We start from the raw sequence: 72089 nt of genomic DNA on the forward strand, positions 1-72089 counted from the left end.
TGTCTGTCTGTCCGTCTGTCACTCTTCCGTCCACAAATTTTCTGTTCTTTTTTCTAATAACTTTTTTTATGGTTGCCCAATCAAGTACAAATTTGGTATGGTAGTTCAGTAGGCAGAAATACATATTTTGATGCTAAGTTTGGTTCTCTATGTCTTCTGGTTTGGAGCTGGGGTGGTGGGGTAGATTCCTTAACTATGCATAAGAATGAATGGGCAACTTTTTTTTATGGTTGCCCAATCAAGTACAAATTTGGTATGGTAGTTCAGTAGGCAGAAATGCATATTTTGATGCTAAGTTTGGTTCTCTATGTCCCCTGGTTTGGAACTGGGGTGGTGGGGTAGATTCCTTAACTTTATATAAGAATGCATTGGCAAAGAGAGATAACTGCTGAAGATGTTCCCATTGTAAACTGAATGCTGTCTATGAGTCCCTTGGGATTAATTAGCTTTCCTCCTGAAGAAAATCCAGAGCTTATCTTTATCTGTCACATTGAGATGAATTACCACCTCTGTCTGCAAATGAAGTTTGTTTTGAAGTTAAGTCAATTTAGAATGCTATGAACACTCTGAAATGTGGATTTAAATATAAATTTTTATAATTTATTTTTGTTTAATAGTTATGATTTCATTGAGTTCTAAAAACAAGGAATAGATTAAAGAAGATTTTTTGATTTACTTTTTTTTCACTTTATGTTAATTAATTTTTAAGGTAGTTGTATAAAAACCCCATTCTATCATTAATACTGAAAAAGTTCTTATTGTAACTTTAGAAGAAAATGATGAGAGAGGTACAATTAATTGTTTGGGATTAATTATCTAGCCTGCTGCAGAACAGTTAGTAGGCTTTTCTTTATCTTTAAGATTAATGAAAACCTTTGTCTGCAACTGCTGTTTGTTTGAAGTTAAGGTCAAGCCTTCATGATATTTGCATTCATTGAAGGCTGGCATTTTATATAACATAAGCTTCATAATTGTTTGAATATACATTCAATGTTAAGTTGTTCTTTACTGCCTAATGTAAAACAAGGATATTATTTGAAGTTTTTTGAATATTCAGGAATTATCTTGAAATTTTAAGAATACAGTTGCTGTTGCTTATTCTTCGTACATTTTTTAATCATACCGTAAGCTGCACCCTTATAATTCTACCCCATGGCGGGGCCCTTGCTGACTGGTCAGTTTTCTAGTTTATTATCTTTTTACATAGAAAAATACCGTAAACACATAACATTTTAATTAAATTGACCACACTCGTATATATAAATGTACTTTTGCTTTGGTTCTATATAATTCATAAAACTGTCTTCAAAGTTTTCGCTAATAACACACAATTCATTTAGTTAGCCTTCACACACGTCTCCGTAGTGCACACTATGACATACGACCCAATTAATTCGTTATATAACACAGGATCCAATTTCGTTAATCTACGCACATCAACCACTCTTCACTTTCATTTTCGATGATGGCCTCCCCAGTTAAGTCCAAGGCCATCCGGACTGCCTCTTCCTCATCTGTGGAGTAGTCCATCAGCCCTCTGGTTAGCCAACCGATGGTGTCATACACCCTCCTTTTGTCCTTGACGGATGTCAATGACAGTGATTTGGCCTCCAGAAATGTTGATGTTTGTTTGATGATGATGATAAGTATCAACTCCATTCGAATTTCTGTGACACTGGCGAAGAAGTGTGTCGCGATCCCAGTTCTCAGTTGTGTTGTTACGAGTTCTTCCACCATTTTTGGCTGTGGATGGTAGGAAAATGAGGTGTTCTGCTCTTTGTACCATGGAATCCTTTCCCTTGTCTGTACAAGTTGCTAGAATTGCTCCACACAATTCTTTATGTCAACCCCCATCCCAAGAGCACTGATCCATGTACAAACAACTTGAGAAAACCTTCAGGTGAACTGAGATCAGTCACAATTTCTATTTTATTCTTATCATTGGTTTCAGAATGAAACATTTCTAGAACATCATATTCTAGGAGTTTTAAAATAAGTAGACACTCTTGTAACATCTTGAGTGCTATTGCAATATACTCGAGTATTTTAATAGTCGGGAAAACATTCAAAATTCTTATGTAACTCATCTATCAGCCAAAGAATGATGCTTCTATGATTCTGTTAACTCGATACTGAATGTTACCCAAAAGTGAAGAAACAATTATGTGTTTTGAAAAGAAGAAAACACTTGCTGTGGCCTTCAGCTCGTCATTTAGATATATCGGCGACGTGCTGTCAATTAACAATGGTAATTTCGATTCCTATGCCGATGCGATATAACCTGGTGAAAATGAGATAAAAGATACCACAGAGTCTAACACATCTGTTTCATACTTACATAACGTTGTATCACTTTTTCGTTAAAATAGCAACTTTTCTTCGGGAAATGCTAAACTTTAACTACTGTAGATAGACGAATACGTATCAGATTTTGACGAAATATAAACTGATGAATAGGAAAGGTTCTATACTCTTACCAACTAGGTTTAGTTTAGCCTTTGTCCATACAGAAATACGTGTAAAAACTCATCCTATAGAATACTTTGCCAAAATTTGACTTAAAAAAAAAAGGAAAAGTGACTTTTCACCTGTCGTACGAAAAAAACCAATGTCGCTTATCAAATTAACGTCATTCTTAGCTCTACTGGTCAGAGACCAGAAGAGCGTATGCGATGGTAAGATGTCCGTTGTCCGTCTGTAAACAATTTTTCAAAACGCTACTACTCCTACATTTTTATTCTGATTTCAGTATAACTTGACAAACAAGTAGACTACGCTAAGATACATAATTTAATGTATAAGTTTTTGATTTCGATGAACGATGTTGCCATGGTTGCTAAAAATAGAAATTTATGTGAAATTGTGTGTTTTTAAATCAGCAGATACTCTTGTAACATCTTGAATGCTATTGCAATATATTTAAATATTTAAGGAAAACATTCAGAATTCTCATGTAACTCATCTATCAGCCAAAGAATGATGCTTCCATGGTTCTGTTAACTGGATACTGAATGTTACCCTAACCTAAAGAAACAATTATGTGTTTTGAAAAGAAGAAACCACTTGCTGTGGCCTTCGGCTCGTCATTTAGATATATCGACGACGTACTCTCAATTAACAATTGTAATTTCCATTCCTATGCCAATACGATATAACCTGGTGAAAATGAGATAAAAGATACCACAGAGTCTAACATATCTGTTTCATGCTTACATAACGTTGTATCACATTTTTCGTTAAAATAGCAACTTTTCTTCGGGAAATTCTAAACTTAAACTATTGTAGATAGACGAATACGTATCAGATTTTGACGAAATATAAACTGATGAATAGGAAAGGTTCTATACTCTTACCAACTAGGTTTAGTTTAGCCTATGTCCATACGGAAGTATGAGTAAAAATTCGTCTTATAGAAACTTTGCGAAAATTTGACTTAAAAATGGAAAAGTGACATTTTTTTCTTTTCTTTCTTTCCTTGTTTTTTTTTTTTTTTTTTTTTGTTACAATTTTCACCACAAAAAGGACAATTTTATTAAATTAAAAATTTCACCTGTCGTACGAAAAAACCCAATGTCGCTTATCAAATTAACGTCATTCTCAGCTCTACTGATCAGAGACCAGAAGAGCGTATGCGATGGTAAGGTGTCCGTCTGTCTGTCTGTAAACAATTTTTCAAAACGCTGCTCCTCCTACATTTTTTTTCAGTATAACTTGGCAAACAAGTAGACTACACTAAGATTACATAATTTGATATATAGGTTTTTGATTTCGATGAACGATGTTGCCATGGTTGCTAAATACAGAAATTTATGTAAAAATTCCTTTCTACTCCTCCTTCAGATTTCATCTGATTTCAAAATAACTTGGCACACAAGCCGACTGCACATAGAGACTTCGTTTTATTTATTGCTATCTGTTGCAAAGTTTCAAATCCAACTGCTACTTTTCCTTTGATATACGTACAGACAAGTCGAGCTACAGTCTCAAGAGACTTCTAGTTCAAAACTATACTTTAACAGAAAAAAAATGATAAACCTGTTTCAAGTAAATAAAATCAATTGCGAATTTTATAAAGAAAGAAAGTACAGGAAGTTTCCTACACATTGATACTAAACATCTGTATATTAAGCCCAACGGCGATGTGCGAAAAACACGCAGACCTCATTTAAGCTCTGCAGGTCAGAGACCAGAAGAGCTTATGCGATAGTAATGCGTCCGTCGTCAGTCCGTCTGTCTGTAATTTTTTTTCTAAAAATGTTACTCCTTTTTATTGATTTCGATTAACGGTGTCGGTAAAATAGAAAATTCTGTGAAATACTTAAAATCAACAGGAATAGCATAAAAAATGCCAGAGTCATGATATATATATACAAATAGTGAAAGGATACATAATACCTTCATTATATATGAAGGTTAATTTTCGAAGCTAAAATGTGAACATAATCTGCATTGAACAAGTAGTTTACATAATGTAAACAACATGTACAATGCAGATTATGTTAAACTATTCCTCATTATCTGAAACCATTTGTTTTGTTTTCTTATTGCTACAAGTCTGTAATCTCGGACATGGTGAAACGTATTTAAAATTAAATACAGGTGACTCTCGATCTCTCGAAGTTCAAGGGACCGCAAGAAAAGTTTGAGAGATCGAGGGGTTCGAGAGATAGAAGGTAAATAAAATCCGGAATTTTCAGTTCCGATCATCGAAGTTCTACTTTTATAGATCCCGGAAGTATACGTAAGTAAAGTCATTGCACGTTTTCTATCGCATTTTTTTACAGGTAATACTTACTTGATTTCAACAACAATAATCGTATTTCGACTAAATAAAACCTAAAGTTTCAATACAGTTATTTGTTCTTATTTAATGATTACATGAAATCCGGATAGCAATTGTCTTGATCGCGTCCTTCACCTGTTCAGACTGCATGCATGTTCACCATTGTTCACAAGATTTTTCTTAACCGGTATTTAGTCCTTCAGAAAGGAATTTCTTGTGCAATCTTTGCCATACTGGGATTATGTAGACTCTAATAAAAGTTCATGGCGTATGGGAACCTGTTGATTTGACTATAAATTATTTTCTAAAAATTATCGTCTCGTTTTCAAGACCAAATAAATTGTGAATTTAAAAACAGTTTATAATTTATCAATATAATCAATTAATTATATCAACCCACGGACTACCCACAGGTGAAGTGTCATTTATGTAAACACCCACTTAACACCTCAATGCCAAGCCCCAGGCGTTCACTGTTTTCCAGGTAAGTCCAGGCTGAATCAATTTTACGCTTGATTGGCTTGTATACACACGCAATCAAAACTTCGAGAGATAGGGAGTAAAATTCAATGAAATATGTGTAACGGGAACCATGTTTTGGTTCGAGAGATAGAGATTTTCGAGAGATAGAAGTTCGAGAGATCAGGAGTAAATTTGCTTAGTTATATAGAGGAAAAAAACGGGACCGGAGGTTCACTTCGAGAGATCGGAGTTCGAGCCATCGAGAGTCACCTGTACAATTATTTTCAATACTCTGTTGATTGGAAGAAATATTAAAGAGGAATACATTTGTAGATCAGATGATAAACCATTTAGACAGTGAAATAGTCGTTGTAAAATCTAGTATGAAATAATGTATGTGAAAGTAAACATATCGTAAATTCTAAGGTCGATACAATGACCATCTTTTCCACAGAGTCTATCGTATCAAATTCAGACTGACATTTTTAACAAATTGTAAGGCCTTTATTTTTACAATGAAATGTCCACCAACTTTTCGTTTTCCAGATCAGGACAGGGGACACACATGGTGGATCAGACTGATCGACAGAGGACGTTTACTTCTCCAAGGTTAAAGGATTCACATCTCAGCTTTCAGGACAAGATAGCAATTTCGAGGTAGTAGCTTAAAGAATTTTTTTTTTATTATTTAGTTAATTACAAGCTATAATTTTTTTCCAATGGTTTAGAATCATTATTGTCACAAAGCTTAATTAAATATTATTACTTAATACTCACTGTGTGAGAATCTTATCTTTGTGTTTTCCATTAAATAAGAAGAGATAATAAGAAAAGAGGAAATACAGGAAAATCACAAATTATAATTCAATCTCATATAATTCAATCAATCTCAAGTAAATTATTAATTCAAAATAAAAAAAATAATCTATAAAGATACAAGAATATTATCAGAATCAATTATGTTAAAAATACAATTGTTTATACCACATAAAAACAAGTGTCAGAGAAAAAATCGTGTCTTCTCGAGAGAGACTTTTAAAAAAAACTAAGAAGCAAAAAGAAAGAAAATATGAAAAAAATGTAATACAGTTATCAGAGAAGTATCTCCAACCTGCCTCGTTAGACGTCTCCGACGTTAATCTTTTCTTGTGGGTACGACATTTCTTCATTTCAGAGTTGAAACCAAAGAAGGTGCACTTCCTTTCCCACACCTCGGCGCACTCGGCCAGTGAATGGGAATTATGTTCTCCTAAAAGGTCATTGTTTGATTTCTTGTCATCAAGTTCCAGTTTTGCGGTATATCTCTGAGGAAAAAAATGGTAGCTTTAGATATAACTATTAAGTCGACAATTAAAGAGATAAAACAGCGATTGCTGATTTTTGTTAATTTTTTTAAGAAAAAAAAAACTGTTGCATTCTTGTGAATCTGTGAAATTCTGCCAGATGACGTGGTGTTTCAAGATACTTGAACCTGCACATTTTGATTTGACGAGAGTTTAAAAAATAAAGATATTTTTACCAATAGATTACAATAAAAAGCACAAAAATAATTTTTGAAAAAAAAAACCTCAGTGTAACTCAGGATTTCCTTAGTAGCTACAGTATTAAACCTCAGGGCTACTCAGCATCAGCTCAGTGGCCTAAGAACCACCTCAGTATTTCTAAGTACCAACAGAGTCCACCTCAGTACCTCTCGGTAATGGGTATGTCCCCAGTGTACACAAACAACCAGTGCTACTCAGGACTACCTCAGTCACCTCAGTACCACTCCGGGTTTTCTGAGTACTTCCTCAGGGGTTTGTCAGTGCTTTTTAGTTACAGTAATGGTTATTTGACTGTGTAATCGAGTGACGACGATCGCTCTGGCTAAACAAAATTTATCCCAGGGATTGTTGATCCGAACGATGGATTGTTTCCTCTTCTTAAAACTCTCCTTATTCAGCATTAAATGCTTGGTTCTGTCTCCACCACTGCCTTGTGGATATTTGACATGAAACAGGTCGAATTCCAAGGAGCCGTCGCCCAGTTTGAAATTTTGCTTGGATTGTTGAACGGCTTCTATCTTGTCTAAAATGAGGTCCTTCTTTCAAACGTTTACATTGCGTAAACTCGTACCAAATGTCAGATTTCAGCGATTCGTGGCGTATGTTCAGGCGTAGGTAATCTTTAGGATTACACTGCATTTCAGATTTGACCGTTTGTAACATGTCTCTAAATAATCGCGCCGAACGAGTCCTCTGTTTTCCTCCTCTGGAAATTCTTTAAAATTGACCGTGTAGACATTTTCCTGCGCTTTAAATTTTCTGGAATGTTTAGCTTGATTAAGTCTCACCTGATAATACTTGGAAATCGCCTTGGGTTTGAGTAGTGAATGGATAGGTGCCTTTGGTCCCTCATGCGCCCTAGTCCTTTGTTGATGCTGTCGTTGTCGTTCTAATTGAGCTCTTTTCTGTAATAGTCTGGCATTTCTTTTCCGGAGCTCTAATTCTCGATTTTTATTTTCATACAGAATTTGATCTACTTCTCTCTCCCGTAGTTGTCGTTGTTTTTATACCCGCCGCAAACGAAGTTTGGGGGGGGGGGGTATATAGGAATCACATTGTCCGTCTGTCTGTGCAATCGTGTCCGGTCCATATCTTTCTTACAGAGGGACATTAGAATCTACTACTCCACACTAGGATTGCTCATGACCTAAGGGTGTGTCATGATCTTGACCCCAAGTTCATTTGGGGAAGTTCAAGGTCACTGGAAGAAAAATTTCATAATTCGTGTCCGGTCCATATCTTTCTTATTGATAAATTTGGTAGGTTCTCATTTCACACAAAGATTGCCCATGGCCTAAGGGTGTGGCATGACCTTGAACCAAGGTCATTTGGAAAGTTCAAGGTCACTGGAAAAGTTTTCATAAATCATGTTTGATACATATCTTTTATGGATAAACTTGGTAGGTTCTCATTTCGCACAAAGATTGCCCATGACCCAAGGATGTGTCATGACCTTGACCCAAGGTTATTTTGGGAAGTTCAAGGTCACTGGAATAAAAATTTCATAATTCGTGTTTGACACATATCTTTATTTTGGAAAAACTTGCATCTGAAGAACCCAGCGGGGGGTTTGTATTTATCAATTCATTTATTCCTACACATGGTGACAGGATGTTTCGCACCTATGAAGGGTTTGCCCTGCACTGTTTTGCACCAATTCTGTTTCGGGCTGAGATTGTTCCCCCCAAATTGTTTCACTCAAAGTACTTAAATGTGCTCCTGATTTTAGTTCATTTAACAGCTGTTAACAGATATTTTTTGGAACATTTTTTTTAATTCAAGAAGATGAAATATTTGAAGCAGAGACATAAATAATTTGTGTCTGTATTTAAAGTTTACAAAGCGTAATTATGAATTATCTTAACACAATGCTAATTCTATTACCGCCATCTAATTAAGTAATTATTGCTGGCTTGGATTACCCAATGTCAATTAATAATATAAATGATATAAAATAAATTCTCTCATTATGATCTCGTTGCACATGATCCGCTACATTTGGCATTGTATATTATTAAGTCATGAATTTGAACACACAACATACATTTATATCATATACATGTACTTTATAAATTATGGATCAAAATGTGATTGAATATTTTCTATAAAACATGGGATGTTTTGCACTGATATAGGCACGAACCATCTCAGTGCAAAACAGAATTGATGCAAAACATTCAGGATTCCACTTGGCTACTAGCAAATAAGTGTGTATAAATATGTTTATTCAGGAATCTTAATATATGAAAACACTTCAATAATTTACAGACTCTAAGAGCATTTAGCAAATGAAATTACTGGTAAACCGTATGTAATAAGTATTCATGAGTGCAGCACGAAATTAACTCTCCAAACACACAACTTACAATATTAATTCAATAATTGCTTGTATGAAAGAATAAACTTATTATTACCAGAAAGTACGTGAATTTTATAAGGTTTATAACATTAAGCAATGTTACTTCTGTTTAAAACATGTCAATGTGAACATATGTAACGGCACTGTTTACAGTCAAACTTGCTTAGTTCGGACATGGATATTGTGAATTTTATGAATATAGCGAAGTTATCTTGGATCCCCTTTTATATAAATATAACAAATTTCTTATATGGATATAACGAACTAAGGATATAGCGAAGTAATTTCATAGGTCCCATTGACTTCGTTATAACTAAGTTTTGCTGTATTAACAGAATGAATTTTAAAAAGAAAATTCTTGGGGACATTAACATCTGGGTCGTGCAATTACCGACACCAGGGCCTACTAATTTTAGAGGTCAGGCTATATACTGCATTTCGCCTTTAGCCTGTCACTGGCTGTCAGGCTAGTAAATCTAAAATGAAAGTATAGGTATATTTGTGTTGACTGAGTTGATGAAATTTGATATTCAGATTTATCATAAGAATGTCTAGGTCAAGTTCTGTGTCTGGTACAATAGAGTTATTTTTGACAGTTATGCCTTTGAAAATTCCAATGCAGGAAAGGATGGCATAAGTGGTTTACAAAATTTTTTGTGGGGTATATAGGAATCAGCTTGTCTGTCTGTCTGTGCAAACGTGTCCGGTCCATATCTTTCTTACGGATAAACTTGGTAGGTTCTCATTTCACACAAAGATTGCCCATTTGAACTTGACCCAAGGTCATTTGGGGAATTTCAAGGTCACTGGAAGAAAAATTTCATAATTTGTGTCCGGTCAATATCTTTCTTATGGATAAACTTGATAGGTTTTCATTTCACACAAAGATTGCCCATGACCCAAGGGTGTGTCATGACCTTGACCCAAGGTCATTTGGGGAAGTTCAAGGTCACTGAAAGAAAAATTATATAATTCATGTTTCGTTCATCTTTTTTATGGAAAAAATTAACTCAGAAAATCCCAGTGGAAAGTATTTTGTCGCGTTTGGACAGTTATAGTTATCTTTGTTATGCCCCTTGAACTTGTAGGAAAAAAGAAATTGCAAACTAAATTTAAAACTAAATGGGGCATATTAGATTTTGTCTGCACGGGGGCATTTATAGCATTACAACAAATCTAGGTCTATATTTTGAAGTGAAGTCATGAGGAATTAAAATCACTTCACTGTAAGTGTCAATGTATTATTAGCGTGTTCACTGTAAGCATGTTTACTGTATTCCAAGTGTTATTGTATTAAATGCAGTTTAAGGAGATTTTTTTGACTTAAAATTCAATTTATTGATAACATTTTAGCTTCCTTGCTGTTATATTTTTTTAATTTTCATGTAGCATCGTAATTTAATTGAATTGTGAGTAGTAAGAACTGAGAACGAATACGAAGAGTTCGGCTAGCATAGATATTTTTTCATCTGTTCAGAAGCACTTTTGATAGATAATTTTAGTATTTTTAGGTCACCTGAGTAAACTCAGGTGACCTATTGCTATCCGTTTTCGTCCGTCGTCGTGCGTTGTGCGTTAACATTTGAACATTTTCAGCTTCTTCTCTGCAACCACTAAACCAATTTCAACCAAATTTACCACAAAGCATCTATTGGTGAAGGGGAACAAAAATTGTGAATTTCATGATCCCTGCCCCCCAGGGGCCTGAGGGGTGGGGCCAAAACCACTAGAATTAATGCAATCTTTAAAAATCTTCTTCTTTACTCCTGGGCATCAAGCAGTCAAACTGTTTGCATGATTGTAATCAGCAATGAGTCCTCTACCAAAATTGTGAAATTCATGCCCCTGGGGTCAGGGGTTCTAGTGCTAGGGCGGGGCTAAATAAGTAGGTAGTGAAAATGCATTATTTCTTTGAAAATCTTCTTCTCTGCTCCTGGGTATTAAATAAACTAACTAAGTACATAGTTATGATGAGCAAGAGTGCCTCTACCAAAATTGTGAATTTTATGGCCCCAGGGTCAGGGGTTCTGGTGTTAGGGCGGGGCTCTTTTGATTATATAGTGAAAATACAGGAATTCTTTGAAAGTCTTCTCTGCTCCTGGGTATTGAATAAATTAACTAAGTGCATAGTTATGATGAGCTAGAGTGCCTCTACCAAAATTGTGAATTTTATGGCCCCAGGGTCAGGGGTTCTGGTGTTAGGGCGGGGCTCTATTGATTATATAGTGAAAATACATGAATTCTTTGAAAATCTTCTTCTCTGCTCCTGGGTATTAAATAAACTAACTAAGTGCCTAGTTATGGTGAGCAAGAGTGCCTCTACCAAAATTGTGAATTTTATGGCCCCAGGGTCAGGGGTTCTGGTGTTAGGGCGGGGCTCTTTTGATTATATAGTGAAAATACAGGAATTCTTTGAAAGTCTTCTCTGCTCCTGGGTATTGAATAAATTAACTAAGTGCATAGTTATGATGAGCTAGAGTGCCTCTACCAAAATTGTGAATTTTATGGCCCCAGGGTCAGGGGTTCTGGTGTTAGGGCGGGGCTCTATTGATTATATAGTGAAATACATGAATTCTTTGAAAATCTTCTTCTCTGCTCCTGGGTATTAAATAAACTAACTAAGTGCCTAGTTATGGTGAGCAAGAGTGCCTCTACCAAAATTGTGAATTTTATGGCCCCATGATTAGGGGTTCTGGTATTAGGGGGGGGGGGGGGCTCTATTGATTATAAAGTGGAAATACATGAATTCTTTGAAAATCTTCTTCTCTGCTCCTGGGTATTAAATAAACTAACTAAGTGCATAGTTATGATGAGCAAAAGTGCCTGTACCAAAATTTTGAATTTTATGGCCCTAGGGTCAGGGGTTCTAGTGCTAAGGCGGGGCTCTATAGATTATGTAGTTAAAATACATGAATTCTTTGAAAATCTTCTTCTCTGCTCTTGGGTATTGAATAAACTAACTGAGTGCATAGTTATGATGAACAAGAGTGCCTCTACCAAAATTGTGAATTTTATGGCACCAGGGTCAGGGGTTTTGGTGTTAGGGCGGGGCTCTATAGATTATATATTGAAAATTCATTAAATCTTTAAAAATTTTCTTCTCTGCTCCAGGGTATTAAGCAGATGAACTACCTATGTAGTTATGATCTACAAGGGCCCTAATCTTCCAGAATTGTGAATTTCAAGGCCCCAGGGTCAGGGGTACCATGGGGTGGTGTACTTATACACTGAAAATGAATGAATGGTTTGAAATCTGCTCCTTGGTATTAATCAAATATCAAGGCCTAAGGGTCAGGGGTTCATGTGGGGTAGGGGCACTACTGATTATTGCTTAATATAACTGATTAGTTGAAATGCATTTTTTGTTCCCCTACCTTGTGTATGGGTATTAATTAAACAAACTAAGCAACTGCTAAGTGTATTGTTATGATGAATTAAATTTAATCACTGGAAAGTAAAGTTCAACTTAGTAAAGTAAACTTACCAGTAAGTTCAAGGTCACTATAGAAAACAAAATTCTTGTAAAGTCATTAACATTGTAAGGGACAACCATTGGAAGCTCAAACTTGCTACAAAAATCCTTCATGACATGAGGGTATATCATGTGCTCTTGTAGATAAAAATTAAAATTATTGTTGGGTGTATAACTTTGTAAAGGAGGATCATTAGAAGTTCCTACTAAGTATAAAGATTGTTTGTGACCAGAGGGTTTTATCTTGAATTTGACCTATGGTCATTCTGGTAAATCAAGGTCACTGTCAGACAGAGTATAAATGTTGCAGCTTAGTTATGTAGTATCAATGTAAGATCATAAGTAGTATAAGGAGCCTGGCTAGCCCGGAAGTGACGTCATAACCGGAAGTGGGCTAACCGGAAGCGGAAGTGGGCTAGGCGGAAGTGGTCCCCCTAGCGGAAGTGGTTTAACCCTAAGTGGTCTAGCGGAAGCGGAAGTGGGCCCCCTAGCGGAAGTGGTTTATCCTGAAGTGGTCTAGCCGGAAGCAGGTTGGATAGCCTGGTCAATATCTAGGAAATTATGTAAATGAGTTTAAAAAAATGGTGGATTCTGATTAGGTGAGGGGATAAGGGGGTCAACTCAGTACAATCCTTGGGGATGGGGGGATAGGTGGGTCAATTCATTACATATAGCCCCTATATACAGGGTGTTTACACTGTGTTTACATTATACTATACACTGCTACTACGATTCACAACGCTGCTACTACGATTTTGGCAGCGACTCAAAAGAATGTCATTATGACGTCACGCATTCATTCACAGTCTAGACAGCCTAGCCTAACCAGTTCAAACTGGTTTTTTTTTTTACTGAAAGACAATAACAAAACCTGGATTTTCTGACAAACAAGAATACTAACACACATACAATACTAGAACAAGACAGATTTTTATTCACAATGAAAAAATACATACAATAACATTTTCTGTTTCTTCTTCTGTCCCTTTTCAGTGGTCATGGGTAGTTTCCTTTTGGTTACCCGAGGGTTTTTTTCTTTAGTTTTTTCTATGTCTTTTACCAATACAGAGCATGGATCCATCTGTTAATTTTCTTACTCTCTCCTGATCCCCCTGGTCCTTCTTTTTTCTGGTCAGTGTTTCCTCCTTCTTCTCTCATTTTTGTTGTCTTTCCTGTTAATAACTTTGTGATTGGGGATAATTGAGCACTAATGTAACAAAATCCACTGCTGTTGTAACATTTCAGTTTATCCAGCTTGTTTTCAAGATCACTCATCTTGGTGTTCAATTTATTTACCTTGTTATCCACATCATTCATCTTGGTGTTCAGTTGATTCAGTTTGTTATCCAGAGCAGATAGCATGTTAACAATCCCATTCAAAGTTGTATTTAAAATCCCCGTATCTTCTTTATTCATGTCTTCAGGAAAATTATACATGTCCAAATTCAAATCCAAATCCACTGCATCCTTTATTAACTCTGTCATGGGAAATCTTGTGCACGTCGTGAAACAAATCCAACAAAAGTGTTTATAGTCAGGATCGGCACTATAAATTAGGGTTGGTCAGGAAAATGGAAACAACTTTTTTTTCTAGGCCACATGTAAAATAAGACATTCATAGCTCCACTAAAACAAAAGATGTAGGCAAGGATAAAGTTTTTGCATACAAACAGACAGATGGACATAACAAAAACTATTTACCCCCAAATCTTCAATTACGGGCACATAAAAAGAAATAACCTAAAAACAAAATGCCTGAATTCTCAGAATAAACTTGATATTGAACTTTCTTCTTTAGGTTACAGTGACTGCAAAAGTTTTCCACATCAAGGAACCAGAATTAAAAACAACCAGATTTGGAAAATCTATTACCTTGACAACAACCACAATTGCCGACAAGACAGCAAAAATAAACTTGGCACTCTGGGACGATGATGGGAAAAAATTGAAGATTGGAAAATCGTACAATTTATCGATGCTTACAGTAAAACAATTCGAAAATGTTAAATCTCTTTCCATGACGTCGAATTCTGCAATGCGTGAAGTAGATGACATTGGACACTTAAAAGTTGATGTTGACCAGGAACCTGACAATGCTATAACGCTTGAGGGAGTCTCGACAACAGTTTTACTGGTTCCTAAACACTTCTGCCTTCAGTGCAACACCCCCATCACAGTTGATCCTGAGAGATCTGTTGTAAGTTGCAACAAATGTTGTCAAAAAATGTTGAAAAAAAACCTTTAAAAAACCCTCACACTGAAAATGAATATCAAAGATGTAAATATTACAGCTTATAATGACGTCGTCTTGAACATGTTGAAAGAACACTTGCTGAACGACCCAGAGCAGATTGAAATTATGTTACTTGAAACCCCAATTAAAGTAGTACATGTTAATGGCATTGCAAAAGCCATCACGCTTGCTTGAATGTTGATGATGAAAGTTTATAAAGTGTATTTCTTTTTTAACCTTTGTATTAGGGTATATGACAATGGCATAGCATAAGGCATCACGCTTGCTTGAATGTGTATGATGAAAGGTTTTTTTTTTTCACATTATCAGAATGTTGAACATTAGGGTATGGCAATGGCATTGCAAAAGTTATCACGCTTACTTGAATGTGTATGATGAAAGTTTATCTTTTTTTTCCCTTATCAGAATGTTGTACATAAGGGCACTGAATGGCAATGGTATTGCAAAAGTTATCACAGTTACTTGAATGTGTTTGATGAAAGTTTATTAAGTGTATAAATTTCTGTTTTTTACTTTTATAAGAACGTTTTACATTAAGATATAGCAATGGTATTGCAAAAGTTATCACGCTTACTTGAATATGTATGATGAAAGTTTATGAAGTGGATTTCTTTTTTTTTTTACCCTTATAAGAACGTTGTACATTAGGGTATGGCAAGGGCATTGTTAAAGTAATCATGCTTGTTTGAATGTGTATGATAAAAGTTGATGAAGTGTATTTCTTTTTAAAATCCTTGTAGTTTGACAGCAGTATTCTGACCTTTCCTTCTTAAATTTGAGAGAATCTGTATTTTAGATATATTCTAACCTGAACTTAGGCTTACCAATGAACATGATGAACACTGACTTAACATTATTTTCAAGATTTTCACAATCGCTCATTTCAAAAATTTGAAAAATGATAGTACCATTGAAATGAAATGGTAAGATATGAGTTAAAGGTTTTTCCAGAGATATTTTCCATATTATTTTCCCTTACTAAAGTATATTTAGGTAATTTAATCACACTCCTGACAAATTTGACCACTACACATATATGACGATTATACATGATTATTGTTACCTTTGTGTTAATTTCAAAGATTTGATCTTTCATATTAAATGCAACTTGCTGTTAAAATATTTTTTTTTATCATGATTTTGTTACATGTACGTGGGTTGTCCCAAAAAGTCGAGAAACAATGAAAACAGTTAAATACCTCTTTGCTGTATTAAATTTCTCTTTTTTCAAGATAAAAAGCAACACTTTATGATCATGCTTTTCAAGTTTCATGATTATATTACATTTAATGAGAAAATTATTAAAATATAAAGAAAGTATGCATGTGAACATTGGCGCATGAAAACAAGCGTAATTTACGTCTCTTGCAATGACATGACTTTTTTTCCGCTTTACACGCATGTGTTAACATCCAATAATTTTTTTAAAGCGAAAAACCACTCTTAACTTAAAACTTAATTTAATTGATTACTGTTCGTTTCTTTTTCAATGCTGTTTTTAGCAGATTCAAATTTCAGTGGAGATCTAGCCGAAAGATGACCTTATATTGTGAGAACCAGAGAAGACACATTTTTTGGCGTGGTTCATGGCCCACAACATTCCCCACTGCCTGAATTAAATAAGCACTACTTTACTTCTTGCATGTTGTAACTATTTTCAGCATAGACGTAAAACTATCATTGAAGCTCCTAATTATTTAAAAACACCATCACTATTAGAATCTAGTGTGTAATTTCACTTATGTACTCTTTTTACCCGTCTCTAATGTATATAAACCATACCCATAACTATTTATTACATCTCTGGATGTGTTTAACGACGTCATTTTCATTGAACTTGATTCTAGTAACTGTGAAAATCTTGACACCAATCATCTGTTGCTAATGCTATTCATATGAAAATTTTTGAAATGTTATCAAGATTTTGATTCTGGTTTCACTGATATAAATTTTGAGTTCCATGTTTTACATAGTACGAAAGAAATAAAAACAAGTGTAGTAGTGATATGCGTGAATTATTCCATATTTTGTTCGTGCACCGACACACCATATTGGCCTTCATATAAATCGTCCAAAAATTATCAATATGAATGATATTTATTGAACAATTCACGATTTTAATGGACATTGAATATACATGTATTATGACTATGCAAAATTTGGACAACCCTCATACACTCTTCTGTTATCATGAACAATATTTCATTATGTGACAGGGTGTATCATGCGCTGTAGCATTTCATTGTATTGTTTGACACTTGTACTGTCTTCCCAAATCTCATAAAAACACCTTAATATGTGAAAAACATCATGGATTAGGTGCACTTTACTTAATGTTGTTTTGTTCAGTTATGGATGGTGTTATTTTTTTTAATACTTTGGTTTTAAAAAAAAACAGTTTATACATGAAAGATATCATGTGTAAACATGGAAAAGGTATTTAAACTATTTTTTAATATATATTATTCTGTTATCAACATTTAAAAATTAAGTCCCTGTGACATTTCCTTTTTTGAAACACCCTATTTAAAATTGAGATTTAAAACACTAATTAAAAATACATTGGTTTAGAGATCTCATTGATCTGTAATTTGAAAACATTTGTGTTCTACTAGTAAGTTAGTGTAGAGTTTGCTGCAGATTATTATTTGGCCAGATAATATTAATCTTCTCATCCCCACCAGATTCTCATCCCCACTTGCCCCACTCAAACTGTCCCATCCAATGTTTTTTATTTTGATCTTTGGATGTTAATAATAGTATTTTCATGTATTTTTATTCAGCAAGAATTTGGGTCAAATTTAAGAGTTATCTCCCTTCTGTATCAAAAATCGCCTGCCTCTATTTATAGCAAAAGACCCATATGTAGAATGGAGAAAAATTGGCAATAAAAACAGTTTAGATATGTGAGGAAAAGAAAAGATAATTTGTCAGTATAGGGAAAACAAAGAAGAAAAAATAGCACACATTTTTGGCCAAATCTGATGTCCACTTCCTGTTTGTCCCTATCATACATAAAAAATTTCAGTCACATTTTTATCAGCAACGCAGGTGCTTGAAATTTATACAAAATCTTCTCTAAGGTATGCCCTGTAGTGGGATACATTTTTGGTCAAATACGATGTTAACCTTCTGTTTGTCTCTGCGTCTGTCCGTTGCATACTTAACAGTTTTTTGGTCACACTTTTCTCATCAACTTATCACAGCAGATGCTTGAAATTTTAGTATACTTTTTGTTGAGGCATGCCATATGATTGGATTAATTTTGATATGAATCTGATGTCAACTTCATATTTTTCTGTGCATCTGTCCATAATTGGACATGTGTATATTAACATGATAGTGTGTATTCACATCAGAGCGGGGGTATTCCTAGTGAGCATTGTTTTGTTTGGCATGTACCGTATGTGTTTACTTGATAATTTAATTAACAATAAATATTTTATTGTTTAAAACAAGAATCTTATTAAAATAAAATAAAGAATATCACAAGATAAAATCTATTCATATTGGCAATAACATAACAAAAAGAAAGGATACAAATTAAAAGTCCATATTTTGTTGATATAATTTAACAATTATTAGGGCCCTGCAAGGATTTGCGGGTGCCCTATAGTAATCACTCTGTCTGTCCGTCTGTCCGTCTGTCATTCTTCCGTCCACAAATTTTCTGTTTTTTCCTAATAACTTTTTTTATGGTTGCCCAATTAAGATCAAATTTGGTATGATAGTTCAGTAGGCAGAAAGACATATTTTGATGCTAAGTTTGTTTCTCTATGTCCCATGGTTTGGAGCTGGGGTGGTGGGGTAGATTCCTTAACTTTATATAAGAATGCATTGGCAAAGAGAGATAACTGCTGAAAATGTTCCCATTGTAAACTGAATGCTGCTATGAGGCCCTTGGGATTAATTAGCTTTCCTCCTGAAGAAAATCCAAAGCATTATCTTTATCTGTCAAATTGAGATTAATAACCACTTCTGTCTGCAAATGAAGTTTGTTTTGAAGTTAAGTCAATTTGGAATGCTATGAACAATCTGAAATGTGGATTTAAATGTAAATGTTTATACTTTATTTTTGTTAAAATTCCCAACACAATGAGATGATTTCATTGAATTCTAAAAACAAGAAATAGATTAAAGAAGATACATTTTTTATTTTTACTTTTTTCCCCATTATGTTAATTCAAGAATATTATTAATTTTTTAAGGTAGTTGGATAAAAACCCCATTCTATCATTAATACTGAAAAAAAGTTCTTATTGTAACTTAAGAAGAAAAGGATGAGAGAGAAGTGCAATTAATCCCTTGGGATTAATTATCTAAGCCTGCTGCAGAAATTTTTTTAGGCTTTTCTTAATCTGTCACTTTAAGATTAATGAAAACCTTTGTCTGCAACTGCTGTTTGTTTTGAAGTTAAGGTCAAGCCTTCATGATATTTACATTCATTAAAGGCTGGCAATTTATATAACACAAGCTTCGTTATTGTTTAAATATACATTCAATTTTAAGTTGTTCTTTACTGCCTAATGTAATTTCAAGGATATTATTTACAGGTTTTTTCGATATTCAGGAATTAATATCTTGAAATTTTTAGAATACAGTTGCTGTTACTTATTCTTCATATAATTCTTAAACATTCCCTAAGCTGCATCCTTAATTCTACCCCCATGGCGGGGCCCTTGCTGACTGGTCAGTTTTCTAGTTAAGAAATAAAATCTGCCCACTCGCCCAAATTTTTTTTAGCAAATTAGAATGAGAATCTAAATATTAATTTTATCTGGCCGTTTAGTGTTAAGTCAGAATACTGAAGTTTTGGTTTTTAAAATCACTTGTTACTTATTGTAAAGATTACACAATGGATAATGTGTTGAAATCAGAAATATGACATGAAAATCATTTACATGTATAATATTTTTACTACCATGTCACTATAATATTACAAAATTGACTCATTATGTGACGAAGTGAATGAAACATCAAAATATTGTTACAAACTTGTCTGTATTTCTTCAATAAAGTAGATACACGTACATGTATAAATACTTTGGGTTTTTTTGTCTATTTTATTATAAAAATGCATTCATGACCTGCAGATGACCTGTAATAACTCTAAAAGAAAAATGAAATAACTTGTAATATCATTAAATTTGCTGTCCTGTGATACAATTACATACCGGGTATGCTGATAAACTTCATTATCTTGAAGTCAATGGAATGGAGATCTACTTAAATTGTTTGGTACTTCCATAAGTTTTTTCTTTTGAGAGAACCCATGACATTGTAGCCACACTAGAGGCAAACAAGTTAAAGTTATAATAAGCAAATGTGTTCTTACCAGAATTTTGAACACCTTGACCATTAATAAAAGTGTTCTTGTCCTGCCAAGGGTTTTATTTGTACTCTACTAATGTATATATATATATATATATATATATATATATATATATATATATATATATATATATATATATTCGACTTTGATCAGTGTAAATTATGTATTTGAAAGTATAAGTACAGAAAATCATGCAAGAACATCTATTGTATTATAACACAAAAGGTAGTTTTCATTGTTTTGATGATGAGGGGTCAGAATGTAGGATTAAAAAATATATATATAAATAGTTTCATGATGATAGTAATAAATGGAGGACAGGTTAGATACTATGCTACTTTTTTTGTTAAATCAACTCATTTTATTTTTCCTGCTTTTGGGCAAGAAAGCTTAATTTATTCGATTGTGGATACTTTAATTGTTGTACTCAGGTGACCGTTAAGGCCCTTGGGCCTCTTGTTTATATAAATCCCCTGGGTCAAAAGATCTCGGGGGTATATTGTGCTCGTCCTGTTTCTCTGTTGTCAACTTTAACCTAACAAACGATCTTTACTATTGAATTACACAATCCCAAAAAATGTAAGACTAGTGCAATATCCCTATTTAAAACGTTAAATTAAGAAAAAAAAATTCATTATATACTTTACAGCAATCCATAAAAAATGTTATTTTTATGAGAGAAAATCTACCTCTCCCTAGGGTATAGTTATCAAGCTCTGGTCAAGGAGAATTTTGATAACAGAAAATTGCATGTCAAATTAGAAATTAATTACTAGTAGTTTAGTGTAAGGAGCTAACTGGTAGAACTTCTCTCTGATCAAGCAGTCATCTGTCTCTTGAGAACTGGGCAAAGGAATCGCCTTAAATAGTTTAAGTAACTAGCCTAACTTATTTAATGAATTTGAGAAAATGCAACTTCAAACTAATTTGATATTGTATAATAAACTATGAAATTGTATAATAAACTTAATTGTCATCAAGATCTCGAATATTAACTCTATCAAAAGTTAAATCAGTTGCAAAGAAGTGGTAATCTTGGTTCCTACTGTCCATCCGGACATCGTTAGTGGTAACGTAGAGATCTAAATTGTCACCATTCAGCTTTCCGTCTTTTCCTTCTGCAATGCCTTGAATGATTTTCTCTGTTGAGTATTCCCCAAAACCTCTTGGTTTCGTGAGACGAAGTTATATGCACCTGATTCAAGCGTTCAAGTATCTGAAATATATTATAAGAAGCAGACATTTAAAGTAAGTTTTTTTTTGTTAACTAATATCAGTGATTCTTTTTCTAGAAATAGATTGATCGATGAAGAGTCTAATAGATTTTTTTATGCAATGAGATTTTTTTATCTTTGTGATATAATCATTGTGTGCATTTGTTGGCTCTTGAACACATATAGTTTTAAATTTTTTGTGTGCAGATAAGATTCATCATTTTTATATACATTATTATAACTTATTTTTCATTTAAGAAGTATAAAATCAGTTAATTGGTTTACAAACCCTTGAAGGAAGGAACAGCTGATTGCGCTATATCTCTTATTCAATTTAATTTACTACTTTGCCATGTATGTCTCTTCTGAGAGGTTAGTGAAAACAGAAGCAATAAAATACTTTTGAATTACATATAAATAAACAAATACTGTAGAAGTGTTTATTGTGGGAAAAATGGAAAGTTTTTCTGTATGTCAAATTCCCCTAAACATACTCTCACAATATTAATAAACTAATTCAGACTTCTGCAGTAAAGCAAGTGGCTGAATTAGTAACCCCGATTTAAATACCCGGTAATCACTTTTACAGCATTACGATAAATTGCTAACTTTATAACTTAATAAATGCAAACTTTATAACATGATAAAGCAAACTTTATAACATGATAAATGCAAACTTTATAACATGATAAATGCAAACTTCATAACATGATTGATGCATTAACATTTAAACATGATTGATGCAAACTTGATAAAATAATTTAACTGCTCCCCGAAGCTTTATTATACTCTAGCTGTAGCAGGGTCAATCAAATTTTATAATACAGGAATACTAACAACTAAATAAAACTATTTAACTAAATAAATAGTGTCATAGTGGCTGTTTGTGCGTGATGATGTGGTCCGTTAGAGTGTGCTGTATAGCCCATCATCGCCGACTTCAACACTCTAGGTTTTTGTCGGGGTTACGTCGCCCTTAGCTTCTGAACAAAAGTCCTGATCCTGGAAGCACAGGAAGGAAGTTTACAGACATGGGCAAGAGAATGGTGTGTTACCATCAACAGAGAAAAAACAACAGGAACTCTCTTCACACTATCGCCTAAAACTCAAAACATCACTCTTACCATGGACAATACTCAAATCAAAATGGAAGAACAGCAAACATACCTTGGGATAACTTTTGATAAAAGAATGACATGGAAACAGCACATAATGTCAGCAGAAGCTAAAGCTAGGAGAAAACTTAACGTCATGAGAAAACTGGCAGGAACAAGCTGGGGCGCAAATGAAACAGTATTGTCTACCAAGATAACGTAAGACCACCTCTTGAGTACGGATCTAGTGCATGGTTAACAGCATCCAAGAGTCACCTACAGACACTAGACAAAGTCCAGAACCAGGAATTAAGTATCATCACAGGAGGCATAAAATCAACACCAATTGCAAGCATGGAAGAAATTACCAACATACCACCATTAAATAAGAGAAGAGAATGTAAAGCTATGATACAGGCCACCAAGTATCAATGCCTTCAGGATCATCCAATGAGCCAGAGAATGAAACAACTATCCTCTGGTAGACTCAAAAGATCTAGTTTTGCCTTTGAGACTCGGGCACTACAGCGAAAACATCAGGACGTTCTGCCAAACTAGTTAAACCAATAGAGATCACACTTACAGCTAGCCCCTGTGCAGAGAAAACTGGAAATGTCAACATACACACCTCAGTCCCACAAATCACTGCTAAAAACGAACAATCAGATTTGGTCAAAAAAAAAAACGTTCACAATCAGTATGATAGAAGAACAGTACCCCTCAACATCTTTGATTAGAGTTTATACAAACGGATCAGCCAAAAATGCAACAACAGAAGGAGGAGCGGGTATCTACATCGAATACCCAAACGGAGAAAAACAGTCAGAGGCAATACCAACAGGCCTTCATTGTTCCAACTACAAAGCCGAAGAAGAAGCCATCACCCATGCAGTACGCTCCATCAGAGACAAGGCCAACAAAACAATAAGTGTAGTATTCCTGACAGATGCCCTATCTGTATTGCAAGCCATTAACAACGGTAAACTCCCCGAACTTGAACAAGATCTACACAACATCGAAAGCCTTCAAACAGCATTACAATGGATACCATCTCACTGCGGAATCAAGGGAAACGAAAATGCTGATCTGCTAGAAAAGGAAGGAGCCAAACAACAGCAATATGAAAACCAAGTAGGCTTCTCAGAGATGAAAACCATCATCACATCTCTATACAGAACCCCTCAACAACAAGACAGCTATCACCAACTGGCTAGACCTGAGCAGACGATCATCTTCAGACTTAGGACAGGACACAACAGACTCAACCAACATCTGCATAGAGTCATGAAAGTCATACCATCACCGATGTGTCCACGTGGAGAAGCTGAGCAGAATACAGAACACCTCCTACAACACTGCAGAATACACCAGGCACTGAGAAACAACACATGGCCAACACCAAAAACGCTACAAGAGAAGCTTTATGGACCAGTGGAAGCCCTACAGAAGACCACCAGATTTGTAGAGAAGACAGGGACTCAAGTGTGATTAGGCGAACGAAAAGAAGATTGATTGATTGATTGTATATTGTTTAACGCCGAGTCGGCAATTTTTCAGCCATATTTCGGCGGACTATTCTCGAAAAGAAGAAGAAGACTAAATAAATAAATTCATTTTCATCACAGGAGTTCGCGTACCTATCAATTTTGCGGAAATTTTCGGTAAATAAAAAAGATACGTAATACCTATAATAATAACACAAGGAGTGCAACCGTTGTCCACGACGCCATGACGTGACGTCACGGGCGGTCCATTTATCCAAAAGGAACACTAAAAAAAACAATCATACACAATTAACTAGAGAAAACGATATTACGTTTAGATACGAGTACAAGTATTTGTACCTACCCGTTTTAAATTTTCTTGAATTCTATTAACTTGTCTTTGTTTTCTTTTCGCATATGACCTCAATCATCTAGATTAGCATTTCAGGCAGTTTTGTTCCTTCTTGGGTAAATGGACGCGCCCATGACGTCATGACCTACTTATAGTATTTTATAGTTACAGTTAAATATCTTCAGTCCTAACTGGCTAAGAATCATCAAACTTTGTCAGTTGATGCATCTTCAAGGGTCTTAGGATAGATTGTATAATTTATCAGAAGAGCGATTCAAGGCCCTTGGGCCTCTTGTTAAAATTTAAACTCCCTTTTACCCAAGAATGCTTTGCATCAAGTTTGGTTGAAATTGTCCCAGTGGTTCTTGAGAAGAATTGAGTTGAAAATGTCAAAAGTTTACAGACGGATGGATGGACAGACGGACTATGGACATTGGGTGATCAGAAAAGCTTACTTAAGCTTTCAGCTCAGGTGAGCTTAAAACAGAACATACTGTTGGGGTTCCAGCTGGAAGCCACTGCTGACCAGGCTGCTGAGATGTAGAAATATTCTTGTTTTGACTGCCTGATGCGTTGTCTGAAATAAAGAATAAAAAGTATTTAGATAATTAATTTCAATTCATAACACAGCATGTGGTCTTGTTCACTAAATCTTATTGTTTAAACTTCAGATATGTCAGATTTTAAAAAATTCAAGATTTTCCTATAAGCATACCAATCAGTGGATTGCAAACGGCTATTGCAGCAGTTGTTGTTGGTGTAGCTGTTGACAGTGAACATGGGGTATGGCTAGTTGAAGAAAGGAGGGTACTGGGTCCCGCCCCAGAATGACAGTAGGTATAACTCATCACATTGTCACTATCTAAAAAATAATATACATGTACATATGTATTTGCTAAAAAGTAATGACAATTATACAAAATAAATTTCAAGCAGATTAAAACACAACAAATAAAAGATAATACTTTAAAAAGTAATAAACAATTTAATCTCATCTTCAGACGGGGACGGACAAGCTGATTCCAATATAACCCCCCGAAAAACTTTGTTTGTGTGGGTATAATTTAAGCTGTAAAATTTTGTGCTTTAATCAATATTTTTCAGGTTCTTTTTCTGAATACTGTCTTTTGTATCAAATATCAGCCCAATCATCATTTAAAAAATATATATATTTTTAGATATAAATATAAAAAGGAATGCCAGGACTTTAATATATGTTTTCTGGTCACTATAAATTCAATTCACTGTGCTTGCTCAGAATTTCTTTAAGTATTACATATGTGTTTCAAACTTTCAGTTGGACTAAAGTAATGTGCGTTTTTTGAAGCCATGCAGTGCAGCTAGGTGTGAAAATTTCCAAGTGTCCTTTAATTAGGTAATCTGATTTAAATCACACTAGTATATTATTATAAGCAGATCAAGAGTACGTTATCCAAGGACAGAGGATAACCAGGAAAGGGGGGGGGGGGGGGGCACTGCAGAGGTTAACCCTTAGCTGGAACACTGTTTATTGCAGGGCCAGCCTTAAAAAAAAATGTTTGCAATTGCCACCTGAAGGGTGTCAGACACAGGAGGGAAGGAATTTTTTTTTCAACATTGAAGATTAATTTTAAATTTTTAAATAAAAATCTCAGTAAACAGTAAATTCATTTTCTGACTTTAAAATAAAAAGTATCTACCATCAACAAAGAAACTTAATTTTGCATAGATCTGACACTACATTTGAGTGTTTTGTGAGGGGCATGCGAAATAAACAAGCAAACAAATTGATTAATCAAAAAAAAAAATCTTTCGACTTTTGGTCAATAAACATTTTTCAGGTGTGGGCATTTTAATGAGGCGGGAGGCAATTCCAAACAAACAATAATTTTATTTTGGTCCGGGTAATCTATTAAAAATGAGAATGAAATCAATTCAAGTCATACCTGTTGTTTTTTTTCTCTTTGATCTTGTAAATTTCAGTCTAGGCAGGAAGACTGAATCATCAGAATCGGTAGAATGCGTATCAGTCAATAAGTCATAATTCTGCATGAGCTGAGAAACACATCCAAATTTTAATGTCCAAAAAAGATGTTGCAGATTTATGAATATAGCTATATAAGTTATTTCCAATCAAGGATTTCCAGCTATGTAAATTTAACAAATTCTTTATCATGAGAAATAGCCATATATATATATATATATATATTATATTCCCTTTAAAAGTTCCCAATTGAGTTTCCATGCATACCAACTTTCCTCATCAACTTTTCCCTCCTGGGAAATATTCTTCTTCAAGACTTGTTTTTGTTTCTTCGTATCCGGCATGGCGGGGTAGTACAATTGTTGTTGTCCCTGTTTGCTTTTTCACAGTATTTTTAACCTGAATATACCGTCTTTAACTGTAGCTGTAATTTAGCCATCCAATTGGTACTCTTAATGGCTTGTGTTTTCCTGAAATATAAAAAGTTAGTATTGGTAACCAAAGTTTCAAAAAAAAAAGATATGTTGAACCAAAATAGATTTAATCTTATTTTTTCAGGGGGGGGGGGTGTACCTACAGATCTGTACCTGGCTGGTCTAAAAAAAATTTAGATGAATAACCAGAAAACTATGGTGCCAACCACTGAAAAAAGTCTATATTAATATTGCACATCGAAACTATGGTCTTGATTTTTTTTCACTGTCTTCTCAAAGTATTGCTTGCTAATTGCATGTTTCTTAGTACATATTGTTTTAATTACTATTTCCACAGCAACATATTTCTTGTAACCATTGATTTTAGTCTACCTGGGCCTGAAATTGAAACCTTCCAAGTTTTAGCCTATAAATTTATGATGCTGCCAATTCAATTTGCAAAATGATACAGTCCAACACACTTGGTGCAGGTGTCAAAAAAAAAAAGAGAGAGAAAAAGAAAACTTCCAAATTTTATCCTAGATATATTAATATAGTTAATGCTGCTAGTTAAAGTGACAAAATTATTCAGTCCAGCATGCTTAGTGCAGATGTTAACATAAGTATTTAGTTTTAAATCTGTTTTTTGTGTAGTTGAGAAAAATAAATCCAGAACCAACTTTAATGTTTTGCAATAAATCAGGGTGAAAGCCAGGTACACTCCTTCGGATGGTGAATAATAAGTGTACAAATTTTTATGCAGACCAATCCTTCCAATCATTTTTTAGACAAGAGGCCCACAGGCCTTATAGGTCACCTGAGTATTGTGTAACAACTTTCAAACGATTAAATTTGGTTCGTGTTTTAAACCAGAGGCCATGAAATTCACAATTCACAATTTTGAAAGAGGCACCACTGCTTATCATAATTATAAAGTTAGCATGCTTACTCTATTTACTTAATACCCAGAGGTAGATCAGAGTAACAAAGAGAAAATGCACTTCCACTTTATACCCAGTTGTGCACCTCACTCCAAAGGAACCACTGACGCTGGGGCCATATAATTCACAAGTCTGGAAGAGGCACTCTTCCTCATCATAACTATGTGCTTAGTTAGTTTATTTAATACCCAGGGGCAGAGAAGATGTTCAAAGAAATAATGCATTTTCACTGTATAATCTATAGAGACCCGCCCTAGTACTAGAACCGCTGACCCTGGGGCCATGAATTTCACAATTTTGGTAGAGAACTCAATGCTCATTACATTCATGCCAACAGTTTGCCTGTTTGATGTCCAGGTGTAAAGAAGAAAATTTTTAAAGATTGCAATAATTTAATTGGTTTTGGCCCCACCCCTCAGGCCCCAGGGGGGCGGGGACCATGAAATTCACAATTTTTGTTCCCCTCAACATTGATATGACAACAATTGATAGACATTTTAATCTACTGGAACATCTGAAAGTGACTTAGGAAGTTAACATCATATAAAGTGCCCCGTCCTTCGGATGAGAGTGTATAAACCAATTTAAGGCCCTTAAACAACAGATATACACAGCATTTGATATAATACATTTCGGAATACACAACGTTTAGATAAGACTTGTTTTACAGTACACATTTTCACAACATGATGAACAGAATCCCACCTAGAATCCTAAACTTTTGACACAAGGGCTAGAGATGTTATGAAATTGCACCAATAAATGTTCAGACTAGTGAACTTACTAGTAATACCCGGACCGCTCTTATTGTCAATATGTACATACACGATCTAGTTGATACATGTCTACACATGTTCAATTACAGGCAGATGCCTGGATTAATTGGAAGATGATATCCGATGTGATCAAAAATAAATTCAACCATATTGTATGCCTTTAAAAAGTATGTGCTAAAATTTCAATTACTTGCAATGAACAGTTGCAGAGAAAACTGTGACAAAAGTTTGTTATGTATATGGACAGACACACTGATAAACAGGAAGTTGACCTCAGAATTGAACAAAAAAGATCCCCACCATATGGCATGCCTCAACAGTGTGCAAAAATTTACAGCATCTGCGATGAGTAGTTGCGGAGAAAACTGCCACCAAAAATTTGTTACCGACAGACACAAAGACGAACAGACACGCATGGGTAAAACAGTGGAAGGGGGGTATGATAAAGGCAATACAGAACCAGTTTCGTATAAAAGAGATTTTCTTGAGATTTTCCTTTACATCCAGGCCCAGGGTACTGCAGATCTGTCACAATGATTAAAAGGTTTGAATGATTTATTTGCATGCATTCTGTGCAGTGATAACATAAATGATACTAAGTGAAACTCATTTAGAACAAAATTAAAGTACATTTATGTAAATTGCATTCTATTTCTAGCTAAGCTGCTTTCAATATAATTTATTCAAATCTTTGAATTTGATTGAAACACAGGCATGTATGCCCATGATTGTTCTCTCCATAGGTAAAGGTATATATCTCTAAACAATTTTAACCAGAAAAGTTTGATGAGACTGTGGCTCAACCGGTCTTATAATGCATATAACAGAAAAAAATTTGGCACTTTAATCTTAGGCCAACGATAGTTTAGTGGGCATTTAATTTCATTGTAGCACGTTATAATGAGACACCAGTATACATATTCGTTCACCCCCCTCCAAACAGTTCGAAATTAAAAAAAACAAGAGGTGTTTGTAAAAAGCTTATGCCTCCCTATCCCAAATTGGAATTTTTCCAAGTCCAAGGGGCATAACTCTGTCAAAAATGGTGCAATCGTACCCAAAACAGAATTTGACCTAGATATTCATCTGATAAATCTGTATACTAACTTTTATCTCAGCATGTGCAATGGTTGTGAAGAAAATGGAAACTGCAAATAATTGGAATTTTTCTAAGTCCAAGGGGCATAACTCTGTCAAAAATGGTGCGATCGTACCCAAAACAGAACTTGACCTAGATATTCATCTGATAAATCTGTATACTAAATTTCATCTCAGTATGTGCAACAGTTGCAAAGAAAATGAATGGAAACTGCAAATAATTGGAATTTTTCTAAGTCCAAGGGACATAACTCTCAAAAATGGTGCGATTGTACCCAAAACAGAACTTGACCTAGATATTTATGTGATATATCTGTATACCAAATTTCATTTCAGTATGTGCAATGGTTGCGAAGAAAATGAACGGAAACTAAGTGGACCGACAGACCGACAGACAGCAGCAAAGCAATATGCCCTCCCTTCTTCGAAGGGGGGCATAAATCTGTTGAGTATATTTCACTATATACTCTAATGCACAACTACGTAAAACTATTGCTTAGAAATCTTTAAATGCTTAAATCAAACTGTACTTACGTGTTTTGGAAAGATTAACGGCTGCTGACACAACATTGCCTTACACAGACATCTTATTCACGTGACGTTTTGGCGCGCCCGCGAAATTAATTCGACAACATTACTTTTTTTCAGAACATTTTGACATATTTTTATCGATAAAAGTAATAAGTATATATTTTTATTGCAACATGTCTAAATAAATATATGGATGTGATTACATTGCATTCTTATATCGTTATTTTTCAAATCAATGTTTTGTTCAGTCGATTTAATTTTTAGCAATAAAAACTATCAAACAGAAAAAAACACGCTTTAAATTATGTAAAAATATTTAAATATAACACAACATATAAGTAAAAGTAAATAGTCATAACACATTATATGTCAAAAAGACAAAAAAAAGTAAGATTATATATCGAGTTATAACACAACAAGTGTAGAGCCATTTACGCTTCCGTACCAAACTGTTTTTCTTTGAAGAATTGAACCAAAATATTAATTATTATCTTTGGCTAAGCGATGTCTGATTTCAATCTACAGCTCTATTTCATTGTGATTAAAAATATAATGAATCTTTAGAACGATTATTGCGTTTAAGGATGTACAACACACCTACCCCAAAAAATTCCTGTCGTTTAATTTTCGTTAATTTTGTATATTTAGTACATGACTATATCTACTGCATGTATGCACATTTTGGAAAAAATCGTTCGAGTGGTTTTTGGACAGGAACTTCCAAAAGTTACCCCCCTTTATTTGTTTACAAGGAGAGAAGATTTTTAATCAATGAACTACTTAAACCTTGATTTTCAAAAAAAGCCAGGTTAGAAATAAATGTCAAATTTCGTTGGCTTATTCCTTTAACCATTTAACACAAAAAACATAGTCATCTTTTTGATATACATATCATCAAAACAATTTTTAAAGGCCTTAAACTGAAAAACTATGAATTATCTAAGCCTTGAAAATTGTGTATTTTTCAAATTCAAAATTTTTTTGTGAAAAAACCTGTCGTTTAATTTTGGTAAAAAATTTCTTTAGGTAGCTGGTAGTAAAAATAGTTTTCATAATTTTTTGCATAATTTTTGTACGACAAGTTTTGATTTAATAACGGAAAATTACCCCCTCCCCCTTTCTCAATAAATCACGTTCCCGCGCGTCTTTCAGACGGGGGTCGATCACTTTGCCATGAATCTACAAATACACATTTAAAAAGAATCAAACTGGAATATTGCTTTTGTTTCAAAAATATATAAACTTACAAATTTAAAAGTTCTCATATGTAAAGCGCATTTAAATGTAGATTTTAAGGCAATTCTTTAATACCCCTACCACCCCCACCCCTTCTTTTTTTTTGCGTCGCAGACCATTAGCGTTTGACGAAACGTCGTTCACAGTGCAAATATACTAGCATTTCGTCATTTGAATCCCGGAGGTATGCATTAGTTTTTAAAGTCATGAATGCAGAATAAATATTAACTACTGTTTTTATATGTATCAGGGAAAAATTACTAAAGGATTTTAGTGTCTGGTCCATTACGTTATGCATTCCATATCACATGAAACCTGGATACGAATTCAAGTTATGTTGAACTTGAATATGTTGATTTTTAATTTTATTTCTTTAATTTTATTTATAAATGAAATGGTGTATGTTCAACTCTCCTGTGATATAAATGGAATAATTGTAGTTTCTTTCATGTCATTATTTCAAACGAGACAGTATGTGGCCGTGGGGATACATCGACATTTGCATAGATGTACACCCCTCATGATATTGTACGCATTCTTTCAAGGTCGTTGCTTCTAAAGTTAAAATGAAATTTCCGTATTCGTCCACATTAACTTCAAAATATCAAACATTACTCTTCATCTATATCAATTTATATAAAATCGTAAATTGATGTTTTTAAAAATCTTATAGGCTACGTTTTGTTTTGATTCGAGGAAATGCGAACCGACTTTGTTCATTTGTTGACAGTGACAGAAAGTCAAACGATTTGCTGCAATAGGATGTTCATAAATGCAGATAATTTCAGTACTAGTGAACAATTCTTTTCAATTCTATACTTACATTGTGTATATGAGGTCTATAGTATTCAATTCTCGGATTTATCAGGTCTTGCTGTAAATGTATCTGATTCTGTGGCAAACCGTGAATAAAGGGAGGAAAACAAACATCTCCTACATTTTCAGAGTTGTTCCTCTTTGATCAGTTAGGGAACAACATCGATTTTACATTGTAAAAAGTTTTTGTTTGTTTATTGTTGTTTTATTTAATTTAAGAAGAAAAACAATATTAATATCGTAAATGCACAAATTGTAATGAAGACCATTAATCGGAATGTTATATAGACCTATATACGTATGAGATGAAATATATATATGTATTTTGTGCTTCATGTAGATAAAATTTTCTGGAAAAAATTAGCAAAAATAATTTTGTCTATTTACAAAACTAATAAAGTGTTAAAATAACTCAATGTACGGCACGGGAAAATTAAATCTTTTGACGCTTTACCCCGTTAAATTTCAAAAAAGTCAAACGTTCTTCTAAATAAATATTTCCTCCTTTAGTGTGTTGTACTGATACTGTAAAATGCAAGAAACATTAACGCTTTAATGCAAAATTATTGCAATTTATCTGCAAAAATTTTCGTTTAAATTCTTAAAGTTTCTTAACGTTTCATATAATCCTCGTAATTTTCCAATTGCAATTTGAAAAGAGATCGTGATTCAGCACATGCTTAAAACAAAATTATGAATTATAGACATGTATGATTTTTTTTTTCATAAATTGTAAATGGGAATTTTGAATTCTGTATAACAAACCAAAAACATGAATGAAGTATTGTGCTCTTCAAAAAGGTACATAATACCCACTCAGTAGCATACTTAGTATCATGATACTTAAGATGTTCATCAATAAAATTATCTCTGGTATACAATCAGTCAGTCCATGTAGAATAAACTGTTATCAGGAGCTTTATAAACGGGATCGGTTTAACCTGAGCTTGGGTGGTTTCTGATGTATTCTTTTCGTATAATCTTGTCATCGGCCGGTCTGTCATAAATGAAAGCCCTATCTCTTCCCCATACATGTAACGATGAGCCTTTATGTAGTTCTAAAAATATTTTTTTGTATAAAAACTAAAATTATCAAAATAGCTATTTCAAAAAAAAATATTGAATGTTAAAATACAAAGAAAATTATCTACCAAATAAGTATACAAATAAATTAACAAACAAACTGATCAACTAAAAGCACCTACATGTATCTTTCATGGTATTTAATTTCATAGAAAAATTTGAAGAATGATAATTAAGCTGCCTCTACCAGATACAACCTTTTTGGAAATTCGTCTCCATTAGGCATATTCGATCATCCCGACGCTTATCAGAATTAGACAAAGTCAATAATGATCATTGCGTCCTCATAATCAAGTATTTTAGCATATTTTCTTACTTTTTCGTCAAGCGTAAATCTATGATAAATGCCAGCCGGCAAGATGATCAGGTCATTCGGAACCACTTCAATTCGGATCCACTTGTCATTTTTATCGCGGACGTCGAAATACCCACTGCCCTCTGTAATATAGCGAATCTCTTCGTCTGAATGCAGATGCTCCGTGAAGAAAATCTTCAACTACAAACCAATAAAGTGAAAGAAAGGGATAATTACAACAACAGGAGAACCCCTACATATCAAACCTTAGAATTATATTAGCGGGGAGCATTAAAATAGTAGGAATTTGGACTGTCTTCCCTTACCCTTAACAGCTTAACAGCTATAGGGGGTTGAGGTTAAATAGAATAACCAAGAGTCTATAAGATACCCGGCTTCCGGGTCTTAAGGGCAATCCTGCCTGAACACAGCGTTGCACATAAAACAACAAGAAATCACTTTATGACAGAACGTTTTATAGGCCGAATACCTTCTCCTCGTAGTTAGGCAGTTTTTCCCTGCTACATACGATCTCGTCCTGGTAGGTGTAGCCTCGGTCTTTTCGTAACTTAGTCACCTGCTCCTCGGCTTTAGCTGGGTCAGAGCTGGTCTAATAGTAAGTATCGGTAAGTATATTGAAGTCTTTATTATACATAATGCCTACGAATCATTGATTCAAAGCTCCAATTTATCATATACTTATTTTTTTATACACGTATCCACTGTGTAAAAATAAGCATATAGGTATTGTTTTCAAACCCGTAAAAATTAAGAGCACTTGCCGGAGGGGAAAGAAATGTCAAGGGTTTGAAAATTTCACTCACAACAAGTGGATAAGCGTTTCATTATACTGATGTATGATATAATTTCTGAGGTTTGGATTTTTTTGGAGTAAGATAATTCTGCAAGAATAATCTGAAATCCTGATGACGTCACAATGCTACCGAAGTCATTATGACATCATCAGTTCAAAGATATATGACTGGAAATCAAAATTGGCGGCAACGTACAGTTGCACGAAAATTTACCGAGGGTGAATAGCAAAAACTATACCCCGGGGTATAGCTTTGCTATGCGTGGACTATAAAGGATAGTTATTTTACATTCTAAACTTTATATAGGAAACATTTTAACAGAAGTATAATAAAACATTATTTGATATATGTACACGATAATTATTGATGTGTACAAAAGTCAACCATTAAAAAAATCATCCCATTTACTTTTTACACTAATTTTTTAGCCTTAAAACGACCGCATGGCATTTTGCCTCCATTCAAGCATAAAATAAAATGAAATTGTGCACCTATACTATTGCTTCTTGAGTACCTCAAAATATAAAACTCCCAGATCCTTCAGTTGATCCAAAGTGACGAATTGTGGTGGATCTGTCATATGAGGTTTCCTCTGGTCCTCCGTCACTTCGTTCATGTGCCATGCGCGTACCATCTTTGAATTTTACAAGGAAACGCTCTGTACTCTTTCACAGCTAGCTAAGAATGACACGGGTTTTTTTTAATTTGCGAGACACACTTTTTGGATGGGTTCATGGGCACGTCGGTACCCACCACGCTTTGTTACCATGTTGCTTCGGCCCATATTATTATTCATCTCGATAATGTATTACAACACCTTTTACCTGTTGTATATATAATCTACCGCGGTTAATGAACATGGTATCAATAATTTTAAAATTATATTTAGGCTAAATATTTCCTTTTACTCTATCATGTCTATGGAATATTCAGCCAAAATGATGCATTCATATATTTTGTGTCAAACGTTGCTATTTTCTGTCTTTTTCATTTACATTGTAAATGATTTATTTGTATAATTTCCATTTGAACAGAAAATTTTTCCATTTTTATTGTATAATTTTATTTGTATTCCATTTTTATTGAATAATTTTATTTGTATTCCATTAATATCGTATAATTTTATTTAATTGTATTCAGTTTGTATTGAATAATTCTCCATTTGAATTGTATAAATTTTTATTTGTATTCTAAATTTTTAATTTGTATGTAGAATTTTCCATTTGAAATATATGATTTTTTACTTGTATTCTATATTTTTCCATTTGTTTTGTAACAGGCGATTGAAATTGTATAATACGCAGCATTGTTACATTGTAAGGCTTGAATAAGGGGGCGGGGCCTAATTTATACGGGAAAAGTTTACTGTGACGTCACACAAAAATTTGACTTTTATGTATTTCTCATTATACCTGAAAATGAAATAGTTTGCAATTTTTAACTTTATTAGCATAATAAACAACAATAAAACTTATCAATGCATTTAAAAAACTTGCTAGTTAAATCCCATGTAGCTGGTTATAGACAAAGCACTGATCGCGATGAACTTGTAAACATGACGTCATTTTGGTAAAAATGACGTATTTCATGTGCTGTGAGAAGCAGATTGGGGAATTTTTCAACAATGAAAAATGCGTTTTTTTATTAAACGGAATATCATTTACAGGTTTTAAATAGTCGATTAATACCAATGCTTATCTTTTGTTTAGAGCGATTATTAATCAAGTATCAAGAGAATGTATTTTATCAAATATGTCGTGTTTTTATGTACGGGTTACGTATATTTTACATCGAGATGCCTCATAAAATCGTACTTTCGCAAGTGCATACACTTAATAGATCTTAATCATTTTTTGAATATAGATAAAGGATATTTTTCTTAACTTGAAAAGTGCTGCTGCTTCCTTTAAATCGAGGGCGTGATTTTATAAGTACACAAGATATTTGGTAAAAGTCAAACATATTTCAACAATGGCTTATTTACCTGAAAATTTAACTTTTAAAACGCGAATTATATTCAAAGCAGCAGCACTTTTCAGAAACTACAAATTATGCAGAACCAATTAATAGCTTGAATTTTTAATTTCAACCAGGGTATGCCCTTGCGATATTGAAATTTGTTCATGAACTACATTCAGTACACGTACTATGCGTTCATCACGTGACTGTCCATCGATGGGACTAAACTCATACAGTACAGAGTGGGTTATACTATGCTATTTCCATAAGTATTTGTGTTCTGTGATAATAAAACAGCTTAATTAAAATAAATTCAGTTTTAAAAAGGTCCCCCTTTTTGCACGTCTATTTTCCGTTGATTTCTCAGGGTCCTGGTTACTATGGAAACATGGCCAAAGAAATTTTCCCTAGCAACCGGTCAATTTTCCATGTTTATGGACAAATATATCACTAAAATTAGAGGCTTGAAATTGAATGTGAATATTACCAGAGGGGTTCTTAAATAATGTTATCATAAAGATAAACATTTCAAGTGATAAAACCATGTAATACATACAATTTTTATTTCAAGATATTTCTTTTACGGGCAATGGAAGATATGCATGTTTTGCATTTTTTGCTGATTCAGCATTTTTGTTAATTTGGGCAATTTTCAAGGCCATATATCTCAAACTTCTTGCACAATACAAGAGTATGGTATATTTTACATAAAGGCAGAGGAATATCCTTTTTGGAATTTAAATTCAAAAACGTGTGTTTTTTAATATTTACAATTGGTTGCCTAGCAACAAAAATGGATGTTTTGATTAAGAGAAAGAGACAAATTGTCAAATATGCGAGTTATTTATGGAATTAAATCTTATCGGTGGATACCAAAATCAATTTTTAAAGTAAAAACATATTTCTGAGACTTCTTCATGAATCCAGGAATATTTTGCATATACTTATCGCCATAGTAACAGAAAATTTCCCTTAGCAACAAAGAAAATAAATCCACTTTTGACATGCACTCATATATGTTTGTAAAGATTATTCAGTGTTTGACAGACCACAGTGATTTAAGAGCATCAGTACATTTTTTGTACTTTATTAGTCCCCAACCCGTGAAACTGGAGGGGGCTATAGGTTTCCTCTGAGTCTTTGCGTCGGTCTAGCTGTCCCTATATCTGTCTGTAAGTCTCTTCTACTTGGATTTCCACACTTATTTTCTAAACGCTTGCAGATATTAAGCTGAATTTCGGCATGTGAGTGTATCTTGGTAAGTCACAGATCAAGTTTGAATGTTGTTACGCTTCATTGATTTTTGATAGATTTATGGCGTTTTAATTTTTTTCACAATGGTTTAAGATCGGGTTCGTTCTGTGCTAAATTCCAAAGGTCAACATGGTGAACATGAATGATGATGAAGCCAAAAGAAGATGTTAAAAAAAATGAGTTAAATTTCCGTCTTTATGCGTTTTATTTTTTTGCATAACCTCAAAATTTTTAACATCAAACACTTTTAGCATGGTCATAACTTTTGCATATTATAAAATGACATTCTAGAGAAAAGGTAGAAACCGGTAGGGGCATGCATTGCTTTAGTCCAAAAAATCTGACGTTTTCCTGGCATGTAAAGTATCAAAATCGTAAAAAAAAAAACAGGAAAACGTCAGATTTTTCGGACTAGCATTGCTTATGCAATAATCTCAGAATGTTTTTAACGTTTACACATGGCAACAACAATGAGCATGTAGCAATCATGAAAAGTTATTAAGCGCCATATGGCATTTTTTAACATGTTTAGAGTGTTATAGTTAACATTTGTACCTATAAACAAACAAGTGGCAAGGTTCCAGGCCATAAAAGTTAGACGAGTTTTCTTTCAATCTCAATCTCACAGTTACATGTAAAGGGGTTGAAATAAATGTACAACAAAATATTAGAGAAAAGAGCCTTGAAACATTTTCCAGGGACGAAACCAAAGCAAGCCTTCAACTGTATAAATATGCATGTTTTTATTTTATCCTATATTTAAAAAAAATCACATTTCTATATAACTCACTCAGATGATCAATATAAAGACGTATATTGTTTTGGTCATAATTAATATAGATTTTCACATTTCAAAATTTTCAAACTTTATTCTTCCAAAAAGAGCAGTGCTAGGGAATTAAGCAGAAAAAAACATGCATCAATTAAAATTTGAAACAAAAGGCCCAGGGACCACATCCCTCACCTGAGCACCGTAGCAGGGATCAAAGCAAAAATCAGTTCAGGCTTGGAAAGATTAAATATATCTGTGGTCCCGACCTACCCCTAAAAGGGAGGGGGTACGTCTTATTTCTTAAGTGATACATGTATCCAATGTAACTTAAGTTCTTCCAGATAAGTACTATTTAAGGTGAGTCAAATAACAAGTTTCTTGATTAAAGCTGAACACTAATCGTAAAAAGGCAAAGTCCGCAATGTTTCCTGTTCTTCAACGCTCTCCCTACAACCCATATATAAGGAGCAGATCAGTTCAATGTATTTTGCTGTAGAGATCCGACAAGTGTAGACGTACATCTTACAAATTTACATAGCCGTGCTACTCGGTCGCGATGAAATTATCAAAGTTAACGTACTTTTTCCAAAACAGGACAAAAGTATCATGAAAAAAATGGGTCGATACATCATTTACAAACAGAAAATGCACATAAAAACAAGGAAAAAACGCAAAAAATCAAAGACCACGCAAGGAGTACTACATGTTGGCCACGAGTTTTGAGTGTGCAATCAGGTGTCACAAAATCGAACTGTTTATATACCCTTCTGACAGTGCCTATTTATGAGAACATGTAAATAGTACCCAAGAAAGCAAATTCCAAAAGCAGCAAGATATTACTTTAAACCACTGGTACTTTGTTTCCGTGGTTACACGGAAAAGAAGAAAATGATCAAATTTTCTTATGTTGTTGGTGTTGTGGTGTTGCAAGGTCCTAGGGATGTATACATGTCACAAATGCAGATCCAGTGCCGGTGTGCCGGTCATCCACCCTCCCGTTTGAAGATTTTGTACATGTACACTAATGTATATAAAATTTATATCCACTATCCTAAAATCAAGGAAAAAACATCTTTCATTTGTGGACCCCCACTAGTCCCATGCCCTAAACCCAATGGGGACTTCAGTGCAGCCTTGTATCCCCTTCCTTCTACTGCCCCCCACCCCCAACCCAACCCCACCCTGTTTTTTTTCTCTCAAGATAGGAGCACTAGCCCAATTTTAGTAAAGTAAACAGATAGCTAATGAAACATGCAAATTTAGGCTGAAGTCAGAAAATCTAGTGGGTACTGGTATTCTAAATAGTGCACGAAGTAGAAATCAGATTTTGCAAATATAAAAAAAACATTTTTTTAAATAAATTCAAACATTTGGAAATGAATGTATTCTTTGAAAATTAAGGTACATTGATGGCATTAGGAATTCTATTTATTTTATCTCAGTTTAGTTCAGTTTATTGAAGTTAAAGGGACATATATCTCACAATTATACATTTTTAATAATAAATATAATGATGAGCTTAACATGCAACATGTACAGTACATATTATATTTTCTATAATGTATAAACAAGTGAAAGGCACTATTCTTGATGCACTCGCTAGTTGCACAAATTTTCCTAGATAACATAATTCTTTTTTATTCTGTGCAATAACATGACTACCGGTAAGTAACTTAGGGCACTTGGTCTTCGGGAGTATAGTACATATGTACACTGTGTTACAGTTTCTATCTATCATGTACAATTTTGCAAAGCCTAGCCAATGAAATTCACTTTTAATATTTACAATGCAGTCATCATTATTTTCTGTCCTTTTTAGGAGACATGCTTGAAGAATACAATTATCACTAGTCACTACTTAAAAAGAAAAAAAAAATATTTAAGGATTTTCTTTTCCCTGACCAGTTCAAGAGGAAATTCACCTAATTCACAATATATATTACCATAATGTTATATGTATTTTGAAAAGGGTACAAAGTGCGGGGTGCAGATATAATTATGTTTTGTTGTACAATTTTTAGTGTATTGATGTATATGGGTATACCTATTGAATACATCAAAACATCCCTCCTTTCAAGTAACACTATATATTATATGTTTTTCAAGTTAAAAAAAAAATACCACACAAAAATTAAAGAGAATTTGTACACTTCGATTGATTGATTGTGTATATTGTTAAACGTCTCTCTCTCGAGAATTTTTCACTCACATGGAGACGGTGGAGAGCTGCAAATTTTGTCAAATACTTGGCACTGAGGGCCATTGAGCAGGGAGGGATCTTTTTTCATGCCAGCACCTACTGCGACACGGGACCTTGGTTTATACGGTCTCATCCGATGGACCAGTATCCATGTCCCACAGTGGGATTCGAACCCTGGACGTAAGGATTGACTCCTTTGCGACTCTCGAGCAGACGCTTTAACCACTGCGCCACGCGGACGACTGCAGACTTCGAAAGATGTATGTTGATTTTCGAAATCCATTGCTTGGTAAAAATATATCATCTCATGCAAAGTGATCAATAATGCTATGAACGCTAGGGATAGAAATTTACAGTACAAAATATTAGGCTATATTTTTTTTGTCCCACATTTATATGGCAAGTATTGACTTTCGACAATTGCAGGCACTTTTTCTGTATTTGTCCTGCTTAGGGCATTGATTCCCTATTGATGTATTGTAGTTTTATTATACACAATTTGGACAATTGTTTCAAACAAAGGATGTAGCAACAGGGGGTCCAAGGGGTGGGGGCTTTTCTTCTTTTTTCTTTTTTTCGAACGTAAAATTACTGTAGGAAATGTTTATTAGAAGACACCCCCCAACTTTACAGTTACAGTTAAGGGAAATAAAGGAAATGTATTATTGCATTGAAATAAAATTTGGTGCTAGCTGAAGATGTGCTTTTATTGTAAAAAAAAAATAAATAAAAATATCATATACCAATTATACAAACAATGATATTTCAATAAATATTTTTTAAACACCGGGGGCAAGTCCCTGTGCACCCAGATTCATTTTTTAAATTCATAAAAAGATTGCTCATGAAGAAAACTGGTAAAAATTGTAAATCATCTAACCCGTCTAAGCAAGCTACTCTGAGTATATATACAGTGTTATATAGAGATTGTGTCTGTCACTCTCTGACCTGGCATATGTCTACATTGTCTCTCATCAACGTGCTTTTACATGTACTGGTAACGTTATATTTTTATTGCGAAATGTACCGGGGTCGGGGGAGAGTCAGGGCAGAGACCCCCTCAGGTGTCACAATTTTCAAAGCCGAGGAATCTCGGTTAAATGCATGAAAGCCAAAAAATGGAAAAAAAAAAAAAGCACAGGGGCTTGCTCCCGGCGTGTAATAATTATTTATTAAAAAATCATTTAGAGAGTAATCCAAGGGAAGTAATTGGGAAGCAAAAATGCTTCAAAATGCAGAAAAATTAATATTCACCTTTAAAATTCTTTTATGCATATCATTTGCCCACCGAATTTTTATTTAAAATGTTTAATGTAATAAAATGTTGACCTTCCTTTTTCTATGCTTAATTTGTAAATGATTGTATTTTTTGTCTTAAGCATTTAAAAACAGCAAAATTTACCATATTTTGATATTTTCGAGTACCTAGCATGACCACTAACAAGTGTGAAATTAAAATTGAACCGTAAACATTGTTGTTTGAATCTCTAGCACTGGTTTAAAAAAAATTAAACACAAATTTAATTATCTCCTTTCATTTCTGGACATCTTCATGAAAAGAGCAGATTTTCATGATTTACAGAAATGAGAAAGTCTGTATCCCGTTTCCATGGCAACGGTAAACCGAGGTTATAATTCAAATATACTTTTACATTTCACAATCAATCACACATTTGTTTAAAATTATGACAGACAAAATTCAAATCTGTAAGTATGTGTTGCCAACCAATTTTGATAATTACATGTACGGAGAATTGGTCTTAAAATGCTTATATATAGAGACTTTAGAAAATAACTTTAGCTCCTTGTAATGTATAATTTTATTAATGTTATAAGCTCAGTAATATTGCTATGCATTAATTAAGATCAAAAATTAATATTGTTAAAGTTCAACACTATTTTTTAATATTTACCAAATCATTTCTAGACGAAAATAATCAAATCTGTGAATGAGTGCATGTCAAAAGTGGATTTATTTTCTTTGTTGCTATGGGGAATTTTCTGTTACTATGGCGATAAGTATATGCAAAATATTCCTGGATTCATGAAGAAGTCTCAGAAATATGTTTTTACTTTAAAAATTGATTTTGGTATCCACCGATAAGATTTAATTCCATAAATAACTCGCATATTTGACAATTTGTCTCTTTCTCTTAATCAAAACATCCATTTTTGTTGCTAGGCAACCAATTGTAAATATTAAAAAACACACGTTTTTGAATTTAAATTCCAAAAAGGATATTCCTCTGCCTTTATGTAAAATATACCATACTCTTGTATTGTGCAAGAAGTTTGAGATATATGGCCTTGAAAATTGCCCAAATTAACAAAAATGCTGAATCAGCAAAAAATGCAATACATGCATATCTTCCATTGCCCGTAAAAGAAATATCTTGAAATAAAAATTGTATGTATTACATGGTTTTATCACTTGAAATGTTTATCTTTATGATAACATTATTTAAGAACTCCTCTGGTAATATTCACATTCAATTTCAAGCCTCTAATTTTAGTGATATATTTGTCCATAAACATGGAAAATTGACCGGTTGCTAGGGAAAATTTCTTTGGCCATGTTTCCATAGTAACCAGGACCCAAAATAATTTTCATTTTACATACGTGGTTCATAGGGTAAGAGAAACCTATGTGTGTAAAATCATCAAATTCTGAGAACCCTCATGATTCACCTTTTGTCTGATTCTTACAGAGACCTGTACTTAAATCATTAGAGACGTCATTTCTCTTTTTTAAAAATAAAAGTTACTTCTGGTCAAACAGGACGGAATACCTACTCGTTGCTTTGCAAGGAACTTTGCTCTAGTTTCACGACCGTTGTGTTATTTATCCAATTTTACTTTATAAATATTACCCAGTCCTCTATATAGTTTAATACTAAAAAAAAATAAATAATACTTTCTATTGTTCTTTATCTAATTTTATTTACAATTGACATTGGCCTTTATACAATTATACCGGTATAATAAACAGCCCGCCTGCCGATAAATCACTTTATGCCTTCTTTTAAAAAAATGACTTATTTTCATGTATTACATTTATAACATTTGAGTAGGAAAAATTTAAACTAAATCTTTATATTATTTAGACGGTGCTGTAATATAAAACACCATTATCGTTTTATGAAATGATTAAACATGTGTTAAAGTCATTTAAGAAAAAAAAAATTTAAAAATGAGAAGTGCAATGCGTGAGCATTAAACAGGCTTGTTGCATTCACTTCAAAATCAATCCTTCCTTCATGAAAAACATCATCCTTTTTTAAATTAAAAAAATTAATTATAAATTGTATCACATAGGATTATGTTTTAAAGTATATAGGCATGTATAAGTAACTTAAAACTTCAACGGCGTTTCATTCAAAGTCCTGTACACATGAAGCTGTATAAAACTGCAAAAACAAAGAATCGAGAAAAACGGAGGTATGTGAATTAATTAATTCATTGGTTCATTCGTTATACCGACCTGTATGATATAAGCGTCTGAAGCAGCCTGAAATAGGAAAGAAAACAAGGCACGGAGGGTGATACTTTAATATATTATGACTGACTTTAAAAACGCAACACACCTTTTTTCACTAGAATTATTTTTCAAAAAATATTGAAAACTTATTGCAAACTTTATCAACCATACATAGTGTTGGATTTTTAACATCCACTATCCGACTTACGTGCGCGAATATTTTGCATGATATGTGAGTAATATTGCACGATATATTCGGACCTTTTTCTAAAAAAACAATATGGAGAGTAAAAAGGGGGATTTGCCAATCAACTTTGTAGATGCAATACATAAAATCTTCCAGTGACAACATATTTACTTTTTATACTCCATTTTTTGCTTACCATCAATTCAAAATAAGAATCTTTGTCACCCTTATATTATAAATACATGTATATTAATTCAGTATTATCACTTCACCCAACAGGGTAAAACAATTAATTTTTGTTGGGATTCCAAGCATATCGGCATCCCTGGAAACACAAAGGTTGACAGTGCAGCAAAAACTGCACTTGAACATGAAATTACTTTATTCAAAATTTCTTACACCGATTCGAAATATCTAATTAAAATTAATGTTGATTATCTTTGGCAAATTTATTGGAATTTTTGTGATAAAAGGGAGCTTTATGCTATTGAAAACAAAGTTAACAAATCATATGACTTCGGTCTGAAACGTCAAGACGAAGTAATTATATCAAGAATAAGTATTGGTCATTCAAAAATTACACATGCATATTTATTGAATAGAGAGTTACAGCCAGAATGTATATCCTACGACTGTCCGATATCTATATTACGTACTTTTAGAATGTTCCGATTTTACACCAATTCGAAGTAGACTTTTTTTGAAATGTAAAAACAATGTATGAACTTTTTACAAATGTTCAAGTTTATAAATTTTAGAATATCTAAAAGAAACAGATTATTACAGTAAAATTTGAATAAAATTTTAAAGTAATCTTAATGTACATATATCAATTTCTTTTATTAACAGTTTATACAATATTTATAACAGTTTACATATTTTTAAAAGAAAATCTAAGTCCGTCGGACGGGACGTTAAATGGTGCCCCGTGCCGAAATATAGCCGACTCGGCGAAATAGAAATCAATCACTCAATCTAACCCATACACTTTGTTATGTTCCAACCTAATGACGCCTGACCATTATGGTTGTCTTCTTGACAGAGGCCCCGTATATAACTGCAGGAGACCATGGTTTTGTCCAGTATCCTGGGTCCCAGGGACCATTAAGAAAGGCATTGTAACAATTGTTAAACCACCAGCCTCCTTTGCAGATGTTAGCACAGCTTCCTCTTAAGAACCTGTCATAATCTCGGTCTGGCGTAGAAAAATAAACCCCAGAGAGATCTCGACCAGCATACCCGGTGTCTACCATACCGTCACCTGTGCAATATAACAAAAAGAGAAATCTTGCACAAGTACATGTTCTTCGTTGAGCTCTATTCATAATGCTGTAGTACATCTCGCATGGTATTCAATAAATTCAACAAAACTTTCACAATACTAACACTTGGGAGTGAAATATAATGAAGTCAATATACCGAGAATCACTATTTTCGTATTGGCTGAATGATCCTTTCATTTTTACCTGTCAGTCATTTTTATGAAGGTTCAACATAAATACCATGTTGAATACGGCTAATTTATTTTATTTTGTTATATATTTGTACAATTGCAGGAATGTACTACGCGTTATAAGCGCGACATTTTTACATATGAAATACGGTAGAAAAACGTTATTTGTGTATATTGCTGATGCCTGTCTAAAAATGCAATACTATACATTTATTGCATGATAGTGAGGGAAATATGAAGACTTATTCAGCCATGAAAAATCATATTCCCAGAGAGCTTCGCCCGAGAGGAATATATTTCTTGGCTGAATAAGTCTTCATGTTTCCAGAACATTCATGCAATGAATTGTTTATTATACCGAAACAAGCAAAACCTTTGGATAAATATAAAATTTCAAATTAGGCACCGCTCTCAAATTCACTTTCATTTTTAACGTAAAGTTACTAAAACCATTTGGTCAACACATTATCATCAATTTTGTGACGCAAACCAGGCCATTGTGACATCTACTACTCTCGGAAGTTTTCTTTAAACGAAAAATAATTACTGCGGGAAAATGCACTAAGTATCCGAAGAGGTGGAATATGATGAAAAGCATGCCGACGGCCGTGAAATATTATTAGTTACACAGTCGCTGAAGACCTTTTTCAATAAAAAAAAATTGTGCATATTATGAAAATATTAAGTTTTAATCCAATAACAATCAACATAAAATATCGTTACGGTAACAAGAAATTCAACTAAACTACCTACGTAAACCGTTTCCTTGCCGCCATTTTTATTTACAATAACAACGCTTCGAACGGAATCGCGTGCCCGATTTTCATATTACTCCTCGACGGCGACGTAATACGGAAAATTTCAGGGCGTCATTTGATTAGCTTTTATCCAATCAGTAATCTGTCTGAAGCGGGATAAGAAGTTTTACGGCCCTATCACGTGATCACCTAGAACCAATCAGATAACGTGTTGTGTAGAATATTTATAATGACGTATAATAAAATGCTATATGAAATCTTTAAAACAATTTTCCGTGTTTAAAATTTAAGAAAAAGGCAAGAAAAGTTTCATTTTACGGGATTCTTTGGCATAATATAGAGGCTGAGTCAGGACACATTGGATATAACGACACTGACAGGATACATGTTCTATTTAGTGGTTTTATAGAAGCCCAGTTCTGCTCTTTGTTGTTTATGTCATTAAATATAATGTTCATCTTTATTACTGTGTAACAAGAAACAATTGAAATGATAATTTAATTTGAAGAGAAATGCGAGGTTATGGTGACGGGTTCTTAAGGATAACTATTTAAGTTTTTTTAATCAAATAAGTTAAAAAATGCATCGTCGTGTTGCTAATTTTTTTCTTTCCATTGATTTTTAGTGAGGTTTCTCCTAGATTTAAATTTTTGTATATGCCAGTTATTTGAGGGTGAATTTGACATTTTACTGGAAGACGTCACCTCGATTCAGTACTTTGATTTGTAAATATCCAAGTGCATAGAAGCTTTAAAAAGAATTAATGCATTTACAGTGTATATTATCTAAAGCCCGGTATTATGTAACACCCAAATCCCTGACCCCGGGGCCACGAAATTCACAATATCTAAAGTGCATCACTTCTTTAATTAACTACGTATGTAGTTCGTTTATTTCCAGGAGGAAGATGCATTAATTACGGTAAACAAATCTTAGTTCAAAGATATTTTAAGCTACATGTATGTACAACAGAAAAAATCAGTCGCTGTTCTCTCTCCCTATTTCATTCTTTTCTCGTTTTAGTTTTTGTAAATGTATACATTTCACGTACCTAATGTTCCCCCCAAATACCCCTCTAAGAAGAGTTTATACTTGTCTGCTTCAGTGGAAACAGAAAATCTGTCATACAACGCATACAAGCTGCTGCCATTCACTAATGTAATCGAAACGTTGAGGGACGAGTTCCTTCCCTTTGTTAACTGATGGATTACGTCATTTCCTGTTTCGATGTAAATATTGAAAAAAAGTATCATGATATATAATTAACTTTTCATTTAAATCCGAATCTGAGCCAAAAAGTCAAAATTACCTTAAGTATTCGTTCATAAAAGGAAATTTATCCTTCACAGTTACACTGATTTTTTTTTTCAAAATATTCATGAAAAATCAATTTTTAAACATTTATTAGGATTAAAAAAACTATAACAATATTTAGGGATTAAAACAACTTAAACATTATTCATTTCTAAAGTATTAATTCTGACAAAGCAACTCCCGTAAACAAATGGAATCTTCACATATTTAATAGTTTAATCTTCATAACAAAAGAAGAGAAACAATTTAAAACATTTAAATTGGATTTTAAAAAAAACTTTTTTTTTTTAAAAAGCTGTTATTTGTATCTACCTATCCAAAGATTCCCTTCCGGTTCCCCAAATCCATTTTTATACTCAGACCACACACGGTCAAAACTGAGGACTCCATCTACTCGTTTTTGGATAATCTTTAACAAATGAAGGCATGTCCGTATATGTGTTAATGCAAAGAAATTGTGCAAGAAGAAATAAACATGAGAATGCGTATTATGAGATAACTAATCTGAACAAGAGGCCCACAGGCCTTATAGGTCACCTGAGTATCATGTAACAACTTTCCAGCGATCGTATTTGGTTCGTGTTTTAATCCAAAAGCCATGAAATTCACAAATTTTGATAAGAGGCACCATTGCTTATCAAAGGGCAGATTTCAAAGCATTAATTTATTTTTAGTCAAAGTACCCCCATGGTACCCCTGACCAAGTGGCCCTGAATTTATCTATTTTGAAAGAGGCCCCTCTCTTCATTATAAGGCCAGCATTTTTTTTTTATGTTTAGGTTTAGTTATGAACATGAGAATAAAAAAGTCTCGAAGGAAAAGGAAACAAAAAAAATTTTGATAAATCAATTGTACATTCTTTTTTTATGCTATTCTAATAGGCTCCTTACCACTGGACACATAATACCTACAAATACGAAAGTAGAACATTTAATTGCTTATTTCATCATCTGCCATCATTTGGGCCAGTTATATAAATTTTGTGATGTTGGTCAAAAATATTTTAAAAAATCAATTCTTTAAAAGTCTTTCAATATATCTTCTTACAGTTCACATGTTAGCAGTTATTTCAACTTATGAACCATGTGTAAATTGATTAAGTATATACATGTACTAAGAACACATCACATTTTGTTAATAACTATATTATATGCTCTGTTTAATAATCATGTATGTAATATGCCCACAAGGGCCCTGATCTGGAATAATAAAATCTATTCCATTCTATTCTTCATTTTTTTAATGTGTTAGGTGAATGTGTAGACATTGTTCTAAAATTTACTTGATGCCTAAAATTATAATTCCTATCATAAAACAGACAGGGAGTATTGGGGAATACGGTGAACATTTTTTCAATTAAGTGTAAAATAATTTCTCTGGCTGATACAAATGATACTACATGCCTGTATATATTTGTATATTCTTGCCTTAATAGTTGATTTTTTTTTATTTCTTCAGGTTATTGTTCATTTCTTCTGACCTCAAATGGACTTAACTTCTCCCATAGTTTTATTCATTACATCTGATGCATAAGCAACCCTTATCTGAAGAATGATGCTTAGACTGTAAGCTATGACAGAGACCTAAACAATGTCGCTGGCAATATGCAATAGCTACCACGGGCAGTTTAAAACCTGGGGGAGGAAAATAATTTACAGACAGAAACTTGAAACGAATACATAATTATCTCACCAGCATGTCATTGTGCAACAAAGTCGTCAGCATTTTATTTGTCCTTTGAACGGGTGAAACGTTTTGAATGGCACTCGTATCGATGAATTTTACACTAAACCAAGCTATCTTCTCAAATGTAGGCTTGTAGCTTTATTTACCCGCCGTTTCATCTTAAAACCGGAAGTGCGAGTTCGTAAATTTGAAATCTCGATCCCGACTCATATTTGACATCGGAAAGAAAAAATTTTCTGAAAATTCAAAACCTTGAGCGGAGGCTTTGTACAACTGAAAATAAAATAAATCCTGGCCTTAAATATGTAATTAGATCATTAGCATATTAACCAGGAGCAAAGGATAATATGTTCAAAGAATTCATGCAATTCACTATATAATCATTAGAGCCCCACCCTAAAACAAGAACCCCTGACCCTGGGGCCATAAAATTCATAATTTTGGTAGAGGCACTCTTGCTCATCATAACTATGTACTTAGTTGGTTTATTTAATACCCAGGAGCAGAGAAGAAGATTTTCAAAGAAATAATGTATTTTCACTATATAATTAATAGAGCCCCGCCCTAGCACCAGAACCCCTGACCCTGGGGCCATAAAATTCACAATTTTGGTAGAGGCACTCTTGCTCATCATAGCTATGTACTTTGTTGGTTTATTTAATACCCAGGAGCAGAGAAGAAGATTTTCAAAGAAATAATGCATTTTCACTACCTACTTATTTAGCCCCGCCCTAGCACTAGAACCCCTGACCCCAGGGCTATGAATTTCATAATTTTGGTAGAGGACTCAATGCTGATTACAATCATGCAAACAGTTCGATTGCTTGATGTCCAGGAGTAAAGAAGAAGATTTTTAAAGATTGCATTAATTTTAGTGGTTTTGGCCCCACCCCTCAGGCCCCAGGGGGGCAGGGATCATGAAATTCACAATTTTTGTTCCCCTTCGCCCATAGATGCTTTGTGCCAAATTTGGTTGAAATTGGTTCAGTGGTTGCAGAGAAGAAGCTGAAAATGTTCAAATGTTAACGCACGACGAACGACGAACGACGACGGACGAAAACGGATAGCAATAGGTCACCTGAGTTTACTCAGGTGACCTAAAAATACATGAATATCATATCATATTGAGTCACTACATGGTTATACAGTGACGTAGAATCGTTTTTGAAAGAGGAAGCTGTCATGGAAAATCAAGAAAAAAAAAAACTTGCTTGAAAAAAAAAATCACAAGCAAAGAAAAAAATACTCAAACATACTATTTCAATCTTCTTCGACTTTACTGCATTACAAAAAGGAATTTGTCCGAAATAAGAGGAAAGTTGATGATGCGTGCATATTATGTAACGAACTCATTATATCCATTTGTTTGTTACATCTATATGATGTTTCTCTGTTCACATAAGATATTTCCTCTCCCGTTTGCTTCGCCGTAATCGATTACAAAATGACAACGTCCTAGTCAAGTATTAAAAACGAATAGCTTCGTAATGACCCTGATTTTATGTTAAGTGTTTTATTAACCCTCTACCCTTTAGCTAATCCCATATTCAGTGTTTTAACCCTCTACCCTTTAACTAATCCCATTTTCAGTGTTTTAACCCTCTAACCTGTAACTAATATGAATCATCAGGATTGATTACATTTAATATACTAGAGATCGAGGTGAGATATATTTCTTCTCTTTATCATGAACTATAGATATAACAAACGGTAGTCAAGCTAAGAATTGCATTCAAACAATACCAATCAAAATCACAGCAACCATGGACCTCTACACAATCCAATTTGGGTTAGGGTGCCATTGAGGAGTGAGCATCCTCCGCTTACATCTGCTGTGAGCTTTTTGTCATGAAATAATGAAAGAATCCGTCGACAATGCAGTCCACAAGTATTTATGATAATAACTTTAATAAGACCGATCACGGTAGCTCAATCTGTAGAGCGCTTGCTCCGTGATCGGGAGGTCACGAGTTTGAATTTGGGCCGCGACTGACCTAAGTCGATAGAAAATGAGTAGGAACTATTCCTTCGCCGTGCACTCGGCACTTGAAGTGAAAGTTGCAGGTCCTGCAGATGAGACCTTGAAAACCGAGGTACAGTGTAACAGCAGGCGATGGGAAGATAAATATCCCCCACCGCTCAACAGCCCTGGATGCGGAGTAAAGGTCTGAATTTGAAGCCCTTTGCCGGTACATGAAAATGATGACGTCTCTACACAAGGGAAAATTCTTGGATTGGACGTAAAACAACAATCAATCAATCATGAACATAGATACCGTCCATCCTCCTTGCAGTGTGCCCATATCACAGAACACTCTGACAGGACGTGAGCTTGCACCAGAGGGGTTAATGTCGTACACGCCGGAGTTAGTGTTACCATTATCATAAAGGCTTTTACAATCTGTAGCAGCTGAAATGGATAGAAAATAAGAATACTGCCAATTGCATCATTAAACATATGGAAGATTTAATGACCAAAAAGCCATACTGATAAATCCGAATTATAAAAATGATGTTTTCTGCTGAACATATCATGATTACTGTATAATTTGAAAACTCTCACAATATACTCCGGTTTCCTAAATATCATTACAAATTTGATTTTCATAGAGCCGGTTATTTTTTTGCTCGCTGGGCTAAAAACGAAATAACTGATGTTTTCTTTTTACGGACATCGAACGACAAGAGGTGGCGTCTCAATATGTGAAAGAAAAACTAGCAAAAATACCTTGACAATGCAGGTCCGATTTCCACGTCCCGTTTTCGAGACATAAAATCCTGTCCGATCCTCGCTGTTGATAGGAATCGTGGCATTTAAGGTGCATTTCTTTAAATAGTCCTATACCGTCTCCATCTTGTACATCCCACGTAGTATTATTTATGGTTGGGATCCCACAGTCTGAAAAAGATATAAATCTAAATGAGCAGCTTTATTGATTTTGAATTTTACCTTTCAGGTTAAAGGAAGAGACGGTGTATGTTTTGGGATAGAGAACGTTGCAGTAATCAGGTATTTTCTAAAAAATAATATAGTATGCAAATATGTATGTAAAAGAATTCGAAAGCTTACACTGAATTTGTTGCAACAGATAAAAGGGCTTTTTGGAGTGGTAGAAGAGTAACAACGAAGAGCGGGAATCTGTCTGGGAACAATCGATTTCCCAATTAAAGTGTCAAAATTCACATATTTTGCACGAATGCGCAGCAACACAACAAATTGATCGAAACTGTAAAACTATTTAACTGACCAGAATTTATGGCTTTCTGCAACTTTATTTTTTCATTAGTTACATTACATTTCTATCTTTACAAAAAACGTATCTCTTTCAGTTCTTTCTTTGCTCTGACCCCATGTGAATTGGTCGTAGATTCGTTTTATTAAATTCCCAAAATTGTGTTTGTTTGAAACCCCTTCGAGAAGTTTTAACACCTGTTGCTGGAGTGCTACACATTTGTTCATTGAACAGTGAAATCTTTTTTGTGCCTTTACCCACTGCAAAACGGTCTTGGTTTATACAGTATTACACTAGTAGAAACATGAAAAGAGATTTTATTCCGTAATGGATCAATAAGAAAACACTTAAAAATGGCTCAACCTGTAGAAGATCTAATAGAAATAATTGAAAAAAAAACAAAGTTTGTAGACTGTATATTTCAATTATGTATGCAATGAAAATTGCCTTGGTATTAAAGTTCATTAAATTGTTAATCTATATTGATAGTTCTGCAGACTACACATATTTCAAGTTCTCTTTTTATGCGTCCGTAAAATCATTGAAACGGAATAGGGTTTTTTTTGCAAAAGCTTTTTTACAGAAATAAATACATGTGCATTACAAAAAATCAGACAGAATAATGGGCATAGTTATGGAGGGGCCCTAATCAGATATTTCTTACTTTCAATGAGAAAATTGGGGCACACTATATTTAAAAAAAAGTGCATTAAAATTTTGTGTTTTTAGTTACAGTCAACATTAAACCTTACCAGACACGACACATTTGGATTTCTGAGATTGTGGACGGATGCATTTCTCATTCATCTTACCGGCTGAAGCTGAACAAGATACCAAAAGACCCTGAAAATCATAATGAAAAAAAAAATGATTTATTTTCAATCATATGAATACAGTATGAGTAAGAAACCCTAAGACATTTAAAAATATGCATCTGAAACCAAGGTCTAGGTAAAAAAAAAAATATTTGTTGAAAGGTTTAGTAATCTGTGAATGTAACAAGAATCACAAATATATACGGCGAACAAAACTTAATAATAGTTTTGGAAGTGGTTTAAGTTGTGGCTGATGTCAAGGAACCTTAGTTCGTAGAGCCCCCCCCCCCCCCCCCTGTCAAGGTAGACAATGGTACGATAAAGATCCCGTCACCCCCCCTGTCAAGGTAGACAATGGTACGATAAAGATCCCGTCATCCTTCACTGCTCAATGGCCGTAGGTTACGAGCGAAGTGTAAAAACATTTTTATTTGTCAAAAGTTCATGCATCGTTTGGATATTTTTAAAAAGTCTACTTCGAGTAGGAGAAAAATATGTACATTCCAAACGTACATGACTGACAGTTAACGGAAATTCGCATGATAGACTTTCTGATAGTAATTCTAGAGCAAGTACATTGTGTCATATGAAAAGAAAAATAAGCCTGCAAGTATGGTGGCACAATAAGTACTCATAGGGATTCCAACAGTGTTGGGAAACCTGGTCCCGAAGAAACATCGTCCCTTAATATATTGTCAGTGTGAAACTCAAATTTCACAATACCATTTTCTTCATGTCTTTTTTCTAAAATCTATAACATTGCTTTTGAAGCAGCTGAAACAATATTGTCTTCTCTAACATTAATTGTATGTTTACCTTATCCAAGTTGTTCATGGCGGTGTATATCCAGCCCGGGCTTAGTCTGTTCATCCCTGGCCCAAACATGTTTCTTTCGAAGTTAATTTCACAATAATTTGCTCCTTTGTAATAATTCACCGATTTGCACCTCTTTGTTCTTGAGCACTCCTTAACACAGTCTAATATACTATAATTCCCGTAGGAGTCTATCATTTTTCCCTGTAACCTGCGTTCATGTTGAAATGTAAAGAAACTATGTTTTATACTTTCTTGACAATTAACTTGTACACTGATAATCAGAGTTGCAATAATGGCCTGAAAAATTATTTCCTTCTGCATTGTCTCTGGTCCCTGCGAAATGAACGTAACTTAAGGCAAGTGGTAACTTATGTGTTTTCAAATCAAGTTTTCACAGGTTTTCAGTTCACAAATGCCCAGCGTAGAATCAATATAAATCAATCAGTATCAAAGATTCATTATAAAATTGCATAATACAGACATGCATACAATGGAAAAAATCAAGCATCGATTTATTGCGTTCTCTTTAAGCAGATTTTATTGTAAATTGAATAAAATTTCCTTTTAAAACATTAAAGGAATTTGTGTCTTGACAAGATAAAACTTAAATCTGAAGGAAGGTCTTTGTAGTATCCCAAGAGGAAAATAAAATGATATTGACGAAATCTTCAAGTACTCGTTTTTAATCACCTTTAAGTCTTTTGTGTGTCAAAAAATATCGACAGCGTTGGAAAACGATAGAAGCAGTTGATCTTGATTCGTAGAATGGGGATTTTGATGTTAAAGGATAACAATATATCTATCACGGCTAATGACATTGTGATTTAAATTAAAGACTCGTGGTGTAGGTTGACCCATCCAAATTTTATAGGGTAGATCCGGCTTAAAAGTAAAATTGGCAGTAAACAGGAACTGACTTTAATTGCCATATCCCTCGCAAAATGTGTTTCTAGATCTTTCTGATTCTCGTGATTTCAAACAGTAAAAGGGTGGGAAGAAGTTGATGGTAGTTGGGCTTAAAAGTGACCATTTCTGTCACTTTGGATTTTATTACAAAATATCACATGTACGTACATAATTTTGTGAAATCTGGTAATCTGACTGGCCAATACAAAGTCATTGTTTTTTTATATAATGAACAGTGAAACTGAATATTGACTCGCACGAGCTGTCTCGTTCTACTTTCATGTCGGTTAAATACGGTGTCGAAAGATTCGAAAGCTTGAAATGTTACGAGTACTAGTGAGGAAGATTTAAAAAATATGTGAAGAACTCTGAGGATAAAATTACAAAACGACTATCAAGTTATTTGTTAACATTTTTGGGAATACTTAATCTTCCAGACAAATCGGTGCAGATTTTGAAGAGCTAACATATGAAGAACTTGTACGTCTGCTGGGGGAGGGGGGGGGGGGGGGTTATGAAGAAGTTCGGAAAAAGAGGAAATGTACATAAAACATTCTGAGATGTCTCAAACCTCAGACTAATGGAGGATTTCGCCCTCGATCAATATACCCCAATGTATCACCCGGTTTGGCACATGCCACCAAATGGTCATTTAACCCCCGTTTGGTCAATCGCTCATATCGAGGTCGTTTTTAACTACCGAATGGTGGTCTAATTTTTATTCAGATATAATTGTTATTGAAAGAACACATGGCATATTGGTATTGGTATCGGGGAATTTAAATAAACATATTCCTCACACAGTTAATAGAATTCAGCCGATTTTCATGTGTAATTTCTGTGGAACTTCGTAGGATCCGATACCCAAAGCTGTCGGTGACGGCCGAAGTCCTTGCGCCAAAAGACTTAAAAAAAAAAGAATTTTATGTGTTTATTTGGATATACGTACTGTAAATTATATTTAGACTAGTGGAGTAACTTTAGAGAAGTGTGCATTCGATCGTTCTTTTGATTTTTTTAAAAATATAAAATCCCCTTAAACACGAGCTCCTCGTATCTATTCGTATGGTGGGTACGTACAGCTATAATATTCATTTTTTTCTACATTTGAATATAACAGTTATTTTTTTTTTAATGGTAAAGTTACGATTTCTGTGCGATCCTTTGTGACTATAATAATTCATGCTTTTGAATACTTAGTAAAAGATTAACAAAGTGGAAGTTGCAATTTTTCCTGTTTTTATTGCATACTAATGAAACAAAATAAAAATGAACTCTAATTTTTCCTTTTCTGTTTCATACTGAAAATTGACACTTAATATGCCTTCCTTGTTATCTCAGTCTCTTGACCAGGTTTGGAAAAGATCGTATTTTTTATTTTATTCTACTTAGCATGTATTTAAAATACTTGATATGCGAATTCACAGAAGGTGAAGAATGTTCCATGCCTGTATATGATTTTTTCTTTAAAATTTAATACTATATATGCCTTTATGTTGCAAATGTAGGTTGCTCCTAAAGTTATAGAGGATTGTTCTGCTCTCTCTCCCCAAAGGGTCAAGACGGCAGAAGGACCCTCCATAAAAAAAACCTGCAGTTCCTTACGGACACTTGTATTTGTTTTTGAGAGTTCTCCAATCTGCAAAACTGTAACGTTTGCAAACTTATGAATTCATTTATTTCAAATGAGTTAGCCTTATATAAAACTAATTAATTTTAACTGGATTATTCCGTTTTGCCGGTTAACAACTGATTTTTTTAATAATTAACTAGAACTGTCCAATAGGGACAAATACCCCCGCGGGTGTTTCAGAGTAGGGTGCAATTTCACAAATATTTTTGGATCTATTAAGAGGTGTTCACTATTTTCTTAGAAACAGTTGGAACATACACATATACACACATCTTTCATGATGGACATGATGATATGAAATTGGTCACATGATATTTTAAAAATGTATCTTAAAAATATATCAATTTAACTAATTAATCTTAAAAACTTAATCTATACCAAATTGATTTTAGAAAGGAGACTGACCATCAAATGACATATGCTATTTAAGAGGCAGTCCACTGAAAATCAGGCAATGGGTGGCACATCGCATGTCATGGATTTTTATTATTTTTTGCATATAGACTTATTAAAGCAAGTGTTTACACATGACAACATCCAAAATTTTTTAGTGCTCCACTAGTCCTATTTTGGTGTTCAATTTTAAGTGCAGAAAGGTCAACATGGGGGTAAAAAAAATACTACGTTTTTATTTTGTTTTATATGTACCAGATACGCAAAACCTGGATGTGTCTATCAATATTATTTATACCATAGACTCTTATCTTTAATTTTAGTAATGAATAAGACTCCAATTTATATTTCTTTAGAAAAAAATATGTGGTCCAAAATTGAGTTTAGCAAGTAACTTTTTGAATTCATTATCCAATTTTCATTACGTTATAAAACCCAATACATTTCAATGACAGATTTTTTTCTCATGTTATTATCTTAAAATGGGGACTAAGCGATTTCGTGGCAGAATTGGTATTGTTTAACTTATTTTACCCCGTAAGTATCCTGGAATAAGTAAATAAACTGAGTCTTTGAGCTAGAATGATATATTCATAAATTTAGAAAATGGGGACCCGGAAGTGCCAATATGGGGACCTCTGTGTAAAGGTAGGGGACCCAACTTCTCATAAGCTTACAGAATTGGGGACCTTTACTCAGTCCCTCATACACAAGGAACAGAAATGGGGACATATTTATAAATTTAAGTTTGGAAGATGGTTGGACATGTTTATTTATTTATTTATTCCGGCGCGGATTCAGGGATTTCTCAATGTGGGAAAGGGTTATCCTTAGTCCAAAAATTTCCAATCCAGAAATTCCTTAATAAGCAATAACAAATGAAAATAAAAAAGAAAAAAAAACATGTTATATCATTTCCCAAACGTTTATAAATAATCTATTTCTATGCGCTGTTGGTGGGGTTTACGTTTTTTTAAAGGAATGAGGTGGATGTGTTCAAAAGACATTTTTTTGCTTCACTATATATACATAAGGAAAACGGCTTCTTAAATTTACCCTTTACATTTTATTACGGCTCCACAGCACCACTATTATGTTATACCTGCCAACATCCCTTCTCCCCCGTTTACGCAAAATAACGGATTTAGTCCAGGAATCAGTTTTATAAATTATAGCAAAATCTCCCTGACTATGCATGTATGACCATGGAATTATTTTATTATATGTATATAAAAAAAATCTCAGTGACTCGATAAACCATTTATAGCGAAGCCCTGTAAGCACATGGATTTCCAGGTTTTTACATCAGAAAATTAACTCGAAATATTTTTTTTTATCTTTATACAATCGTAGTTCTACTAAATATTAACAAAAAAAATGCTGAGTTTTGACAAAACTTACAACTCCACTAAATCCTCTTTTAACAAAGCATTTCTTGTTTTCATGAATTAAGACAATACATACATCATTGTCAACAGTGGAATTCTTGCAATATATTTCGTCCATTGAATATAAGTGATATTTTTTTCACATGCAGTGTGAAAATAATAATAAGAAATGCAAAGTACTTAGGCTAGTATTACATGAAAGAACGTGTTTGCTTTAATGTGATCAATTTTAAATGATATTCCTCATATCAAACATTCAAAATTACATAATATGTGTAAAGTTGGCTTATTTTTCAAATATGTTTTCCTTATTGTAGCAGCTTTATATAAGTATATTCTTCACACATTATTTGACAGACTTTGCCTCAAAATAGACAAATAATACAACACTTAAGCTGTAAGCTTAAAGATATGTGTGCCGTGTTAAGCAGTATTTTTGCACAGCTGAAACCGAACAAAAATTTCTGAATTATGATAAGCTATCAAAAATTGAAGCATTCTTGAAAATTCGACGAAATATTATTCGGTATTAAAAAAGTACTGGTCCGGAAAAGAACACGATATTCTCATGCATATTTATAAAGGACTGACCGTTTATCCTGGATCTGCGCGTGTGCGCGGGAAAAGCATCGCGAGAAAAATCAGGTCGAGGAAAATATTTTTGTGACGTCTGATCAGTGAGGAACCAATATGACTGACAAATATACCAATCAGCTCAATGAGTTGCATTTAATGCATTTATGGGTTACTACATAAAATTCTACATGTGTTTTTCGAAAAGGCTAGTTTTTTAAAATCGCTCTCGGAAAGACTTGATGCATTTTCCCAAGCATTTACATGCTTAATACATTATGTACATTTATTATCTACTAATCCCATGTTCATATTTGCCTACAAATGATTAACAATGATAAAGATTAAAGTTTTCCCCACTCCATTGTACAGGTCCGTTTGTTTCGAGTTTCACCGTGCTGTACTGCTAGTGAAAAGACAATTGCACGTGATTATTCCTCGGTACAAAAAGCAACCAACTCTGAGGTGTGCTCACGTATTAACAATCCCTAACTCACGTGTTTGTAGTAAAAACGTAGTAGACCATTATGCTTTTCGGTTCATTCACGAGATTGGACCATTGTTTGCTGTGAGCATGCGAAACCACGTGATCATGAATATTTCAATAAGAGGCGGTTTATTATCCGTCTCGGAGAGAAAATAATTTTTACCTAATAATATTTCATAACTTTTAAAAGTGATGGAGTGGAATAGTCTTATTTGCAGAAAGTATATAACTTTTACCGTTACGACTTGATGAGACACCACCTATACATTTATTTCTTTTAAAATAAAACACTAATACGGCATATATCTCTTTAACTAACAATCCATAACAAACAGTCATACACTAATGTGTATGTGATCAATGAAGAACTGCAATGGTTACATTATGTAACTATAAGTTACATGCTATGCATTGTACCCCTATTAAAGACATTAAAAACCGCCCAGAAAAAAAAACATAGACGAGTAACTATGGAAAACATGTGCACGTCGCTATGTATAAATAATGCCTCAAGGGAGAATGCCGAACATGCATTCGGAGCAGTACATGGTATGCAGAAACACCATATATGTACATGTATAATAAAGCAAAATCAAATAATATGACAATATTGTTGTAATATTATTTATAGAAACGTATTCATTTGAATATAAATATAAAAAACACGTGTGTGTTCTGCGGAGCACTGGCTTGGAATGATCCAACACCTCACAAAATAACGCCTTCTCATTGGTCTTCCTTTGGCCACGCCTACCATAAACAGGCATTTCCAATAAAATACGTTTCTATCATACAATGCTTTCCCGCTATTCTACGAAACGCGGGAAAACTCTATCATACTATCGCAAAATGGCGTTGAAAAGTTCAATATAAATAGGGACCTGACCTATCCGGCCGGGCTTGTTTTTTTCTTTACAGAAAGCTTGTCGATTTCCGTTCCGATTTGTCACATTAGGCTGAATACATATATGTTACAATTTGTTTTTCATAAATCTTTATTTCACTTTCATTATTATTCTGAACTTTTTATCTCCAAACGTAATACATGTACTAGAAACTGATATTTTCTTTACTACTCATTGTACTTTGTGGTAATATCTACTGTTTATGAAATGCTATTCTTTTGTCTAGTCTATTTATTTTACAACATATTTCCGTGGATATAATAAAAACATACCATTAATGTGAGCAAATTACATAGGCCTAAATGAAATCCAAGGGAGTACAATACTGATAGTGATAGATGTAGCCCTACTTTTTTCAAAATTAGAACATTGACCTAGAGCAAAAGTACATATAGCTTATTCTAAATATATTAAGCTCAAATAATTCAAGCAATACGTAACACACTACATGTAACCCAGACAAGCACCAGTAGCACAAATGGAATAAAAGCAATGTGATTAAATTCTAAGGAATACATACAATTGAAATTCATCGCCGCTCAATGCTGCAGAGAATACTTGTATCGAGTAACACAGAGTGAGTTGTTCTTGTCCTCGGAGAAAGTGAGCTTTTTTCTTAGGTTTGTTCCATCTGACTGACAACTGTACACTGGATTGTTACGAATTGATCTTTTTTGAGTGTTTCTTATATCAAGATAATGGGCATGCATAAGGGATAGCATCGTCTCAAACCACGGCCAAAATGTACGATCCTCTCCCATTCTGGAAAGAGCTATATACGGACTCCGGACCGTGGCTTGAGACGATGAAGGGATAGATGATTGAAGGAAAATATACAAGCCTGTAAAAATAATTTAAAATTATCTTTAAAAAGGCGAAAATTTCACAGTTAATAACTCAATAATTATTGCGTTTAATCGCTAAAATCATTGCATTTAAACGCATTAAAAATATTTCTTTCTCTGAACTGGCCTCAATGGGCTTTCGTAGGTTTTTCATAAATGCAAAAAAAAAAAAAAAAAAAAAACTATACACTGGTATATTCACTAAACTTATGAATATTTTTCATTGAAAATGCTGCTACATTTTAAAATTCATTGTTTAAAATTATAGTGCTAGTACAACGCAGTTAATTTAGGTGATTATTAGGGGAATTAGTAAAAAGCATCGTTTATTATTTGCTTTTGCTTTGAATGGATACAGTTATATCTGAAATTCGATCGTCATTGTTATTCTAATATTTCCATTTTTCTCTGTAATATCTGTTTGAAAGTTGGGGGAGATTATTTCTTGATAATTCTGCCGGAATGTAAATTAGGCAGGTCGATAGGTCAGCAGCTAAGGAGGCCTAATACGCATGCAAATCTCATGCGCATCTGTCTCTGTGTCTGACGCTAAGGAAGGCAAAATATGCATGTAAATCTCGTGCGGCTGCCTTTGTGTTTGACGTCAGTGTGCGAGGACTATGGAAATTGGCATGGAAGTCCTTGTGTAATTTAAATCTATTAGTCTACATTTTAAATGTCTAAGTCTTCAATTTTATTTCACAATGAAATGGAAATATAAGGAATCACTGTCTAGTTTGGAGAGTATGCCAGAGACATCAACAATAAGTGGGAAACATGGGTTTATTTTAGCATAGGGGGCGAAGCCCGTTATGCTAAAATTATCCCATGTTTCCCACTATTGTTGATGCCCTGGCATACTCTCCAAACTAGACAGTGATTCCTTTTTAAAAAAGTTTCTAAAACGATATAATTATACACTGTTTCAAAGATCTTAGGTTGAAGCTGAAAATATTATATTTCGTACGTATGGATAAAAACAATCTAGATTTTATAAAATAACCTAATTATGTTAATCCGTTATTGAACTTTCGACATGTTTTTTTTATTATTACTATTATTATTTTAATTTTCTTTTTTAAAAAATCTGTGTATTCATTTGTGTTGTTGCGTAAAGGGCGCTATGCCACTGCTTCAAATGTATTTTAGACTTTGATCAAGTCACTGTCTTTCCTGCAACAAAACTTGTACACAAAATCTGAAATGGGAAGCACTGTCCATCAAATACTCGTTATAAACAGTCGTAATTTTATGCAATAAGACAGTTGACAGAGTGCGTTCAAGATCGTAGCCGCTACTTAGCCTCTACGTAAAGCTACTATCTTGTATGCAAATACTGGCGGATTTCGAGGGGGGGGGCTTTTGAGTCTAGATATACATAAGATTTAATAAATCATTTTTTGTGTGTGGCTTTGGGCACCGACCCCAAACTTGTTGCCCCCCTTTCAAGATTCCTGGATCCGCCACTTGCAAAGCTAGCCTACTTGCTACGCAGGGAGAGGTACATGTAGCATAATTTTTTTATCCTAATTAAATACCAAATCCAAGACATCCTACTTAATTACAACTTTAAAAACATGTGATTTTTAAAAGGAGGGGGAAGGGGGTTGCACTTCGCAAATTAAATGTAAATTTACATTGATATTTACACTTGTACGATCTACCATCGAATATGTCCCCGGCCAAGAAGGAGGGCATCAAGAAGATCGAGGCGGTACGTACAGCGTAGGACAGACAGATTCGCAATTGGATATTACCAAAAAAGAAGCAGCGTAACATTCATACTTCAGCAGCTCCAATGGCAGTCACTACAGATCCGTCGGGAAAGAGTCCCAGACAACATGCTATACAGGATAGTCTACCATCTTTTGGACATCCCGGCGGAGAGCTACCTACATCCATCACTGAGAACCAGAGGCCACACCCTGCGATTCCTGCTACCACACACCAGAACAGAAGTGTACAAGACCTCCTTCTCCTCCTTAGCCATCCGGCTGTGGAACTCATTACCAGGAAGAACAGTTGATGCCAAGACCCTGAACAGCTTTAAGACCCAGCTGTCCAGTGCCAATCTCTAGTAGAAATCACAACTGCGCTTTTAATATCTTTTATTTTTTTAATTTTAACGAGCACTGTATATAGACACTCACCCCTAATGCAGAATGCGATAATACTTAAATGGTTTGTATTGAATGGGAAGAAGAAGATATCTGCTTTGATCTATAGGCCAATATTTCAGACATTAGAAAAGGCTTAGGAATATCCGTTGCGATCGATTGCTACTTGCGTGAAGATTTTTTTTGTTTTGTTTTGTTTTTTTTTTTTTTTTTTTTCTTTTCATGTATCGCTTTAGTACTAGTCAACAATGCACATTTTCCCGAGGAATGAACTGCATCGATCTTTTCTGCAGTATCTCTGCCACATATGTCGTAAGTACCACTGACTGAGGCAAATCCCTCACTAAAATTTTAAGAGTTTTCTGAAAGTGCACTTAAATTAATTATGTGTTTCGATCTTTAAACAAAATTAAGATTTTAAACTTTTGTTTCCTTTTCTGTAAATCGATCATATCACCAGGTGCTTCATTATCGTGTTGAAAGCATGTAAAAAAAAATATAATTCAAAATGTAAAAAAAAAAAAAAAGATTGTCTTTCATTGCCTGAAAATACGGGTTTCACCCCCCCCCCCCTGAGAATTATCCTGGTTGCCTCCAGATCCCTTGCCTCACTAAAAATTTAAGCCTAGTAACGGCCTTGCCACAATAGTACTATTACAAAAAGATGTTCTTGAGAGCAAACGCAGCAATTTTGTTCGACATGATTCGACATGAATACACAGGGTACAAGTAAAGGGACTTACACACAAGATAAGGTATATATATAAACTGAGGACCTAATACACAGGGTACAAGTTTGGGGACTTACACACAAGATAAGGTATATATGTAAACTGAGGACCTAATACACAGGGTACAAGTTTGGGGACTTCTTACACACAAGATAATGTATATATATAAACTGAGGACCTAATACACAGGGTACAAGTTTGGGGACTTACACACAAGATAAGGTATATATGTAAACTGAGGACCTAATACACAGGGTACAAGTTTGGGGACTTCTTACACACAAGATAAGGTATATATGTAAACTGAGGACCTAATACACAGGGTACAAGTTTGGGGACTTACACACAAGATAAGGTATATATATAAACTGAGGACCTAATACACAGGGTACAAGTTTGGGGACTTACACACAAGATAAGGTATATATGTAAACTGAGGACCTAATACACAGGGTACAAGTTTGGGGACTTCTTACACACAAGATAAGGTATATATGTAAACTGAGGACCTAATACACATGGAACTAAGTTTGGGGACTTACACACAAGATAAGGTATATATATAAACTGAGGACTTAACACACATGGAACTAAGTTTGGGGACTTACACACAAGATAAGGTATATATATAAACTGAGGACTTAATACACAGGGTACAAGTTTGGGAACTTCTTACACACAAGATAATGTATATATATAAACTGAGGACCTAATACACAGGGTACAAGTTTGGGGACTTACACACAAGATAAGGTATATATGTAAACTGAGGACCTAATACACAGGGTACAAGTTTGGGGACTTCTTACACACAAGATAAGGTATATATATAAACTGAGGACCTAATACACAGGGAACTAAGTTTGGGGACTTCTTACACACAAGATAAGGTATATATGTAAACTGAGGACCTAATACACAGGGAACTAAGTTTGGGGACTTACACACAAGATAAGGTATATATATAAACTGAGGACTTAATACACAGGGTACAAGTTTGGGGACTTACACACAAGATAAGGTATATATGTAAACTGAGGACCTAATACACAGGGTACAAGTTTGGGGACTTCTTACACACAAGATAAGGTATATATGTAAACTGAGGACCTAATACACAGGGTACAAGTTTGGGGACTTACACACAAGATAAGGTATATATATAAACTGAGGACTAATACACACAAGATAAGTATATATATAAACTGAGGACCTAATACACAGGGTACAAGTTTGGGGACTTACACACAAGATAAGGTATATATGTAAACTGAGGACCTAATACACAGGGTACAAGTTTGGGGACTTCTTACACACAAGATAAGGTATATATGTAAACTGAGGACCTAATACACATGGAACTAAGTTTGGGGACTTACACACAAGATAAGGTATATATATAAACTGAGGACTTAATACACATGGAACTAAGTTTGGGGACTTACACACAAGATAAGGTATATATATAAACTGAGGACTTAATACACAGGGTACAAGTTTGGGGACTTCTTACACACAAGATAAGGTATATATATAAACTGAGGACCTAATACACAGGGTACAAGTTTGGGGACTTACACACAAGATAAGGTATATATGTAAACTGAGGACCTAATACACAGGGTACAAGTTTGGGGACTTCTTACACACAAGATAAGGTATATATATAAACTGAGGACCTAATACACAGGGAACTAAGTTTGGGGACTTCTTACACACAAGATAAGGTATATATGTAAACTGAGGACCTAATACACAGGGAACTAAGTTTGGGGACTTACACACAAGATAAGGTATATATATAAACTGAGGACTTAATACACAGGGTACAAGTTTGGGGACTTACACACAAGATAAGGTATATATGTAAACTGAGGACCTAATACACAGGGTACAAGTTTGGGGACTTCTTACACACAAGATAAGGTATATATATACACACAAGATAAGGTATATATGTAAACTGAGGACCTAATACACAGGGTACAAGTTTGGGGACTTACACACAAGATAAGGTATATATATAAACTGAGGACCTAATACACATGGAACTAAGTTTGGGGACTTACACACAAGATAAGGTATATATGTAAACTGAGGACCTAATACACAGGGTACAAGTTTGGGGACTTACAATGTATTTTCTATACATAGAATCTCTGTGTATAGAACTTGTAAGCTTTATGATAAACGAAATGACCAACTTTTCAATCGTCAACTTCCCTTACTTATGCAGCAATATACATGTACCTTAAATGTCACCTGCACCAGATTTTGTATCTCTAACATTATCTACATATGAATAATTTCTAAAACAAGGTAATTTATCAATCGACGAAAAAGTTGGTGAAACAAGAATTTCAGCATTCTCGTTAAAAGTCGTCATATTTCATAAGTTCTGTGGTGATACAATGACCGTGTCACAAAATACAATTTATCATTAATTAACTCAAATGCTAACTGACTGTTGATGCAAAATTCAAGAAAGTTCGTTTAGACATTTCAATTTAAGGGACGGCCATTTGATTGTGATGGAGGTGGGGGTGATTTTCGAAAGAAATCTATCCTCGAAAATGTCGAAAAAAAAATCTGTTCTCGACTTAGGAAAAAAAATTCGTCCCAGACCAGTGCTTTTACACTCCCTAACCCCCTTCCCCACTCCACGAATTAGAGGTTTTAGACTGTTGTTTTCCTTTTTTATCTATTTTTTTTATTTGATTAAATACTTAGATTTTTTTCCAGTGAAGAAGAAAATAAGTAATCTGTCCTCGATCTTGTTGGAAATAAATAAACTGTCCTGCACCGACATGAAAATAAATAATCCGACTCGAAAAAATGTGCCAGGCACCCTCTTAGAATCAAATGATCGTCCCCTTAGTCATTTCAATTCAGATCAGAATAATTAACCGAACTGAAATAAAACAAAATTAATATAAAAAAAAATGTTTAAATTGATTCCTTATTTTGTAAGACATCGCCACTGAATAAATAAAAAATATGTCTTATTTGTCTTAACAATTTAATTCTGCAATACATGCATTTTTAGATATTACCCATTATCCTTTTGGCATCTCTTCCTCTCTCTCTTTCTCTTTCAAGAGATATTACATTAAACACATACTTCTATTTTATGGCGAAAAATGTATACCAGTCATTCAGGTAACAGAATGAATGAGTACAACCGCCTTACCACTTGACCAGTTCTGACACTATTGTCACAATCGTATTTTTATGCACACATGTTGCATTTTGCACGGATAATGATTTTTATTTAATTCTTGTGATTTTCAAAAATATGCCTCTTTGAAACAAAAATCGAAAAGGTTAGTTTTGAAGAAAATGTATGTTACAAGGCGGCGATTTTTTGGAGCAATGAGGATTCCCTATTTAAAACACAGACAACTTGACTTGTTATACCTTTAAAAATTTATTCCTATATAAATCTATACGAAAAAAGTCAAACATTTTTAATGTTTTACTGAGCAGGCGTAAAAACATCGATGATGGACCGCTGGGTGAGATGTTGGACCGCTCGGGGAGATGTTGGTTGAAATTACCCATCACTTTATTTAATCAAAAAATAAAAATTACCTGGACTTGTTAAACCAATAAAAAAATTTACTGGTCCTAATAACGACATGAACATGTCTTGTATGTTTTAATGTCTTCTGAATGCTTACGTCACAGAATGCGCAGGGCTTAATCTTATTTTCATTCGTTGGTGTTAAACAGTTAAGGACCTGATGTTACATTACGGAATACAGTACAAAATACATGTATGTTAAAAAATAAAATGAAATGATTAACAAAATATTTATTGACAGAGATCTCAGGCAAAATGCGTTTCGTCGGACCCTCGAACCAAACTGTCTGCCTTCGGCCTAATGGCCTTGGACAGACAGTTTGGTTCTTGGGTCCGACAAAACGCATGTTGCCCCCGAACCCAGTCAATAAATGTATATTATTCACTTTGTGACTAATTTACACTTCATTTAATGGAAAATTGGAAGAAGATATGTAGTTTCCAAATATTACCCTATATTGTGCTGTTACAGTGTATACCGTCACCTGTATCTAAAACAAATAAACTTCGTTTTCTTTTGCTATTTATTTTTTCTTTTAACTGCAACAAGTTTAGGGGAAATAAGTCAGTATCCTCCAGCATTCTTAATCTTCCAGCAGCATCTTCATTTGTAAAATATGAGATACCAGTCGATATTTCTTGCCTTCCCATAAATATATTCCAAAAGAAACCATATGCCTGATTAATACAATGAGGTCACATACTATTGACTGTGATCATTATTTTACTTTCAGTGTTCTTTATGCCCATGCCATCAGAGTATTTCAAAAAGTTTGCACCTGCAACACGTTTTCTTATTAATTAATAACACCTTTAATCTTAAATAGGTAGTAACGTTTCACATTTTACAGTTCGCAGCCGTCCGATAAGTTCCCCTTCATGTTCGAATCCATTTCAAATGTACAGTTTGGAGGCAACGGCCGCATCCAACTGGTTACCGTTTATTGTTGGTTCACGTAAATCATTACCAGCGATAAGACTTGTTAATAAATTCGTTAGCTGCATTAACATGGGATAGATTTGTAAAATGCAACGTTCAATACAGAATTATTCAGAAAACTGAATTTCAAATTAATAAAAATAAATACATAAACATGACATTTAAAGCCTGGAATGAATTAAAAGTAAATCCGTCAATTTAGCACGGTGTCACAATCTCTCTCTCTCAATCTCTCTCTCCCTCTCTCTCTCTCTCTCTCTCTCTCTCTCAAACACATGCATTCCACGTGACTGTCCTAACCCAAACAAAGGGGAAGGGTTGGGTAGAGCACATATGTAAGTTTCTTCAATTTTACAACTTTCCATTACTACCAAAACAGCAAAAAATAAATTAAAATAAAGGAAAAAATCCTCATTTGTATCGGTTCAAGCATATACTAATCTTGATGAACAATATTTTCTGATTATGTGATATGAATGAAAACATTTTGAAAAATTCAAAGTTCTCTTAAACAAGTTCTGTGTTCAAGCAAACGAATTTTATTTTGATTTTAATATCATTGATATTATTAAATAAAGACATCAAAGGGCATTCAAATCCTCCCTCGTTTAGCACGGATAAATTGTTTAGTCGTAAACTACAGATATTTGTGAATCTGCGCATTTTTCAAAAAATTATAATTCAGCGTAATGTTTATCCAAAAGTGGTACTCATATCTGTAACATAATTTATTGTATTCAGTATTTTAATAAACAAGGTTGTAGATAATATTTATAATAATATTACGATTTATAAAAGTAATGGCGGATTAAAGGGGGTGTGGAGGTCGTACCCCCCCCCCCCCCCAAAAAAAAAAAAATTCAAAGTATCAAAGTGACATATGACTAATATTAATAGTGCAATACGTTGGTTTTTTATAATTAATAAATGGTAATTTTATGACTGTTTTTGTGAAATCTTGTGGATGTACAAATGCTATTTTTCAAATCTGGTCTTGTTAGTTCTTTTTTTTTCTTTCAAGTGAAATATCATAGTGTACATAAGTAACCCATTCCCCTTTTTTGTACCTGGTTTTACACAAAAAGCCAGGAGCTTCCGCGGACTTCGTTCCTAAGACCCACTGCCTGAACGAAGTTATCCACCCCACCCCCCTTATCACAAATATTGTATTCGCCTATGAAAAGCATGCGGTAAGTCCTTGAACGATACGGTCAGTGTAATAATCTGAGTAGTGCACGTCGTAATTGAAGATCAAGCCAGTGAAAAATAGGCATGGTTCTACTTCTCAACATCACCCCATGTTTTGTTGAAAATCTATTATTCATTTTTCATCCATTCCTTTGGGACGTGAGAGGTAGGTTCACGGCAGATTTTTTTCAAAATACTCAGTAATAGCCTTGCTTAGAACTTTGCTGTAACAGAGGTAGAACAAGAAACCTTTCAAGGATCATTTTTATAGTAAAAGTTAGATGTATGTTTTGAAAAAAACTGAGGGACCAGTTTCCCTCCCCCTATACTGTATGCTAGAATATGTTTGGAACAAACAGTGTGTCAATATGAACTCTAAATAAAGAATAATCTCCATCATAAAGCAATTATAACATAAATAAAATCTTGTCCAGCGATTTAAATAGATTCTTTAAGCAAAACATTGGATCTGAAAATTACATTTAGTTACTTATCTCTCATTTATAAAATAACTTTTAAAATATCATAAATATAGCTGTCGTTTACCAGTAGAAGGCAGAAGCACAGGAATTTGTGGACAGGACCCCCCCCCCCCCCCCCCCCCCCCCCGATATTAAACCCCGTAGCTTATTAGACATGTACATGGACGTGTATAATATGAATAAATTTCCAAAACCCCAAAATTATCGCTCCACAAAAAAAATACTCCAGTATACATCTCTCTTATAACATATAGGGGTTTTTTTTGGTGGAGCGATTATTTTGGGGTTTTGACGATTTATTCATATTGTTCACGTAGTAATGATTAATATTTATTTTCTCGACTATAGTTGTACATCAGTCCAACCGGAATTCGCGTTTGAGTGGAGAGCAAAAGTGGCGAGCTAGGATATATCGCTCGAGGTTCCTGGAGAAACTCTTGAGAATCAGTATTTACTTTATTTTGGCACCAAAAATGAAAGTAGTTTTAACTTTAAATTATCCGTGTTTGACACTGAAAACTATTCATGATTGCTTGATAAATAAATTTGATTTAAAAAAAAAAAAGAAATATTCTGATCCTTCTTTGAAATTTCGACAGTGAAACTTAAAAATCGTACGTTTTAAACAAAATTAAAGAGAGAATGTAAAAATGTTTTCCATTATGTACCAAATCATCGAACCTGTTCGATGACGTATTCATTTTGAATATGGATTTAACTTTAAAATAACCAAAAGATTTTGATAAGTATTTCTCGTTTATTAATTAACCTATTCACTTCACCAAAAAATATAAGCAATATTCTTTTTTTGTAATATGCACACTAGGCGGTACAAGATCGTTCTAGTATTAAAGCAATAACCTACTGCTATCCTCAAAGTTTTATTCTGAATTAAAATCGCCTGCTCAAATTTGCACATTTTTAGATAGATTATACAAAAAAGTAATTAATTATTAAAGACGATGAAGACAAATATAACTTCTTAAAATCATTTATTTTTGATTTGGCGATTGCGGCCACGACCTACATAATACAATATATATTTTATTAATATAACATAACTCTTTAATTATAAACCTTATCCTTATAAACCTTATCCTTATAAACATTGTATCCTTATCCATTTTTAGATAGATTATACAGAAAAGTAATTTATTTTGTTTTGCAATCTGGAGCAAAATTTAAAATTAGAATATTATAGCCCAAAATCTCACGATAAATATTGTGAGTTTAAGCGAAAAACAAAAAATACTTAGAGCATTTCAGACCTTTTTTGTGTTTGTGATTTTAGTGACACATACAAGTCCTCTTATTCGTGCTGAAATAGTAAAACTGTAAACAAATACATGTATTTGTCGTTTTGCTATAATTATTAAATAAATATTAAAATGAAAAAACATTAAATCATGGACCCTTAATCTTTAACCTGTATGACGCCGACGATATACATGCTCTCATCGTAAAGGTGAGCAAAATTTAAAATTAAATACTTTAGTAGCCCAAAATTTCACGATAAATATTTGTAGCATCTGAAGCGTCACAATAATTTCCAAAAAACAATAAAATACCTTAAGAGCATTTTCAGACCTTTTATTGTGTTTGTGATTTTGACCAAAACAGTGGCTTGAATCTTACTTTGTGGTGTAAATTAATTGACACATGTCATGGAATCTGCA

The 72089-nt window shown here is 33.9% G+C and overlaps 1 protein-coding gene, 2 long non-coding RNA genes and 1 pseudogene across 3 annotated transcripts; 1 reads left to right on the forward strand and 3 right to left on the reverse strand.

The window, feature by feature from the left end:
• Window positions 1-23213: 23213 nt before the first annotated feature.
• LOC134261595 (ribonuclease H1-like) lies at window positions 23214-24002 on the forward strand. The gene has a single exon (XM_062744019.1). The coding sequence runs from the start codon at window positions 23214-23216 to the stop codon at window positions 24000-24002; it is 789 nt and encodes a 262-aa protein (XP_062600003.1).
• Window positions 24003-24843: 841 nt separating this feature from the next.
• Window positions 24844-26380, reverse strand: LOC134261590 (uncharacterized). Its single transcript, XR_009990846.1, has 3 exons — window positions 26276-26380; window positions 25066-25212; window positions 24844-24927 (listed from the first exon to the last, which is right to left on the reverse strand). It is a non-coding gene; the product is annotated as an uncharacterized LOC134261590 (long non-coding RNA).
• A 6319-nt stretch (window positions 26381-32699) lies between these two features.
• On the reverse strand, window positions 32700-35059 carry LOC134261592 (acireductone dioxygenase-like; annotated as a pseudogene).
• A 10092-nt stretch (window positions 35060-45151) lies between these two features.
• LOC134261593 (uncharacterized) lies at window positions 45152-48064 on the reverse strand. Its single transcript, XR_009990847.1, has 3 exons — window positions 48005-48064; window positions 47430-47597; window positions 45152-45428 (listed from the first exon to the last, which is right to left on the reverse strand). It is a non-coding gene; the product is annotated as an uncharacterized LOC134261593 (long non-coding RNA).
• Window positions 48065-72089: the final 24025 nt, after the last annotated feature.

The sequence above is a fragment of the Saccostrea cucullata genome, unplaced genomic scaffold (assembly GCF_032062105.1).
Source record: "Saccostrea cucullata isolate Sc308-1 unplaced genomic scaffold, CSIRO_AGI_Scuc_v1 ctg2089, whole genome shotgun sequence".
Classification (NCBI taxonomy): domain Eukaryota; kingdom Metazoa; phylum Mollusca; class Bivalvia; order Ostreida; family Ostreidae; genus Saccostrea; species Saccostrea cuccullata.

Bases quoted from the DNA above. Each gene is read 5' to 3' on its own strand.
- LOC134261595 (XM_062744019.1), top strand. From the start codon at position 23,214: ATGATAGAAGAACAGTACCCCTCAACATCTTTGATTAGAGTTTATACA.